Here is a 72,089-nt window from a genome sequence, read left to right on the forward strand (position 1 = left end):
TACCATGACTTTTGGTCTAAGTTGGCCTCAAAGCTCTTTTTTATTTATCAACAACCAATGGATCGAAAAGAGGGGACTTAGGATCTAACATAGCTATCACCTCAAGGTTAGATTTCTAGGTCGGTGGGCCACCTATCTTTGGTCACATCAAACATTAGTTACGTACACTTGGGTCCCGAGTCCTAATTAATCACACTTGGTGACCTCTAGCTTGGCAGGAAAGGATCCAAGACCTTTACAATTGCCTCAACTTTGGGTTTAAGGTTAGCATCTTGGTTCTCTTCAATTTTATCGACGCTCTAGGTGTTAACAAGAGAAGACTCAAGATCTAACACAACTATTACCTCATGGTCAAATTTCTTGGTTAGCTTCCAAGTGCCCTTTTGAAGCAATTAACAACCTCTCAATGAGAGATAACTTTAGGCCACTACTCGACACTACTTTTTTCGCTCTACCTCGAAATTGGTTCGAGCAATCAGGGTGGGCATCGAGGTTCCTTTTAACTTGACAACCTCAAAGTTATCCTCAGGGTCGGAGGGCATCTGCCTCAAGACTAAATCAACCCCTTTACATTTGATCTCTACACTTAGAAACTTCGGCATATTCTTAGCCAAGGCTAAGGTTTGGGCAGGACTGAGTTCTTCCATTCAATGGTGAGCTAGATTGGACCTTGCACCAACCCATGGGAAACATTTAGCTTTTATTAGCCAAGGCTCAAGCTCGACCAATACAGGAATGTTTGGCTTATTATTGACCAAGGCTTGCGTTTGGCTTAGAACAAGTTCTTCCATTTAGTGGTGAGCAAAGTCGGACCTCGTACCACAACTGAAGAATACTTTGAATTCTGCACTATGCTAGGTTTGACCTCCTGACACCCCTAGAAAAAACTTAGTTTTTTTTATCCAAGGCTCGGGATTGGTCAAGAACAAGCTAGCTCTTCCATTCAGTTACGTTGTGAGTAAGGTCGGACCTTGTAGCACCCTTAGCGAATACTTTATCATTTGGCGCTAGATGAGGTTGGACCTTGGAATGCCTCTAGGGATAGCTTAGTTTTTTTCTTAGCCGATGCTCGTTCGCTAAGAACGATCTCCTCTGTCCGGTGGTAAGTGGTGTCGGACTTTCTACCACCCCTAGAGAATACTTCTCCATTCGGAACTAGGTGAGGTCGAACCTTGTAATTTGCTAGAGAAGGCTTAGCTTTTTTTTTTTTTTTTGTTTTTTTCATGCAAGCTTAGTAAGTCATGCACTTGGCTTCTCATGGCAAAATAAATCCTTCGTCATGAGCTTAGTAAGTCAAGAGCTTAGTCTCTCAAAGTGAGATAAGTTCTTCTGAATGAACTTAGGAACTCATGAGCTTGGTTTTCCTAGATGAGACAAGTCCTTCAATGCGAGCTTGGTAATCTTTGAGCCCAACTTCTAAGGACTGAGAGAGCCCTCTAGTGCGAGCTCAATAAATCATTAGCTTGGCCACCTTGGACAATATGAGTCCCTCGATGTTAGATCGACGCACACAAGCTCGGGCATAAGTTAGTTGAGCTTAGCCAGAAGTCAGAGGTATGTGAGCTCATCGCCATAAAGTACATAAGCATGGCTATACACCATGGTGAACTCATTCTCTTAACACATCGATGTTGAAATTAGGTTGGGCCTCTCAACACCTTTAGGGAATTAAAATTGACCCGAGGTCTAGGATGAGTTGACCTCTACCTCACCTCGAGTGCCTTTCACCATGTGAGGATGATTGGACAGTATTGTACTTGGCCTTGGGAGGAATGGGATTGTGGCCAGTTGTGTGGATACGGCGACATCCAACACCCCCACACAAGATTGGCTTGGATAGGAGGTACTAGGCTCTAGATTACTACTGCCAAGTCATTGAGTACAGTTGCTGCAATTTAGATAATTGCCAACCCATCTTGGATGCCCAGAATCAGTTGGGTTCCGGCGACAATGAGGCTCGGAGGCTCGGAGTTGGTTCCATACCCCAATTGTTGTTCAAATGATCTCACAAGTGTATGGCAAATTATGCTATGGACATGGTCCACCTTGCAAGGTGAACTATGTTCACAATTTTAGAACTCTATGGTCATAATTTTAGAACCTATATTCACAATTTTTTAACTCAATATTCACAATTTTGTTATATAGATTCAAAAATTGTGTTATAGTACTATTAAATATAGAATTATGTAATTGTGAATACAGAGTTTTGTAATTGTGAATATAGAGTTCTAAAATTGTGAACCTAGAATTTTAAAATTGTGAGGGTTGGCATAACAACCGCAAGTCTGTCCTGGCCCCAAGAATAAGATTTGCCGACTTGTGATTCAATTCAAATTGTTACCACTCGTCATTTTCAAGGTGAGGGTTTTGTGAATGAAAAATTGATAAGCAGCACTCTCAATGAATCAATGTTAGATTTTGGGCGGGGTTAATGTTAAATATTCGGTTATTGAGCTTTCAAGGTGATAATGATGGGAAATGCCCCACATGCACGTGAGGAGAAGCTTTGGCCATTCAAGGTGATGCAGTGAGGCTGCAAAGCAAATTTTGGCGGTGGGAAAGCGGTATTGGAATTTCCTTTTATATGAGTGTGGTCCTTCTATCAATTCGAGGATACCTCTAGGCTCTAGTTCAGTACTGCTACACAAATTTTCTTGAAAATAAAAAAAGTTTTGGTTTTTCTTCCGTCCCCGATCCGCAAACGTAACAAATTCATAGAAACCAACATGAAGCTCGGTTAGTTGGAACTTTGGAAATAAATAGACAAATGAATTGTATCATGAATCAAGGCCTACTTTGCATTGTGAATCTGAGTCAAAAAATAACCTTCATATTTTGTACATACAGTTAACCCTTTTTGTACCTGTAAATGAATGAAAGACGCATCACATAGTAATTACAAACACATAACATAATAACTACAAACACAAATTGTTTACTACAGGTACATAATGTGTTAATTGCAAACACATAATACCAACATCTTTTATGTATGTAGTTATCATGTTATATGTATGTAATTACCATGTTATATGCCTTCAATTTGTTTACAGGTACAGAAATTATTAATTGCAAGTACATAATGTGTTAACGGCAAACACATAATTTTTATACCACGATTCATAATGCAATATGAACCCTGGTCTATTGTATAATAATTGGTACCGGCAAATTATATTATGTGGACCTGGGTCTATTATTTTATTTTATATTTTAATTAAAATATATTGATTTTATTATTTTATATTTTAATATATAAAAAAACCTATTTAAATTTAAAATTATTTAAACAGTATGAAGATGTACTTTTTAGTATTTTTACATTTATCAACTTATCAAAAGCTAATTTTACTAAACATTTTTAAGCATAACAGCTCTTCAGATTTCAGCTTCGAGCTTATAACTTTTCAGTTTTAGTTACTTTTTTTAATTACCTTTTCAGCTAGATTTGTCAAACATAACCTTTGTATTTCAGTAAATTGTAACGTAGTACTAAAAAAAAAAATTGATTACGTTTTCAATTCGATTTTTTTTTAACTGAATGCCTCCTTGTCTTTTAGCTCCTATAGATATTAGTTGTAAAGTTACCTTGACTCTCTAAAGGTACACTTCACCAGCCTAAGGTCGATTGTAGCGAGACACCTATACCGATATTATCCACCCCGCGAATGTAAGCTTCGTCAACTCAGGAAATGTGTCACCCATTTGGTGGAAAGCTGATCTAATAAGCGTTTTAGATCATGGTGCATAGCCGTCATATAGAGATAAAAATGTATATCTCAGCCGTTTGACTTGAGCATTGCGGTGATGTGTGTTATTCTTGAGCGGATGTGGATAATAGAGCAAATCTAAGTAATTGGTGGTTAGAGAGATTATTGAGCGGACACCTATAATGAAGAAACAAATTTAATACTTTGCTTTTAGAAAATGTGATGGTAGTATAAGAAAAAAAAAAAGTTGTGCATTCACAACGAAGTATAGCTTTTTATTGGAGGATAATGTGATAGTGGTATAAGAAAAAAAAAGTTGTGCATTCACAACGAAGTATAGCTTTTTATTGGAGGATAAGGAGCAGTATACCGATACGTACTGTTCCAGTATTCTGTATATCTGTAGCTAGCTCAGCAAGTTTGTTGCAAGCGGTTGGACATATTTAAGTGAGTTTGTTAGAGGGGTTTTCTAGATTATTATATTGTGACTCAACTTGTCTAAATATAACCCCTGTTACTTAGTTTTATTTAAGAGTTCTACAAGATGTGAGTTTGAGGAGCTGAGAGATAGTTTACATCAATAGAGTTAGTTTTCATCTTGTAATTCAAGGCTTTACATGCAAGTGTTGGTAGTGAATAAGTCGATACAATCAATATAGTATATGTAAATATATATATATATATATATATATATATATATATATAACGAAAAAGGGTTTTAAATTTTTAGAAAATAAACGCAATGAGAAAGAAAGAAAAGATCCAAATCGTGTGTAACAGACATTTTCCTTAAAATCGATTCGTTACTTCCCGAGCGAGAGTGTGTTAGGATCTTTGTAGCGTCAGTCCCCAGTATTAAATGGTCACAACCTTAAGTTTGAGCACTCAAACAAAAAGTCCATCCGACAAACTAGAACCAAGATCGAACACTTTGATATTTTATTGGAAGTGTGGCAGATCAGAATTTTCTTTCAAGAAAAAAGCGAGATAAGGAAAGAGGGAAAACAAAAGATTTTGAGAGTTCAAAATCAAGCAACCAAAAATAATTATGCCCAATACCAAGTATTTATAGGAGAATCAAGAGCTAATAGCATTAATAATGACATTAACATCTTTTCACAAGAGTTGGTATTGCCTCCACTAAGGCTCAAACCCACCACCTCCCGTATAAAGGGAAGGGTTTGATGCCACTGGACTACAAGGTCCTTGGCATGACATTGACATCTTAAATCTCAAATAAATTCAAATATGTAACCCCCCATAACAGCATATTTAGTCTGGAGTTTAACATAGTTGTTATGATCGTTAATTCTTAAAAAGCCAGCGTGCATAAATCAAGCCTTATCAGACTCATTTTGGATTTGATTTGTACCCCATGCACACGAGAGAACCTCTATATATGCTATATAATTCAACATGCTTCTAAAAGGGCTGTGGTGCACACCCACTTTCCAAACCAATGTGGTCTACAAGAGAGTGCTTTTACAAAACTTTTGCACCTTCATTTTCTAACTCAAATGGATCTAGTTTGAGAATCAATTTCGTATTCACCCATTATCAGTTTTGAGAATATAATATCTCAATCTCTTCGTCTTACTACGAAGAAGCGAAGAACCCGAATCGACTTTGACCTGATCAAAATCGAAAGTCGACTTCACATATAATTGTACCCCAAAATAACCCTTTGCTATGCCATTTTGTGCTAAAAATTCCAATAGCAAGTTCTTCCATTGTAAATACAAGTTTCTAGATTCAACATAAATGAATGAAGTTTTTTTTTCAATTTTCCTTCTTCTACAATTCTTATAGTTTTATGATCCTATAATCTTGAAACTTTTGGCGTAATATTAATCATTTGATCCTAAGAGTTATCTATTTTAATTTTTTTTTTTTAGTAATGGAAAAGCGCCCGGTTGTATTCAATAACATTTTCTAGAATATATAATCTTACAATCTAGGATGAATGTAAGTTCTAAATTATATATCCATTCATCATAAAAGTGCGCGCTAAAATGAATGTCTTCAACAACATTTTTCACAACTATATATATAGATTCGGGTAGATGCAAATTTTAAAATTATCTACTCACATTGGAATTGAAGGTTGACGTAATAACGTAACCCTCAACAAAAGGATAGATAAAAAAATTTAAAAAATTATATATTTCATTTTAAAAATATATATATAGATTCATGTAAGTTTTTTTTAAAAAAAAAGTTAAAAATTATATATTTAATCAAATATTTTTTTTATTATTATCATTATTTAGATATTTTTATTACTATATATTTCATTTATTTGTAATTATTAACCTATTCTAATATATATATATATATATATATATATATATATATATATATATATATATATATATATATATATATATATATAAAGTGACTCTCCTTTGAGACTGTATTATATATCCTTATTCGTGAAACGAGTTGGATCAAGATGAAAATGTAATTCTAATCATGAATAAAGCGTTTGTTATTTATAAGGAAAAATGAAATATTTTTAAATGAAAATGTAAAAGTATTTTTTTTTTTCAAAAGCATTACGGAGTACATTTTACCTTATAAATAACAAACATTTTTATTCTGATTAATATTATATTTTCCCGTATAACTATTACATTTTTATCTTGACCCGACTCATTCACAGACAAAAATTCGTGAAACGGTCACACACAAAATTTTATTCAGCATAAAACCATTTTAACTTAGAGTGACAGGTAGTATAGGTTAATTTCTTCCTAACAGAAAATCATTTTAGATAGTACGTAGCGTGTTGCAATCTGCACTTGGTTGTGCAAAATTTGTAACAATCTGAATGCGAAGTAAGGATCGGATCGGATCGGATCACATTTCAGGCCTTGGCAGCAAGCTAAGCTTTAATTTTTTGAAAATAAAAATTTAATGCATTAAATTACGAGAAAGACAGTTTACAAGGAAAATAGTAAAGGAAAATAGGAAGAATGTCAAATCATTCTCAACAACCTGACATAGAAAAGGTTTCCCTAGCAACAGTGTGGGCCTCCCTAGCTAAGCTTTAATTTTATTTTGCTTTTTGCATCTTCATAACTTAGCTTGTTTCACAATCTTTTCCTCTTCTACTATACCAGAAAAGCTCGAATAATCCTCTCTTTCACGGCCCCGCCAGACAATACACCACCATAGGCAGGATTCACGTACTTTTCCCCTCGCATAGTCCTACATAATCTTCACCTCTAAGCGTGAGATCCCGGCCTATACTAGCCCTCTATTTATAATTTATTATATTTGCATGTAGAAATTTTTTTCTAATTTAAAAACATAATAAGTCCAATCAAGGTTATATCCTTGATTTATGTCCCTCTTTTTGCATGCTAATAAATGTATACATTTTACTTTAAATGTTGTACACTTCAATGTTATTAGACAAAATTGTCATTACTACATTCTTGTTAAACAAAACTATCCTTACACCGTTATAATACCGTTACTTTTTAACTGCATCATTATTACCATACACCTATATCTATCATATCTTTTTCCTATTCTTTAATTATCATTTTATTTAAATTATTATATAATTAATTTAATGACTGATTATGTTTTAATTAAATTTCTATGAATGGTAAATCATATATGTGTGTGTGAATAAAATACATATATTATTTGTGTATATATAATTCGAATTATAAATTTTAATTATTTGTATTTATTAATGTTTTAATATTGGTATGAACTTTCGCGCATCGCGCGTACAAAATACTAGTTATATAAATAAGAGTTAATTCCAACTAATATCTCTTGTTTTTTATGGTATTTTTAAGTTTAGTCTTAGATTATTGTTTTTGTCATTTATCACCCTAGATTATCATATTTTGGACATTTTTATCCTTCCGATGACCTTTCCGCGGTGAAAACCTATCTTAGGCAAAAGTATTTTCGTCTCTTCAATTTATTTTTTTTTTCCCAATAAGTTAATTTCAGCGGAGATCCCTTATCTTTGGTGGCAATTCCAAATTTAGGCTCAGACAATCGATTTTGTCATTTAACAATCTAGACTATCATATTTTGGACACTTTTGGTCATTTTAATGATTTTTTCAGGTGAAACTCTATGTTAGGCAAGCTCACTTTCATCTCTTCAATTTTTTTTAATATTTTCTACGCCATTTTTTTTCATCTCTTCAACCGTGGATTGCACCATCTTCTTCACTCAATTCTTGTCTTCATCTCCTTCAACCCGATCCAAATGGTCCTTCATCAATGGCGATAGAGTACGTGAGGACCTCCCGGTATGGGTGAATCATTGTGCAGCGTAGTTGGAAAGCTCAAGATGCTGCTACCCAGTCAGCTTTAATTAGTCTGACCGCTATTGTTTTAGTCCATGCATGATTCTGTAGATCATCTAATATAGTTGTAGAGCGAAAAAAAAAAAAAAAAAAGAAGAAGAAAGAAGTTTCTTCTTTGTCATCGGAAAATACATTTTCCTAAATTAGGTTTTACCAGAAAAAGTCATCAAAAGGACCAAAAGTGTCTAAAATTTGATAGTCTGAGTGTTAAATGGCAAAAATGATCGTCTAAAACTAAATTTGAAAATGACACCAATGACAAAAGACTTCCGCTAGAATTAACTCATTGAGAAAATAATTTTAAAAAAAATAAAGAGACAAAAACACCATTACCTTAAATAGGGCTTCACCGAAAAAATCATCGGAAGGACCAAAAGTGTCCAAAATATAATAGCCTAGGTGTTAAAGGGCAAAAGCTATAGTTTGTGACTAAATTTAAAATTGGTACAAAAAACAATGTCCCTCCGCTGAAATTAACTCTATAAATAATGATAGAATATGATTTATTATTATTATTATTTGCCATTTTTTCTTGTAATTATCTTCATGTAATTTATAATTACTAACATTTATAATTTAAAAATTAACAAAAAAAAATTATCTCCATAGTCAAATATATTTATTTATAGATTACAAAAACATTTAGATAACTTGTTAAATATGTAAATATAAATGTAATATATAAATAAATAAAAAGTCCTAGGAACATATCCCAAGAAAGATTTTTCTTTAAAAGTTTAGACAATTTGTGCAGAACAAAAGTAATGTTCAGCGCAAAAGTAGTTGTCAACGACGGGAAAATCTGACAAAGCTCACCTACTCTCCGGATTACCCGCCGGTCTCTACATGCTAGTCCATAGGCGTTTAAAATTTGTTCCTACCTCCGACAGAACTATTTCAATGTGCCTATTTATACCCTCTTCTAAGACTAAAGAAGGTGCTGGTCATTCAAAATTTCTTAAATGTTCAAAAGCTCTAAGTGTTCAAGCGACCAATGTTTCAAAAAGAAAGTGAGAGACAAGAGCTAAATAAATTACATCCAGATTTTTTAGACTTTAGTTGCTCACCCTGTAAAAATCAAGATTCATCAAGCCAAGATCTCTAGTTGGAGAAAGAAAGAAAAAAAAAATTTTATTCAACTTGTGTTACCTCTACTCGGTAGAAGTAGAAAGAGGCGGAGTAAACTCGTGTTGAGTTGAAAAACCTGGTGTGGAGTTCATGGCTGATTTCGTGTTCAAAGCGTGAACGTCCGAGATTTGTACTTGAAGATAGTGCAACTCTCCTTATTAAGAGTTTAAGGAGAAGAGTATAGTAGGCTGGTTATAGCCGAACCACTATAAAAATCTGAGACTCTCACTGTCTTTAATTATTTACTACTTTATTGCATAATTTTCACCAAACCTAAAATTTGATAAGACTAAAAATCACATGCAAAGAAATTCAAAAAGGGTTAACAAATTTCCGATGTGCATTCTGAACAAGAGGTTAAAGTTACCACTCGGTTGCTTTAACGTTTCACAAAAGTTTTCAAAATACTACAAGTTTATTCACACCCCCCCCCCTCTAAACTTGTACCCTAACTCTCACCGAGACCAACGATTATCATATCAATACGCCTTGTGTGCCTCATTAAAAACCTTGGTAGAAAAAACCTATGGAAAAATAACCATATGGAAGGAAAAACAATATTACTCCGTACATTGCATGCTCAAATCCTTAGTACTATAATGACCTAAATCCTTTCCAATAAGGCAAAAACATAATTAAAATATTGAGTCTTGTTCTAAATAATCAAAAGAAGATTAATTAAACAAAAATAATAATAATAATAAACTTGACATAGATTTTTTTTTTAAATGCAAGAAATGATTTTTAAGGTTTCTTATTTGTAATATTTGATATTCATCAACTTTGAATGCTATGTATATAGTTTGGCTAATTAATTGACCAAAGTTCATTTTAAATTTTATATTATATTTTTTAATACACTAACATATTCATAGTATATGTTCAATAATTATTCCAACTTTGATTGGGATGGGGTTCAAACCTTATTTCATCATTATGAAAATCAATGAGTAAGTTAAGAATAATAAATAGTTAACGGAATATTCTGTTACTAAAGTTTACACTGATAGAATGCAAGGATTTTAGGAAAAGTAAATGATATAATAGAGGATAAAGTAGAAAAATAAAAATAAAAAATACTAAAATCAAAATAATTTGAATCATTCATTTCATCAAATAATTGGACGGACATTTTTTTAGTTTTTGTTATAGGTCTAACTTTATTGGCTCTTATTAGTATATAGCTTTCCGTGTGGTTACCCACCTTAAGCATTAAAATGTCACATCTTAAGTTCACAAACCGCACACCTTAAGCTAAGAACACAAACCACACACCTAAATTTTTTAAATGGTGCACCTTTAGTATACAAACTACGCACACAAACAAAACAGTATAAGTACACAGACCACGCACCTTAAAGCTAAGAACATACACAAACCACACACCTAAAGTTTTTAAATAGTGCACCTTAAATAGTGCACCTAAAGCACTTTAAGAACACAAACGATGCACCTTAAGTTTCAATACTAACGCACCTTAAGCATACAAATCACGCACCTTAAGAAGAAAAACAATGCACCTTAAGAAGGAAAATCACGCACCTTAAGAAAGAAAACCACGCACCTAAGTAACCGCACCGCACCGGAGAAGGCCAACCGCGCAGGAACCCATTTATATATGTATATATATATGTGTGTGTGAGCGTGCGCAAGCGCAAAAATAAATAATAAGTTATTTATATATTTAAATTATTAGAAGTTAAGATGGCTTAGTTGGTAATAAATGGGTTTTTGTTATTAATCCTCCGAGGATCAAATCTTGGTAACTACACTCTTTAATTTGAATCTTTCGCCCCTATTAAATACAATTTGTGTTAAATTTGTTTAAAATGTGTAGAACCCTTGATCTGCTGTGATTGATATGTTGAGGTTTAAGCATAGGAGTGGCTAAAGGAGTAATTTTTATGTTTGTTTTGTTATATATATTTTTTTAAATCTGGGTGTTTTACTGTTAGTATATTAATCGGGGATTTTGGTGAAGTCCAAATTAAGGTCATTTGTCTAATTAAAGTTACCCCATGCATGGTTTCTTCCAGTAGAAAGCAGGGAATTAATATCGCCAAGAAGGTGGCAACTGCTATTGTGGCACATGAACTTCTCTTTTTTTTTTTTTTTTTTTTTTTTTTTTTTTTTTTAAATACTCTATTACAATATAGTATTTATTTATATATATATTTTTAACTTATTACAGTACTAAGAATCAATATCTTCACTGAATTCAACTATATATATAGGCAAGGCGGTAATGATGAAGATTCAACTTAAAGTTAATAGCTAAAAGTCAATAAAAATTAGTTGATTGAATAATTTTATTAAGTTTAATGGTTTAACTAAAAAAAATTTAAGTTTGAAGATTTAATTATTATTTATAAAACATATACTAACTTGTAAAGAATTATGAGTATTTAAAAAAAAAATCTCTTCAAAAAAAAAATTGATATGGATTGTTCTCTGAGTATACCTCCTTATACGTTCTGTGAAAATATTCAGTGTTCGATTCTAGATTAAATGTCCTTTAAAAAATATTTTATTTTTGAAGTGTCGTCAAGCCTAACCTTTCGGCACAATGGAGGCCATTCATTGCATACACACTCAATACAACACTCAAGAGCCATCAGCTCATATCTCTTTCATCTTCTCTCTGTTATTTAGCATTTTAGCAATTGTTCTTTCATATAGTCGAGATTGACTGATTGAATATAGCAAGAATGATTTGTTCCATCAAAATTATTTTATATATAAAAATATTATTGCTGGATACTTATTCTAAAATAAGATCCAATTTGAAAATAATGCATATTCTTTTTTAGTACAACTGACTGTATTTTCATGTATACTTTCTCAACTTGTTGAAATACAAAGAGTCAATACCGTCTCCATTGAGTCTCAATTTCATGACCTCCCATATAAGAGAGTCACTACATGTCATTTGAACACAAGGTGTTTGGCTGTATAATGTATATTCAGTATACAAATAATGTGTGCTTTTAATATATTAAAATATATATTTTTTGTTATGGTCTATATAGCACTGTATGGACCATGGTCCACACAATAATTTTTCATTAATTGAGATTTTGTAAGTAATAGATAATAGTGCCAAAGACTTTGTGGTCAAGCGGCATCCGGTGTACACTTTTATATGGAAGGGAGTGGGTTGGAGCCTCATTGGAGGCAGACATCATCTATTGACTCTTTGTGCTTCAGTAGGTTGAGAACTCAAAAAAAAAAAAAAAAAGGTGAGCGTATTTGATCTTGTATATTTATTTTATTTTTATCATACTCTTTTAGGTGGTCCCAAATTAAAGCCCGGAGAAGCATCCATTCTGGGCGGTGTGAAACGTGTAGGTTGGCTTCCCAATGTTGCTGATCATAGACGGGTAGAGTAGAGCCATAGAGGCAAATTTGCAGTTGATGCCAACAGTATTTATGAGAACTTTTGGTCAACTCTACACTTTAGTTATTCGTGGCTATAACAAATTGACGACACACACAATTAAATAAATAGTAAATGTTTTCAAAAAAAAAAATTAAATAAATAGTAAATAGTACTCCGTAAATAGTTTTCTTCAAAGATCCTTAATTTTGAAGGGGATATTAATTGGGTGATAATATATTAGATATCTAAATTGAGACATTTTATTATCAAATTGTTTTGTAAGATTTCATTTTTGAATTGTTTGCATAATCACTTTTCACCTTTTAGTTATTACTTTGGTGACTTTTTGACCTATAACTAAATAAAATTATTAAAATTTAATAGATTTTATAAAATTTAAGAAAAAATGACGATTTTAATCCTTAATTTCTTTATGTATCCCTTTTTTTCACCCTGCAATCATTACCTTTGTAAATTGTAAGTCTTTTCATTCATCATTGGATTCAATTATATCAAAGCTTAAGCGAAGCTTTATAAAACATAAATTCAAAAAGATAAATTTATAATTTTGCAATGCCAGTCTTATTCCTTTAAATCACTCCTTCAAAGCATATATTCTAACAAGTACACCTCAAAGAGCAAGGTTTTCATTATCGGCATAAAAGTTACCTTAATCAAAATGCATGCAAACATTCGAGTATTGTTGATAAGAAGAGTTATTATCTGCCTAACATAATGGATCTCTTTTTGGAAATGTGCCTTTTTCTCTTGGCAAAAACTTGTGTGAGAGTGTGAGACCTTCTCATGAGTCTCAATTCGTAAGACGGGTCGAATCTTTGATTAATGAGGTCAAAGATCAAACGTCTCATTAATAAAAAATCCGACTCGTCTCATGGATTGAGACCCATGAGACAGTCTCACACAAGTGTTACCCTTTTGTCTTTCACCTCTGCACCACTAATTTGGACATTTTGATTCTCTATTCAGTCGATGCAAAGGAAGGTAAAAATCATTGTGTTTTACATCTCATATTTTATCTTTCAACTACCAAAAACAATTTAATTTTAATTAAGTTTTTAAGAATTTTATTTTATTTTTTCAATAATATTTTCATATAATTATAAAAATCTAATTTTTAAAATCTGTTTGGCGTCATACTCAAAAAGAATTTTTTTACGTAAAGTATTTTGTATATTTATTTTAGTAAATTAGATGTATAACTATATCTAAATAAAAAAGTTTCTTTGTTTAGACATCGGGAATATATAGAATACTGTAAAAGAATGTCTTATTTTTATCAATATATTGAATCTATCAATATTAAATTTAAACCAACTAACTCATAAAACAATACATAATGATGAGAACAGAATGAATTGTATTGAATGAGATAGTTCAAAGATACACATTACATGAATATATATAATAAGAGAATCTCAGGCAGACTAGAATAGGAAATCACAGGAAGCCTGGAATAGAGAGTCATAATCTGACTCAAATACATAGAGTCCTAATATTTCCCCTCAAGCACATGATAAGATAGTAACCTGTAGCTTGTCTCTAAGAAAAGAAAATCTAGGACCAGGCGGAGCTTTAGTAAAGATATCAGCAAGTTGATCTTTGGTTGAAATAAAGTTGACTTGAATATCTCATGCAGCAACTCTGTCTCTAACAAAGTGATAATCAATCTCAACATGTTTGGTACGCCCATGAAAAATCGGATTTGCAGACATGTATGTAGCACCAAGATTGTCACACCATAACTTGGGAACGGAAATATTGGGGACATTGATCTCACGTAGTAAAGACAAAGTCCAAATTACTTCAGCACAAACATCTGCTAGTGCTTTGTACTCAGCCTCAGTAGAAGATCTAGCAACAGTTCTTTGTTTCTTACAGACCCAAGACACAAGATTGGACCCAAGAAACACAGCATCACCACTAGTCGACTTTCGGTCTTCAGGACAACCAGCCCAATCAGAATCAGAAAAAGCATGCAAATCTCTAGATAGTGACTTTCTTATTCGCAGACCATAAGTGATAGTTCCATCCCTTAACATACCTCAAGACTCGTTTCAGGTGTTCCCAATGTGAAACTGTAGGAGCATGCATATGTAATTGACACAGTTGGTTGACTGCAAAGGATAGATCCGGGCGCGTGATAGTCAGATATTGTAGTGCCCCTGCCAAACTCCTATATTGGGTAGGATCCTCATACAAGTCTGCACTGAAAGAAATAGTTTTCGAAACAGAAATAGGACTACGCTTTGCATTCTGCCATTCCAGCACGTTTTAAAATATCAGTCATATATCTCTTTTGCGAAAGTAGTATACCACCATCACATTTAACTGTCTCAATACCAAGAAAGAAACCAGGTTCACCAAGATCCCTAATCTTAAAAGCAGCAGACACCTTTGATAAGAAACGGGTTACAAGATCTGGATCACTCCCCATCACAAGTATATCATCCACATAAACTAAGAGGTACAGATAAGCAGAATCTTGAGAAAAATATAACAGAGGCACATATGTTTTTTATGCTTGAAAGCCAACAAAGAGCAAAAATGAGTGCAAACGATTAAACAAGGCTCTAGGAGCCTGCTTTAAACCATATAAAGATCGTTTAAGCAAGCAAACATGATTTGGATACTAAGCATCAATGTAACCCGGAGGTTGCTTCATGTAGACAGTTTCAGACAGATTATCATTTAGAAAAGCATTATGAACATCAAGTTGTCTAATCACCCAACCAGAGGATATAGCTAATGAGAGAAGTAATCTGACAGTAGTAGGTTTAATTTTACCACAGGGCTGAAGGTATCAAAGAAGTTCTGACCTAGAACTTGATTAAAACCTTTTGCAACTAACCTGGCCTTGTGTTTCTCAATGGAACCATCTGCTTTCTTCTTGGTGCGAAAAACCTATTTGCAACCAATAACATTCATATCAGGCTTGGAGGGAACAAGACACCACGTTTGATTATGTAAGAGAGCATTAAACTCTTAATCCATTGCTTCTCGCTATTCAGGATGCTTGACTGCCTGTGAGTAACATGTGGGATCAATAGAACAAACCTGTACAGTCAAGCCTGCAGGAGGAGCACGAGATTTGCTTCTAGTGTCTATGGCATGAGTTCGCTCATTTAGGCGTGTGGATCGACCACGTGGACGACCACGAGGTCGTTTTTCTGTCACCGTAGGGAGTGTAGGAGCCACCTGAGCAGGATTTGTGGAAGGAGGACATGGATTCAACACTGATTCGGCCCTAGGACGTGGCATAGTGTCTGAAGGAGCCTGCAAAACAGTCTTAACAGCAAAGGGGAAAACCATCTCATCAAATCGGAAATGTCTACACACATATATCTTATTAGTTTGTAAGTCCATGCACCTATACCCCCCTAAAGAACTCTGGGTAGCTTAAAAAGACACAAAGAGAGGACCTATAATCCATTTTATGACGATTATAGGGCCTTAAGTGAGGATAACATAGACAACCAAAGACACGAAGAAAGGAATAGGAAGGAGAGGATTTATGCAACATAAGATGAGGACTAGAGTTATTTAACACAGAGGATGGCATTTTATTGATTAAATATACCGCAGTCTCAAACGCATAATTCCAAAACTTAGATGGAACGGAGGCATGAGCTATGAGTGCTAGACTAGTTTCAACTATATGTCTGTGTTTCCTCTCAACATGACCATTCTGTTCATGAGTATACGCACACGATTACCTATGATGGATCCCTAATTGAACAAAAGATTGATGTAGCTTTTTGTATTCAGCTCCCAAATCAAACTGAATGGCTTTTATTTTTTTATTAAAGGATCTCTTAACAAGGGTACGAAACTTATCAAAAATAGCATAGAGATCATATTTCAGTTTCATCGGAAAGAACCAAGTGTAGCAAGAGTAATCATCAACAAAAATGACAAAATAACGATAACCATTTGTAGATAAGAAAGGAGCTGGACCCCAAATATCAGTGTATACTAAATCAAGAATATTCAAACTAGATGACTCAACATGTGGTAAAGGAAAACACGCAGATTTTCCCAATTGACACGCATTACACAAACTAGAACTATCGGGAATATTATTCCTAGAGCCACTAACCGAACATGACTGAAGAACGCGACTAAGGACACGATGATTAGGATGGCCTAGTCGGTTATGCCAAACTGACGCAGAAGCATGAGCTGACAGAAAGGCAGAAGGAGAGGAAACTGGAGTAGGAAGAGTATAGAGCCCTCCAGAGCTACTGCCCTGCAGAGGAATTTCCTTGGTGGTGATATCCTTTACAACAAAAAAGGAGGGGTGAAACTCAAAAAACACTTTGTTATCTAATGCAAACATTTGAACAGACAATAAAGATGTTGACAAACCAGGAACATGGAGAATATTAGATAACTTAAGAGACCTAGATGGGGTATCAAAAGTAAAATGACCAACACGACTAATAGACAGGCTCATACCATCACCGACACGTAAAGTGTCATTACCAGTGTACTTCTTCGAGGTAGAAAGGGCAATTATGTCCAGAGTTGCATGATGTGTAGCTCCGGTGTCCGGTAACCAAGTATGAGAATTTGATGAGGCACCCAAACCGTTCTGAAACACCAAATTAGCTTGCGGATCCGAAGTCCTTGAACGACGCCAAACACAATGGGTTGTCGCGTGACCGAAACTAGAACAAATGAGACACCGTTTTTCAAAGCGCAGAACACAATTGGGTGCCGTGTGGCCAAAACCATTACAAACTTGGCATTGAACATCAAAGCATCGAGAACAATCGGCCGACACATGACCAAAACTATAACAAACGAAACATGATTTTCTAAAACGTAGAAAACAATTGGATGCCGTGTGACCAAAATCAGGACAAAGTTGACCCTGAACATTAAAACTGTATCTGCCGCGGTGCTTTTGGTTCGATGCCATCTGCTTCTAATCCTCTGCACCCAATCAACTCCGCCTAACGAGAAGATTTAATGTCATGCGACGAATACGAGGCAGTGCAACCAAAATCACGCTCCAATTTGCATATGAACTATTGAATCATTAAAGTTGCATCTGCACTTCAATTTTGGTTTACGTGCTGTGAACCAAAAACCCAAAATTACCATTCACAATTTCATTGGAAGCTTCAGGCGAACAAAGCTTTGGTCGGCCGTCGTAGGTCCGTGGAAATTGGCGATATTTTTTTTTGTTGGACAGAAATCTTAACTAACTGATATCATATGAGAACAGAATGAATTGTATGGAATGAGATAGTTCAAAAATACAGATTACATGGATATATATAATGAGAGAATCTCAGGCAGACTAGAATAGATAATCACAGGAAACCTGAAATAGAGAGTCATTCCTAATAATAATGACATATAAAATTGAAGGAAGATGAATAATTATAAAATGGGAAGAAGGGTATACGTACAATTTTTATTTCTAAATTTTGAGTTTAATTACCAGTAAAAAAATTAATTATGTAGACAAAAATAATAAATATAACTTATAAATTTAGAGTATTAACATTTTTATACTACTCTAAAGGTACGTGGGTGAAATTTGTATAGCTTTTTTTAGTTAATTATTTGAGAAAAAAAAAAGTCAAAATGGCATGAATGAGTGAATAAAAAAGAATGCTTTGAAGGATGGATTTTTTTTTTTTTTTTTTGAAAACTGAAGGATGGATTTAAGGGAATAAAATGGTGGAGTTTTTAGCATAAAATGGCATAGAAAGTGGTTATTTTGTGGTACAAATATATTGTATGCTCAAAACGGATAATAAGTAAAAAAAAAATGACAACCAAACCAGAAGAATAGACAAAAACTTGTGTGAGACTATTACAGATCCTTATACATGAGACAGGTGTCCGTATTAATATAGACTATTGTATGTCGAAGATAGTTTATGAGCGGTCTAATATAGACCACATTTTTTTAATTCATGTGTCAATCTTATGTTATCTTTCAAAATTGTTTTCTATTGTCATGTTAGGATGTCAGAGAAACAAGTTACTCATGTTTTGACTAGAGCGGCTGACTATCCGTCTGACCCCATTCATAAAAAAAGTTCCCTCTAAAGTTAATATTATTGTAAAAGTTATATTGAAAAATAAAATACTTTAAAATTAATTAAACAAAAAACTAATGTATTCTTATCCTTAAAAATTATTTTACATGTTACCAACTAACATCAAACATTTATTTTAGCAAAAATTTCACTATAAATAACTAATATTATTTATTGGACATAAAAATTTATAACCTTAAGATATAACTCGTGGTCTCGTGGTATGATCTATCAATTTGAATATAATTTTTCTTTTCTTTTTTTAAAGCGGTATGGTCCATCCTCTATTTTGTATCTTATCTTTGGTGCAATTTTTTTGTACCAAAAACAAAAGGTCATTATTCTTTTTCTTTATTGATTTGTAATATTTTCCATTTTTACTTTAATTTTCTTTGAAGCCCATTAAGACAAATGAATGTGTTGAAGAAAAATATAAAAATGAAAATAAAAGAAAAAAGTGCGATAGACGGGTGGGAGTGGGGTAGGCCGTAGGGGGCCGTTGGGGTAAAAGATTTCCTTCGTAGGGGTGACTCCCTCTCTCCTTTGCCTAATAAAAGGAGGCCTTCGCAACCTTACTTCATTCTTCTTCACCCATCCCCTAACATAAAACCTTTTTTCTTTCTCTACTTCAATTCTCTCTTCCGTATAGTATAGTCTCGTACTGGGACACAAATTCTCCCTTCAATGAATCACTATTACCTCTCCCTTTAATTTCTTCCCAAAAGAAAAATATATATATATAGAGAGAGAGAGAGATTTTGCTTGGATTCGTTTCTGCGGTGTTTTGATCACCAAAAATGGGTGGAGACAAGTCAATCAGCCTTGAAGAGATCAAGAATGAGACTGTTGATCTGGTAACCTTCTCTCTCTCTCTCTACCACGCCGAGTTTCCTTGCTCTTATTCTCTTCGATCGTTTGGTTTCTGGTTATTGTTCTTCTTGTATTTGAGATTTCGAGGATCCAACGGATGACCTTCTCTACCGATAAACCACCGCTCGATCGATCATACGGTTCCCGGCTTCGTTTTTGATAAAATCGGAAAATCTCCATTCGCTCTCTCTGCTACTTGCTCAGCTTTTACTTACTGTAAACTGTCAAAGCTGAGCTTCCTTTTCATTACTGAGTAACTTTTTATTCCTCCAATTAAAAAGACAAAAAAGGAAAAATTGCTTGAATTAATTTTATTCAGTTATATTCCTTCTAAATGACTACTGGCCGGGAATCTTATTTTTGTAATCTGATTATAATTCAACCACGTAGTTACTGCTTTTTCTTTTTACTTTATTTTAAATTAATTAATTTTACCTATGTTTTGTTTTTACTGAACGAGGTGCGTAGTAGTAATATTGATATTATGGCACCAGATACACCAAATCTTATACTCAAAAGTTATTTTTTATATATTTCATTATTTGTGAATTAAGTAATAATTAATATATAAGTTAACTAAATAAAAATTGATATAAATGGGAAATTCTACTATGTTTATAGGGGGTAGTATTTTTTTGTAAATAGAATATTTTCATTATTTAAAAGGAATTTTCACCTTTTTTCTTATTTGTGTGTGTTTATAGATTTAGTTTCAGAAACTTTGTTAACATGCGAATCTATGTATGTACCATTGTGCATGGTTAATATTGTTTGATCGTGTGATTTTGAGCTAGTAAATATACATCACTGCATTACTACATTAGCACCACTGCACAATTCCAAATATCTCTCATCTAAACGGTATATAGGAGTTCACAGATTCACACCTGAAAACAGACCTCATATATATATATATGTATATATATATATCCTCATATATATATATATATATATATATATATATATATATATATATAGAAAGTATAGAACAAGGATACTGAAAAGATGAAAATATAAGTGTACTCTAAACTCCCACCATATAAAAAATAAAAATTTTACATCAAATAACAGTAACATTTTGTGGAGAATAAATAATAAGAATGTTTGAAAGTAATATTGTTAGGTAAATTGTTATGTCAGGTATCTTGGTTTTTGTGTAATTTATTATTCTTTTGGGGAAAATTTTATGGTACGTCTTCCGTGGTACTACCACTTGTATGGACATGTGTTCTGAAAATTCAACTTTCATAACGGCTCTGACTGATTGCGTATAAAAAAAATAGTTTTTGATATATCTGATTTATTTATTGCCTCTCACTATAATGACGGTTACATATAATAGTAAAAAATTACTAATGCATACATATATGATTTATTTATTAATTGAGGAAAACATATATCTGTTTCACAAATCTTTGTCCGTGAAATGAAATGAGACGGGTCAGATTGTAGACAATTATATATATAAGTATCATAATTTTAAGTATAAGTATTACAATATCTATTATAAATAATTATTTATTTATTTGAAATTGGTATTAAATATCTTATAATAAGTTTTATGATTTATATTTTTTTAAAGAAGTTTTATGATTTATATCATAAGTAACAAATAATTATTCTAGATTTGACCAGTAACGGTCTCATACAAGTATAACTTATTAATTGAAAGAAACAAAAACAACCTTTTATTGTAATAGTTGATATTGTTTATGTAGCATGTTATAATTAGGAAAAATTACACATTTTGCCCTTTATAATTATTTAACAAATTTGTATCATATAACTTAGGAATGAAATGTGTATTCTTTTCCTTATAATTATTTAGCAATTTTGTATTATTGATTGAAAAATTAACAAAGAAGTAGATGTGCTCTTTTAGAACAAATATACATCAAGACATGATATACTCAAAATAAAATATATAATTGGCTGGAGATAATATATAACTAACAATAAAATTCTGGGTAGAACAAAAACTAGTGGGAAAATATTCGCCACTGCACTCCAACGAATTTGCAAAGATGCCCTTTTTAAGTGGGGCTGGGGACCCACCCACAGGAAGGGATATATTCTTCACTGCGTCCAAATGAGGCTACTTGGATTGGTGGGGGAAATTCTCTCATTGTGGGGTCCACTTCTTAGGATAGCGGAAGGTCAACTTGGAAGACACGCGTCTTGTGGATTCTTGCACGTGGGGTACAGGCATATAGAATACTCTTTTTTTTTTTTTGGGTTTGCCCAAAAGTATCCCTCCGATCGAAAGCCAGAAGACTAACCCTCGTCCCAACTGTCAGCACATTAAGTGGTAGGGGACTGGCCAAATAGTTTGCTCCATTCATATGGGTGGGACAGGCATATAGAATACTGAATAGTAGAAATTAGAATACCCTGTGATTGACGAAATAATTATTTTTTGCTTTTTCTTTCTTTGCTGAGGTTTGGTACCGGTTATTTAGCCAATTTGTTTTATTACTGTTAACTTGTTACGATGTAGTATTTGTTTATACATACTTTATTAACTTATTGAAACACAAAAAATCAATATTATGAATGAATACATGAAAATATGTTGACATTTGTTTTTTTCAAGGAATAAAATGAGGTTTTGAATTTGTACCTTTTATTAAAAATGTATTTATTATTTATGGTCCACACAGTTGCATAAATGATGGTCAATAAATAATGATTGTTTGTACATATGTGGTGAGTGACTGATGTTTTTTAATTATGGATTGTAGGAGAAAATCCCAATCGAGGAAGTGTTCGAGCAACTGAAATGTACTCGAGAGGGTCTGTCATCAGCCGAAGGGGCCAACAGGCTTCAAATTTTTGGTCCCAACAAATTGGAAGAAAAAAAGGTGCTGTAAATTCTTGTTTATAATCATTACTACATGCACGTATATATTTCATCAGGTTTAAGTAGTACCAAGATTATTGTAATTAATGGTGAACACTATGTTTGGGGAATACAGGAAAGCAAGGTACTCAAGTTCCTTGGCTTTATGTGGAATCCACTTTCATGGGTTATGGAAGCTGCAGCTATTATGGCAATTGCGCTGGCTAATGGTGATGGGAAACCCCCAGATTGGCAAGACTTTGTTGGTATTGTTTGCTTGCTTGTCATCAACTCAACTATCAGTTTTATTGAAGAGAACAATGCTGGAAATGCTGCTGCAGCTCTTATGGCTGGACTTGCACCTAAGACCAAGGTATGAAAAATTGTAACATTTGAGCTTTAATTTGTTAGTTTTGCATCATTTTGTGATTTTGTTGCAGTAGTCACATAGGGATAATATAGATATTTGGACTTGATTCTAATAACTTCAAAATCTCTATTTCTAGTTTGTTAAGAGTCCCACATCGAAAATATAACATTGAATCCAGTTGAGTGACCCTGGTCTAATCTTAGATTATAACATGGTATTAAAACCTGTTCGGTCCACTTTATGTTCACCCAATTGTTGGCATCCAAGCTTTCGTGGCGTCTAGAGTGGCCCTGGTCCAATCTTAGATTATAACATAGTTGAACAAAGATCATAGATTTTATCATTGTTTCTACTGTAAAATAATGGACTTCAATATTTTGATGCAATAGGTGCTGAGAGATGGTCGATGGAGTGAACAAGATGCAGCGATTCTTGTTCCAGGAGATATTATAAGTATCAAATTGGGAGATATCATTCCTGCTGATGCTCGTCTTCTTGAAGGTGATGCATTGAAGGTTGATCAATCTGCTCTCACGGGAGAATCCCTCCCCGTGACCAGGGGTCCTGGTGAGGAAGTTTTCTCTGGTTCAACATGCAAACAAGGGGAGATTGAAGCTGTTGTCATTGCTACCGGGGTTCATACTTTCTTTGGAAAGGCAGCGCATCTTGTCGACAGCACCAACCAAGTGGGGCACTTCCAAAAAGTGCTCACTGCCATTGGAAACTTCTGCATCTGTTCCATTGCAGTTGGTATGCTAGCCGAGATTATTGTCATGTATCCAATTCAGCATAGGAAGTACAGGGACGGGATTGACAACCTCCTTGTTCTCTTAATCGGAGGCATTCCCATTGCTATGCCCACTGTCTTGTCGGTCACGATGGCTATTGGATCCCATAGGCTATCACAGCAGGGTGCCATCACTAAGAGAATGACTGCGATTGAGGAAATGGCCGGCATGGATGTTCTCTGTAGTGATAAGACGGGGACATTAACTCTTAACAAGTTGAGTGTGGATAAGAACTTAATTGAGGTGTTTGCAAAAGGCGTCGACAAAGAGCAAGTGGTCCTCTTTGCTGCCAGGGCTTCTAGAACTGAAAATCAGGATGCTATTGATGCTGCCATGGTTGGGATGCTTGCTGATCCAAAGGAGGTAAATGCCCTTCTTTCTTATTTCTTCATAGGCTTTCAACAATTAAAATATTAGAAAGTACACTCATTCTCAACGTACTTGCAATGTTAGGCACGAGCTGGCATTCAGGAGGTTCATTTCCTGCCATTCAATCCAGTGGACAAGAGGACTGCTTTAACTTACATTGATGATCGTGGCAACTGGCATCGGGTTAGCAAAGGTGCTCCTGAACAGGTGGGCTCTCATTTTCGCATTTTCCCCTTTGGCTATTAACTTTGTATATGAATTCCAAGTTACAGAAAAATGATGTTGCTAATTTTTTTCTCTTTTATTGCATCAGATTTTGAACCTCTGCAATGCCAGGGATGACCTAAGGAAAAAGGTTCATTCTGTGATTGATAAGTATGCTGAACGGGGCCTGAGGTCATTGGCTGTAGCTAGACAGGTTTGGAATTCCAACATCAGAATGCATTCATTTACACATTCTTGGGTGCAAATGAAGGTGCATCGTAATCACCTTTACTAATACATTTATATTCCCAGGAAGTGCCTGAGAAATCAAAAGAGAGTCCAGGTGGCCCATGGCAATTTGTTGGATTGCTACCCCTCTTTGATCCTCCCAGGCATGATAGTGCTGAGACTATTCGCAGGGCTCTCAACCTTGGTGTAAATGTGAAAATGATTACTGGTAATAAACTTATTCAACTTCCTGTGAAGTGAAATCATCCATCATCAATGTCTTCATTTGACTAACTATATATTGCAATTCAAATTCTTGTTCATTGTCTTTCAGGTGATCAACTTGCAATTGGTAAGGAGACTGGCCGTAGACTTGGAATGGGAACTAACATGTACCCATCTGCTTCTTTACTTGGTCAACACAAGGATGCATCTATTGCTGCCCTTCCAGTGGAAGAATTGATAGAGAAGGCAGATGGTTTTGCTGGAGTATTTCCAGGTTGGTGACCAAGTACCACTGTTACTGTTAGGATCAAATGCTTACCACTATGCCAAAAGCTATAGCTAGTAACGAAGGCGCAACTTTATTTCCTTATAGACCATCATCACATTTTCAAGAGGCAGGGTGCTGGACTTGGCCCTTCACCGGCCTCGGCCCAACAATCCCCCTAGTCACCCATTGATGAACTTGGCCTTATACTGGCCTCCGCCCAACAGTTACTACTACATGGAATATTTACAATCTCATATCTTCCTTTTATTGGGAAAAATAAATCGATTTATCTTTACCCTTGTTCTGCAGAGCACAAGTATGAAATAGTGAAGAAGTTGCAGGAGAGGAAGCACATTGTTGGAATGACTGGTGATGGAGTAAACGATGCTCCCGCTCTAAAGAAGGCAGATATTGGAATTGCAGTTGCTGATGCTACTGATGCTGCGAGAAGCGCCTCGGACATTGTGCTCACTGAACCTGGTTTAAGTGTTATTATCAGTGCAGTCTTGACTAGTAGGGCTATTTTCCAGAGGATGAAGAACTACACTGTAAGTTTCCATTCTTCAACTCCTTCAGAATTTTGAATTTTTACCTATTATTAGTCTAACTTTCTATGTACTCGCTATTTTAACAGATATATGCAGTATCCATCACAATACGTATTGTGGTACGTTGAATATTTTCTTTTGCAATTGGATATCCTATCCTCCACTTTGTTGCCATTATTTCATTTCTTATGCCATTGACTGCTTGTTTTGCAGTTTGGTTTCATGCTTATTGCGTTGATATGGAAGTATGACTTCTCAGCCTTTATGGTTCTGATCATTGCAATACTAAACGATGGTACCTTCCATGTTTCGTCTTGAATCTGCCTTTATTAGTTAATAATCATATATCCTTAAATGTATTGTGATTTAGGCCCAAGTGCCCAACAATATTTAATCCCATTCCCCTCATATATACCCAACGTCAGACTAGTTGAATCTGAGTTTCGTTGCAGGAACCATTATGACAATCTCAAAGGATCGAGTGAAACCATCACCAATGCCCGACAGCTGGAAACTGCAAGAAATTTTTGCAACTGGTGTTGTTCTTGGAGGTTACCTCGCACTGATGACTGTTGTTTTCTTCTGGGTTATGCATGATACTGACTTCTTCTCTGTAAGGGGCAATCCTATTTTCTTATTTATTTTGGTTAGGTGACTGATTTATTGACGATTAATTTATTTTCTTTTCCTTTGGTTTGGTTATTCACAGGATAAGTTTGGAGTAAGATCCATTAGGCACAATGACGAGCAAATGATGGCTGCATTATACCTCCAAGTCAGTACTGTGAGCCAGGCTCTAATTTTTGTTACTCGCTCCCGCAGCTGGTCTTTTGTTGAACGACCTGGACTTCTATTGGTCACCGCTTTTGTCATTGCACAACTGGTAAGTACTTTGTTTGTTCCTTTAATGCACTGTCCTATGTGTTAGGATCAAACGCTTACCATTACGCCAACAGCCACAGTTAGTAGCAAAGATGCAACTTTATTTTCTTATAGACAGTCATCACATTTTCTAGAGCCAGGGTGCTCGACTTGCCCTTACCGGCCTCCGCCCAACACTATGTATGGCAGTTTGTGTTTTTACTACGTCCCTGAAACGTATCACAATATTTATTTCAGGTTGCTACTTTGATTGCTGTATATGCCAACTGGGGCTTTGCAAGAATTCAGGGATGTGGGTGGGGATGGGCTGGTGTGGTGTGGCTTTACAGCATTGTTTTCTATGTGCCACTTGACTTGATGAAGTTTGCCATCCGATACATCTTGAGTGGAAAGGCTTGGGTTAGCATGCTGGAGAACAAGGTAGGTTGTTAGTTCATTGGAAGACTTTCTTCTTCTCCATCATTTGTTTGTGTAATAAATAGATAAATATCAAACTGCTGCTATTCTGTTCAGACTGCCTTCACAACCAAGAAAGACTACGGCAAAGAGGAGAGGGAAGCTCAGTGGGCTCTTGCTCAAAGGACTCTTCATGGCCTCCAACCACCCGAAGCATCAAACGTCTTCAACGAGAAGAACAGCTACAGGGAACTATCTGAAATCGCGGAGCAAGCAAAGAGGAGAGCTGAGATGGCCAGGTATGGAATAATGTTATTCTATATTGTTAGGATCAAGCACTTACCACTGTGCCAAAAGATATAGCTGGTAGCGAAAGCGCAACTTTATTTCCTTATATCGCCACACATTTTCAAAAGGCATGTGCTCGACTTGGCCCTTTACTGACCTTCACCCAACAATGCCCCTAGCCACCAATTGATGGACTTGGCCTTTTACCGGCCTCCGTTCAACATATATAAACTGCAGAATGCTCAAACACTCATCTTATTGCATTTACCTTTGCCTTTTCCTTAATGTCAAATTAGGCTCCGGGAGCTGCACACTCTTAAGGGTCATGTTGAGTCAGTGGTGAAGCTGAAAGGGTTGGATATCGAAACTATCCAGCAGCATTACACGGTTTAAGATCGAGTTGAAACTAGTCGTCGGTCTTTCATTGGAGCGAGCAAAAACAGCCAACTATGATAACTAACTCAGAAGAATACAGAGGAGCTGAGGAGGAGTCTACCAAGAGTCTTGATAGAGAGGGGTTAGAGTTATAATCATCATAATCTTTCTGTTTGTCTGTTTTACTTTTGCCTTTCTAGTTGTATTTCATTGCGCCCAACCAATGTAAGGTTTGGTTTTACTCTTTTAGAGAGAAATGACTCTCTCATGGATGTAGCAGATTTAATTTTTTCCTTTTCTTTTCTTTTTTCAACTTTTAGAGGCATCCATCCTTTCTAAATTAAGGACTACAGCTCCATTACCAATAAATACAAGATTGGTGTAAACCATTTACATTTTAGTGCTCTTACTTGTCTGCAATATTGTTGCATATATGAACTAAAATTTCTTACAGTCTAATGTTGTTGTTTATAATTAATCCAAAATAAAAGAATGTACCTCCAAACTTTATTAACTTGCATTTTGGCATTGGGAAGAATTCATTTGAAAATAGAATTCCATTTTTGGCACATATATAACACCTCTCCTAGAAAAAGTGTGGGTAAATTCATGATATCCATCTTTAGTAATCAAATGTTGTGATTTTATCATTACTAAAACTAAAAGTGTAATTCATTAAATTAGAATTTTTTAATTATTTGAAAAGGGCAAATGTGTCAAATAACACTATCAATTCCCCTAATATTGAAATCCATATTTTTTTTAATACTATTGACTAATACTATTGACTAATACTAGTGTCAAATAACACTATCAATTCCCCTAATACAATGTAGTATCAAGTTGAAGAGTTAATATCGCCTCCACAGATGTTCGAACCCACAACCTCCCAATGAGAGAGTAACTTGGTGCTACTAGATCACAAGCAGTTTTTTATGTTGTTCACAATTTCATAACTCTATGTTTACAATTTCTTAACCCTATGTTCAACAATATCAAAACTTTATTTTCAATAGTATAATACAATTTTTAAATCTATATAACAAAATTGTGAATATAGAGTTTAAAAATTGTGAATATTGAGTAATGTAATTTTGTATATTGAGATCTAAAATTATGAATATATATAAGTTCTAAAATTGTTAACATAGACTTCTAAAATTGTGAACATGGATCTCACACACATCTGAAACACATTCAATCCATCAATAATTCATTCATTCAAAGATAAACACACTGACTGGCACAAGCCATTAAACCCAAAAACCTTTGCATACAACAATCACTTGTGTAAACATGGCCAAAACTACTTGTCAAGCACCAGAAACCAGATAATGGCAAATTACACATTTGTGACGAGGCAATCCCTACGTACATAATCCACGACGTAAAGTATGCAACGCACAAATGGATCCACGGCCCAATAACATGCTATAGCTACGACAAAAATGGTTTAGCAATTTAAGGACCAAAATACTTTCTCATTACTAAATTTTAGTGTCCACACTACGAAGTTCAGATTGAGGCAAAAGGCTTACTTTCTCAACAAGAACATTGCCAGTGCAGTCAATTCTGTATGAAATGTCCAGGCCTTCCAAAACAAGGTGATACGTTGTATCACTTGAAGAACAGTTCACTTCTTCACTGTTCTCTTCCGACATTTTATCAGGACAGTTCTCCAGCTCCAGGATGTCATAATCTGTAATAGTATTATCGGTCTCCATTCTGGAAATTTGCGGTCTACTTCTTTGAGAGACCGAGCGTATATCCCAAGAAAGCACTTGTTTAATCAAGCATTGGAATTCACAAGCTGATTTATAGAGCGACTTCTTTTCCTAAAGAAAAAAAAATCATTTTTTAGAAAGAAAATTGAAGATGAAAGAGAGCATGAAAAGAACAGAGCAATAAACTTCAAAAATAAATTAAAAGAGCAAGATAACGTTGCTTTGAAAACAAAACTAAAGTATGATATCACTTCTATGGGTTGTCTAGAGAACAATGTATTAGTGATTTCTTATAGACTGAAAAAGAAATATGCTTTACAATCATAGAGTGCATATAGAGAGTTCTTGTAAGTTAGGTCATGAAATACACCACATCGTCAGATGAACTCTCAAGCAAACTAAAATTTCTCAAAGAGGGCAGATAGATATATAAGTGCATCATTTATCGCATTTTCCTTTCCAGTTTCCAGTTCCTACAATATAACTTTTATGATTCCTTATGGTTCTGCTGATAATCAAGTCCTCTTAACTAATTAATTTACCTGTAAAGTCCAGTTTTAACCATCACAGTCCTCACATATTCAAATAGTATCATTTCCACAAGTTCATGTTCAGAAAAAAAAAAAAATTGGAATTTCCTCTGATTAGCATGAAAATGTTGCATTTTTCCACTTTTCTAAGCCCGGGCAAACCTGGTTTGAATCTGAGTACAGATCACGGTTCTTTCTTTTGATAACCAAAAAAATGACAACTAACTTCTCCCTACAACGTATTCAAAAGAAAAATAAAAAATAAAAAATAAAAAATTGAATAGTCAATCAGAGTCTATTACTTCAGGAGAACAAAGAGAATATCAACTTTAAATCGGGAAAATAAAGTTGATACAGAAGGAAAACCACTGATACAGAAAACTGATAGAAGAAAACCATAAATAGAGAACACTTAAGATTCCATCACAATTATTACCATGATTGACCAACAATCACTCAGACTAGTGGAGAAGTCCTCAGAGAAGATAACAGAAGATACAGCCAATAGCTTATCCACCTGTCCAGAGATTTCAATAAGTGTTCTAAGAAAAATTAATCCAACAAGAAAAAGATAGATTCAGAGTTCATTCAGAAAACGATAAGGTTAGCCTCAAGTATCACATGCAACTTTATTATGTTTCACTCCAAATGTTGATTAACTTGTGTGCTTTTTTTACTAGCTTCCTAATCAATCTGGGCAGATGGAGGGACAATATAGTAGTCTGTTTATTTTGGATGGGTCATGAAATAGGACCTAAATCGTTCAACTAGCTCAAAAGGTCTCCTCCATAAAGTACAGTCCAGGTCACATATATCTTTGCTCCTTTTCAATATACATACAGTTAATGTTTCTAATTAGACTACTGACAACGCCACAATTCACTTCTTGATTAGTTATTCCTTATGTAGTGCAGGATAAATTAGAGACAATATATCAGTTTTTTATACCATATCTCACGAGGATATCAAGGATATACATCTATTACACTACAGAATGATCACTAAAACTTCCTTTTACATGAAACAACCATAACATACAAAGGGATCTAGTACTCTGAAAATTATAGCATTTAATAATAAAATCTAGAGTTCTTGCGCAAATGATGTGAAGTATAAGCATTAGTAAGAAGTTAATACCTTTACCCAATCAGGCACTGTTGCTCCAATGATGCTGTCACAGTATGGAAGATAGGGTTTAACATCAAGAACAGGCTGTTCATACAGACCAAGTAAACAAAAGAGTTGTAGAGCTAAACACCATACATAGGTACATAGCATCACACAAGGTAGGATAATAGAAAGATCTATAACTACATCAGAGGCAAGGGAGAATGCTTACTGTGCCATCAACCAGATCTATGCCAGAAAGCATAACAGTACTCCCCTGTATTGACTCCACCTATACAAAAGGAAACCTAGCTCATCTCACAAAATGATTTCACCTTGCCTTTTGAGAAAATGAACTAATGAAGTAATACATAATATTAAAATATTCACTGCGACAGAACTCTAATGTTGAATAAAGAATTTCAGTGGAAGTGATTAACTCAAATGAAGCATTGACAGTTCAAAATTTCATGCTTTTTCTTTTTTGAAATCGAACTAACAAATTATGGGATTCAAAGTTTAATTTCAAACAATGATTCTTGGATCCCAATTCACAATTCATCAGTTGAACCAACTAGGAAGCAGGACTAGACAGATTGGCATGGCTTGTTCATTCACTGGCACAAACCTTGTTAGGTCGAGCCTAGGCCAGCTTGGAGGTCAAAGTTAGAGTACTAGACCTACACAGTCAAAATTGTGCACGCACCAAAATACATGCATATCTACACACACAAGTGGTAATGCATTTTGAATTTCCTATAACTGCTAAATGGAGCTTCAGGTGGTCAATTAATTGAATACATTCCATCACTAGCATATTGAACCAGAACAAACAAATCCATGCATTATAAACCTTAGCTCTCTACATAATTTCAATTGGACTTGTTAAGAGTCCTTCCCACATTGAAAAAATAATAGAGAATATATCGGTTTATACTTTATAAGGTCATGGGTTAACCTAGCTAATTGATTGGATTCAGTCTTTTAGTGTGGTTTGGCCAATGTGCATTATAGCCCAGTTGAGTGACCTTGCCCAATCTTAAATTATAACAAGACTTAATTTTACAGAGTAGCCTTCTTGTATAAAAATTATACACCAGTTTTTTTTATTTTTTTATTTTTTATTTTTTATTTTTTTTTATACACCAGTTATTATTTGAGAATTAAAAGTTCAGCATGCACATTATCTAGTTTTAGATTAGTTTTACATGTGGGGAGGACAGAATTCCTCAGCAATGAAAACTCCAAGATATCAATTATAATTCCTCCCCACTCAAGACTTGTGCAAAATCAATATGAGAATTGAGAGAGTAAAATTCTGAGAAGAAAGCGAGAGACATTAGAAAGACAAGGCTACATAGAATACAAGAATCTTATTCCCTACTCCAAGAAACCTCCATATTAAGTTATTTACAACAATTGCCAACTACTATGTAGTGTGATGGCACCTCAGTTACCATTCCAAATAGGTGGTCACAGGACCGAAGCCCGGTGGTGGGGGCATGGATTCTTTGGGCTAAGAATGTTTGAGAAGTATAGAACAAATACTACCTTGTAAAGAATAATTAGTGTTTCAAAAAAAGTTATTTACACCAATTCCTATTTCCTAATGGATGCATTTCCCAAATATTCAAATATACAATCTCTTTTTATGGGTAACCAAACACCAATCTATACTATAATTGAAGAAAATATATTCCCAATGTTCAAAAATAAAATGTTAAGTCTGAGAGCAGATGAGGTGCAGATTTTAAGGAATTCAATTGTACCTTCGCAACTGTGAGCCCAATAGGGCATGGCCGATGTGGAGATCTTGTTGCAAAGACACCCATCCTCCCTCCTTTTAGTCTTGGCACCCTTACCTATTTTATTTAATAAAACCTGTACCAGTCAGTGCTGGAGAAACTAATAAATTGAAAATCACATAACTGACCTTTGCCTTGAACTTTGAGTGTGATGGATTCTTCCATAACTTCTCAAGATCTGTGTTTAGGTGAAACACATACATGATCCAGCAATGTGAATATCCTTCAAGACCCTCAAGAGAAGCTGGGGGAACCCGAGTTGTATTAAACACTAAGCATGCTCTAGCAAGAGGTACTAATAGAGGTTGCCTTGGAGTTCCATTTCTGTACAAATACAAAAATATTAATAGGACACAAAAACAACACAGTTTGCGGTCAGTTATTTGAAATGAGAAAAGAAAATAAAATAAAACACTTTGGAATGCACACAAAGTTTAAATATGTGGAATACAAGGAAATGAAGATAAAGCATTTGTTTCTTTACTTAGATACAAAGTGGTTCAACAAGTATCACTTTGATCAATCAATGACTAATAAATAAGTATGTTGAGACTTTTGCTGTCTTTATGCATCAAGAACTACTGTAAGTATATAAAAATAAAGGTTAATTGATTTTATATTAAAATTAGAGCCCCTTAAAAGCTAGTTGAGACAGGGTGCAGTACTATTGTTGAAATTTAATTAATTAATCGGTTCACCAATATATAATAATAATATAATTTTTATTTTATTAGTAAGTAATGGGACCCATCCTAAAAGTATTGTTATCCAAACATGCATAACTTTGGAGTTTTGATGGGATCCAATGCATTATTGCTTCTATGATTGATTCTACATATGAATAAAATGTTGAATGACCTCAAAAGAGTTCTATAAAGTATTTACATTTAGGAAATGAGTGATGACAAAAAATATGTATAAATAAATAAATAAATAAAATAACAATAGATGACAAAAATAAAAATAAAAAGAGAGAGAACAAAATAGAACAACCCTGACTTCAAAGATTCTAGCCAAAGGATATTTTATATAGTATTAACAATGACACTCCAAGATTACCTTGTAGAGAAGCATGACTGGACGGTAGCTATAGGTGTCATTGGATATGATTTTAACTCAGAATCATTAGAACAGACTATAGCCAATTCTTCCCTCAATGCCTACAATTTTTATTTAAAACTTCATCATAACATGGTAGAAGATCACAGCATCAATAATTTATGACATACTATTATGTTTGCCATAGAATGAGTTTAACTAAATATCATTTCAACAAGGGCTGGAAAATTTACATTTTGAGGTTCAATGCCTATAACTTTAATTCATAATATGGTAGAAGACAAAAACAATAAAAATAATTCATAATGTTGCATGGACAATTCACCCCTCAAGGTTCAGTGCCTATAATTCATAAGTTCATAACATGGTAGAAGACCAAAAAATATACAATATGACTAATTTTACAAGCTGGATTTAAAAATTAAAATAAATAATGTCAACAAAACATTCTGATACAGGGTAACTATAGTTGACTAATAATGATACTTTAGTGATGCTGTAATGAAACTACATTATGTATAAAATGAAATTTGAATAGCATGTCTCACATATTGAGTATATATTGCCAAATGAAACTATAGTTGAATTAAAATTATACTTTAGTAGTGATGTAATAAAATTACAGTGTCTATAAAATGAAACTGAATAACGAGAGAGGTTGCTACATGGACCATAACAGAATTCGCCTTCTACCATTGTTAGCAGAAAAAATTTGAAAAGACTTTGTTTTTCTACCTAGTCCTGCTTCGTGGACAACTGTCCACAGTAAAATTTGCAGAGCTATAGAGACAAGCGTACCACTAAATTCAACCAATTAAATACGGAGTAGTATTTTCTTTCAATCAAGTAAATTTAAAAACCATTCTTTGCCATCACCCATTCATTTTGCCTCTATGAATATATTTCTAATATCTTCATGGCTAACGTAGTCAAGATTCCAATGCAAGTCATAATCATAAATTGAAATGAATGTGATAATAAAAATAAAGACAAAGAAAACCCAAAGATTACTACTTAAAACAGCCCATTTTTCTCTTTCACTACTTTTTCCTGATTTGGGTCTTTCTTAAATCTTCTTCAAAATCACCGAAATAAAAGGTGAGGAGAAGCACCTGCTGAGCTCTAATGCGGCCTCGCCTTTCAGCAGCACACTTTTCTAAGGCAGTTTTCAGAGCTTGTTCAAGCGCTAGGAGTTTCTCATCATGATCCACCCTCCATTTTCTCAACCAGAAATAAACTGTAAGCCATATGAATGGCAAGGTTTCAAACGATTGATTGAGTAGGGTGAAGTAGCGGGGTGGGGGAGGGAGGATGGGAGGAGACACTTACCTGCGATGGCCGAGGATGCAGAGAGAGAAGTTAAACCAAGTGCTATGGAGAAAGTCAGCAATTTGGAGGCGGCCATGAAATTGAAACTCCAAACTCAAGACATTTTGAACCTCTATTTACTCGGTTAGTCGCTTGTAAGTAAGTGAGCAAGTAAATAAGTAAATAAATAAATAATAATAATAATAAATCTTTTGTTTCGCCAAGCCCTTGGGGTCTATGTCATCCGAACGTCACTAGATCACAAGGTCTTAACAAAATTGATTATTCTTAATTGTATTTCATATATATATATATATATATATATATATGTATGTATGTATGTATATGTGTGTGTTATAATTTCAACCATATGAACAACGATTAAGGAAATTATATATAATGCATTGTATGTTCACATAATATTTATTAATATGTATTTATGCAATTTTTATAATATCATTTTCCTAATTATAATTTAGGGAAAATGTCAATTTCCTCCCTGATTATAAGCTTATAGCATTTTTTTTCCTCTAAGTTATTCATGTATCTACATTTGCCCCCTTAATTATTTTAAAAGTGGTGGTTTCTCCTTTGATTTTTTTTCTTTTTGATTTTAAATGAATATTTTTACCCTTAAAATAATTATTTTATTTATTTTTCTTCTCTACCAAATTATTACTTGAGATGATTCTAGTTACAATTCAAAACTGAAAAAATATAAAACAATGGTTAAATTTAAACTATTTTAAAATAAAAAATAAAATTTACAAAAATAAATAAATAAATTTTGTAAACTAGAATCAGAATAAATGCAAATCAAAACCGAACAAATTTATCATTTACAAAGGCTGGTTACAAATTTGTTCGGTACCAATTAGCATTTATATTTATTTTTATTTATTTTTGTAAATTCTATAGAGGAAGCATAGGTATATATACTTAAATATCGTTGATAAACTACCGAACATATACTTAGGTATTTTAATTTTTAAAATTAAGACTTAAGTTTTCAATTTGTTTAATTTTACTTTTAAAAATTATACTAACTAGTATTTTCACCCGTGCGTTGCACGGAATGAATTTGTTATAATATATTAAGAAATATTTGAATTGATATACAATTATAGAAATTATAACATCGAATATGAGTATGAATAAGTGTATAAATGCAATTATAGTATGAGTCTTCCTTGCATGCAACAAATATCACAAAAATTCAGTGTTCTAAAATAAGTGTATAAATGCAATAGGTAGATAATTTACATTATTGCATCATATTCATTAATTTAATTACTTGTCGGTTAGTTATTGCAAGATCTTGAGGTACACTTATATTTTGATATTCAGTAAGTATAACTATATTAGAGAAAAAATTTACATGAGAGTAATGGATAATCAGTTGAGTAATTGTTGGTTGACCGTAGAGCGTTGTGTTGGAGGAAGAAGATGATATATAGTGAAGATGATATTGCCCTTCACTATATATCATCTTCTTCCTTCAACACGTTGATATTCTCTGGACAAATAATTGTTCGAAAAAAATTAGCATAAAATGGCATTTTACTGGCAATATTGTGGTACAAATATATGTGGGGTCCACTTTCGATTTGGGTCGGGTCAACGTGGATTCGTGTTTTTCGTAGTTAGACGAAAAGATTGATATATTGTACGCTCAAAACTGATAATGGGTGAATGAGAAATTGGTTCTCAAAGTTGACCCATTTGAGTTAGAAAAATATAGAAAAAAACCTTTCAAGAAACTTTTGTCCCACATTGGTTTGAGAAGTGGTTTGCACCACTACTTATACAAGAGTTTTTCTAAGGCTTATTGAATTGTATAGCATAGAGGCTCTCTCTCGCATGCAAGGGGGGAGGACCTGTATGCACGAATGTTGTCTAGAAAATTGGTTGGCCTTGCGGGTTGAATTATGCCAAATTTTCATATTTTGTACAATATTACGCACCATACCATAATACAAGAAAATTTTGTACAATATTACGCACCATATCATAATACAAGTTAAAACTGAGGATATTATTTTTATTAATAGTATAGATTGGAATAGTTTTTATTAATAGTATAAATTGCATTGCAGAGAAATATATATACTGAATTATTACCATTAGTAATTCTAGTCTAGAATTGTATTACGAATAGGAACGTAGGGAAGAATATATTTTATTAGGAATTCTATTTTAGTTTACAATTGTATTAGGGATACGAATTGTATTACCACATTTTACAATATTACGCAAACCATAATATTATAAGTCTGTTTTGAGCGGGAAATTAAAACTGAGGATATTGTTTTTATTAATAGTATAGATTCGACACTTTGACTAAAGGGTTAACCGGGAAGGATATTGAGGAATTTTTTCAATTCTCCGCCAGAGATAGGGACAAGGAGTATACTCTTTGCATCCCGCCCCCTTGCCATTCTTAGTTCAAATCCTGATTGCATATGTATTAAACATCAACCAATATGCTGCTTGGGTATACAAGTATACAACACAAGATTATGTTCTCTCGAAAAGTATATTAACAGATCTTTGCTTCAAGCAACTTGATCAAAAAAAAAAATAATAATAATAACTAGAAGAGGACAATACAAAACACCACACCACTTAGTCACTGCATCATTGCAGCTAAAAAATCAACAGCCATAGCCATATTAAAGGGCATTGGTGGACTACTCTGCTACTGGACATGTTACATCTACTTGCCGGGGCAGCATTTTGCAGGCATCCATTTCAAGATAACCCTGCACATTAATCAAATCAATTAATTTCGAGGACAACAAATAATAAATAAAGCAGCTGCTATGCTCTCTTACCATGCATGCAGATTTAGGACAGCTTAACATCTAATTTGAACAATGTTTCTAGGGGTTGGCCAACACTAACTCGGTGCAATTAATGAAAAAAGGGAAATAATATGACATTAACCTGGCAAAATAATATAGGCTTGTTATACATTATCTACTTTGCTAGGCAATGCTCTGGCTTTTGCTTCTGCTGGATTCTGTGGAAGACACATTTCAATCAAGTAAAACATCAGATGAAATTTTAGCAACAATGCTTGCCACAAGACATATGATTTGAACAATAGAATTTAGGACTCAATTCAAAACAAATTTATTTCATCTTATATTAGTAACTGGCAAAGAAGATAACAGATTTAGAAGTTAAAAAATCAGAGTGAAATTCAGGATCAAATGAGCGTCTTTTAAGTTAAAATTATGAAAGCTAGAAAGACTATAGACAATTTGGAGAGAATCAACTAATGGGTTTCCTAAGTGTCAAATCTGTATTATAAACAATATATATAAACATATTTCACTACAATGGTTCAAGGAAAATCTGTATGACAAGCGATATATATATATAAATATTTCACTACAAGGGTTAAGTTAGTAGTTTTCTTTTTCTTTTATTTCCTTCATATTTTTTTCTTTGGGGAAAAGGGGCAGAGGGGGATGGGGTGGGGTTAAGAAGATTACAAGGCTTTGTACAAGAAAAATGACTAGTCTTCAATTGACCTGCAGGTCATCTCTTACTAGTTACTTGTACATCATCTACTCCATGTTAAAAAAATAATTTGCTAGAAGGAAAGGCAAATATAAGACCACTATGCACGTAACCAAGAAGGGATGGGCTTGCATATGCAAGGTTCAAACAAAACCTCAACGAAAATGCTTTGAATTGATTAGGAAATTTGTTGAAACTATTAATATCTAGATTATACCTTCTATACAATGGCCAAAACTTCAATTCTAATCAACAGCAACAGCAACAGCAACAGCAAGCAAAGAGGGCAATCAATTAAGAACTGTATAGTTGCACTGCTTATCTGTAAAACAAACTTCCCTTTCCCTTTGTTTTAATATTTTTTACAAGTTGACCAATGGGAAAGGATATGGTATCACCCTTGAAATTTTGTAGAGAACCCCAAAAAGTATATTGGGTTTAGTTTGAGACCCTGTGATGCAGGAGACCTCAGCTTTGGCTCCCAATTGGGACATTTATTTACCACTTTATGTGAACTTATAAACTTGACTTTTCAAATGTTCAACTTAATTTGCATATGAACTGGATATAAAAGATTGAAGGTTGATCCAAGTTTAGTTGGAATTCCAAGTGCAATTTCTTCAATTTTGTGATCCATTATAGTAGTTAATTAATTGTAATATATTCTCTATTGGCCAAAAAAAAAAAAAAAGATGTATACTTGGCTGCAGATCTTCAATAAGATGTATACTTGGCCAGAAAAAAAAAAAAAAAACAAACAAATAAACAAAAGAAAAAAGATGTATACTTGGCTGCAGATCTTCAATAAGAGCTTGGTATAGTAAAATCAGAACTGGGAGCTTATTGTGTCCAGTGAAATGGTTGGATCAAGGAAAGGGTCACTCAGCTAGCTATGACAGAGAACTATATGTGAAGAATACGTAATATAGAATACTTAGTACTTCCAAGACAAAGTTTTCTTTCAATGAATCTAAAAGATAGAATTTGCAACAGTAACTTACAGATGGCACACAACTTGTGCTTGAACTTTGGTCTAATTCCCCTCTATCTAATCTCACTTTTAGAAGCCTACTTCATTATTGGTGATGGCCTGACATGTAGAACTTGATAGAATTGAAAAAAAATAGATAAAAAATTATACCAGGAGCCCCTGGTGGATATTTATTAAGTTTAAACAAAAATATTCATCAATGTTGATTGCATTTGATCTAATGTTTTCAAAGGAATCAATCTCCAGGGTCCTGTTCACACCACTTGTGAACTGAAGAGGGGCTCCGATTATGCATTCAGATCATATCATTTTGCTTCCCAAATGCATCAATTTGTATATCAAGCATGATAATATGAAGCTAGATAGGATAGCAGCTATTAATCATACAATCTTAAAGTTTAAAGTGGAGAAGATTAAAAAGTCTTACAATTCCCTTGCTCTCGTAGTAATCATCAAGCGCCCACTGATACTTGGATTGATTCAACCCGAACCAATACGCCACGCTCTCATCCAAACTCGCGTGCGCTATAAATGAAAACGCATCAACACATTAATTAACATTTGCTGAATATAAAAAATAATACTAATTAAAAGAAGAAAAAAAAAAAGTACTAATCCCTGAAGAACAGAAATAGACGTTACCAATTTGGACTTTAGCTACGGCGTCCCAGAAAAAGCCGAAAGCCGAGTGGGGCTTAGTAGGGTAGCTATCGTATTGTTTGGGAGGTACCATGACCGGAGGCGGAGTCTTGACCGCAGGCGGCGGCGTGTGAATCTGGGGTTTGGTGGGAGAAGCGGCGGGGGGGTTGGAAGGAGTGTGAGGTGTTGTAGGAGTGGAGGGAGGTGTTATGAAGACAGTGTAGGGTCCGATCTTTCCGATCCTCGGAGGCGGCGTGGACTCGGTGTTGATCGGCATTGTTACCCGATGAGATGCGATGAAAGAAAGCAGAAAATGCAGGGCGAGCGGAGAGCGGTGTGAGGGGGATGGGGGGTTAAGTGTGAACTGTGGTGGTACTTTTCGTGCTGGGGAGTGGGGAGAGAGTAAAGTGAAGTGAAGATGAGAGGCCTGGGGGCACCAGATACGATGCTTTCTGCGATCTTTGTCGCTTTTCATTTTATTTTATTTTTCAATAATTGCCTTTTTAGCATTGCAAATTCCAAATGATTTTGAATATTAAAAAAAAAAAAGGTTCAATAATTAGGTTGGTTGCCAAAGACTTTGTGGTTTTGTGGCATATGAGTTACACTTCCACATGAAAAGGAGTGTGTTTTAGTTTCAGTTGAGGAGTTGTGCTTCAATAGGTCTGACATTTTTTTGAACTTTTTTAAGCGCTCATTTGACAATTTTGTCCTTTATTTTAGTTTTGAAAGACTAAGGTGAGTTGAAGGACTACAAGTGATTATTTGAAAGTAAGACTAAAGTGAGTTGAAGGACTTCAAGTGATTATTTGAAAGTTTAAAACTAAATGTGACAAAAGTGCAAAAAGCATTATACTTAAGAGGATTCCAAATAACATCAACTCTTAAGAAAATTTCATTTAAAATCAAGCTAAACTCACACTCTTAATTAGAAAAATCATAAACATTTAGAAATATGCCTAAATACATACATATATAGTTAGAGACTTCACTAACCCATACAAACTTTAAAATTTAAATTCTTTTAATTTATAAATGCAATTCACCTAATTATAATTAAGAAAATATGTAATATAATTAAGGAAATGAAATTATAAAATTAACTAAATGTGTATTCATAAATATTTAAAAATATTCTTAAATACATACATATACTTATGTGTTGTATTAATCATACAAAATTAAAATAATAATGTTTTAAACATTATAAACGTAATTATCTTAACTATAAATCTAGCAATATAAATTATAAATAGAAAAATTATATTATAACATTTTCCTAAATACATATTAATAAATATTACGTGCCCATATAATTCATTATACAATCATATATTGAAGTACGTCTAATTAGAATCTAAATCTACTCATACAAAATTGAAATTATAATAACTATGAAATACAATTTGGAATAAATCAATTTAATTATGTAAATTTTGTTTGTAAATTTATTTATATGTGTACATAATTAGAGACTATATTAACCATACAGAATTTTAATTTTGTATGTTATAAAAATACATACTAAATATATGAACAGTCCAACTATATCATTATATTGTACATTTTAACATATTTTTATTTTTAAATGTTTATTTATTTTTATGATAACGTGCATCGGTAAAACACTAGTATAAGTATAAATTTAAAGATTTTTTGAGTTTGCTATTTTCATTAAATTTTGAGAATTTATTTAACATTTACCCCAAAACCTTTTCATATTGTATGATTTGTATCTACCACTCAACTCCGTAAAGCAAAATCAATTTGACAAAGTTCAACTGCATAATGTCCATCATTTCCAGTAACCTATCAACTCTTTACAGATAACTAAACGATCAATAATCCACAATAATCACCCTTCAACGTTTTCCACACTTGTTTTTCCTTTAATGCTCCCCATAACGATCAACGCTACATACATCCCTTTGAGCTAACAAACCTAATGGTTCGAGCTACATCACTGCTCCTAAGGGAGAAGAAGCAATCCTTGAGCTGAATCCGAGAACTCTGGGAAGAGATAAGGTCGATGAGGTAATGCTTTAACAAATATCCTTTATGGAGATCTTAACAATCAGTAATAGGAAAAAGAAACTTTAAGCAAAATTAATTGTTGAATAACCCAAACAACTTATTTATCATAAGCAGAACTTACTATGTATTCAACCAAAAAATTAAAGCTTTTTCCAGTAGTTCTTATCAAACCATATCTTTATAGTGAAGTTTCAGCCAGGTCAAACATGCTCTAAGAATCTGATCTGGCCACCGTAAATGATGAAAGGAGCCCTGCAGCTTGTGCAGGTAACATGTCCCCAAACCTGCCTTGTCCTTCTGTCAAAATTGATCCCAATCTTAACGTGCTCTCTCCAAACCTGCTACCAACCTGATGGATCAAGGGCCAAAAATCAGATTCATTTATTAAACGTAAAAGCTAGTCATTAGAAAAATACTATAAAACTGAATCTCAACTGGATGCGTTTCCTTGAAATCTCAGCTTTTCAGAAAATAAAAAACTACATGGAGAAAATAAACTTGCTACTGCTATTATACAGATGAAATAAATTAAAAATAAAAAAGTTCACCAGCCATTTATTTATATACTATATAATATATTTTTTAGCAAAACAAATTAACCATCTAAGTTTAGCAATCCTTTTTATTGTAAAGTTTTTCTGTCACAAAATAAATTGTAGAATTGCTAGTGATGATTATGATGTAAACACTCATGGTGAAATGGCAACCCTGAGATACTCAAATCATTTTTTCTATTTTTCTCCCTTTCTAGTTTCCCTTGGTAGAGTAATCTGTGTAGGAACTCCCACACCATCCTCACATGCTGAAGAGGCTTCTATGCAGATCCATGTATATTTTAATAGCAGAATGACTAGAAGAGAAACCAAAAGGGAAACTATGCAAAGAGTGCAATGACGCATGCATCTTGTGTAGGATCAGGAGTTGGAAAATGAATGCAACCTAAATCTGTATTCAATGTGGTGGTTTCCTGAGTTTGAATCAATGGCATTCAATAGGTGAGAACACTTGGCCATTTCACCAAGCCAAACATGAATAAAGGCACAAAAGTGAATTAGGAAACTCAAGGAAAAGCATCTCTACCGATATGGAAAATGCTATAGTGAATCAGAACTTTTAGGAGGAATATATTGGTAAAACAGATTGGCAAGTAATGGGTGCATGATCTAATATGTCACTAGTGTTAAAATTCCAACTTCAGTTAAATTGTATATTACTCCTGGTAAATTTGATTCAAGATAGTTGGACATATAGCAGTGGACAAGATGCTTACTGAATTAGATGCTCCATCTCAATTACAAACTTAAGTCGACAGAGGCCTTGACTCTGACTCCATGTGTTTGACTAATTAAAAAGAACTTTTAGCCCACATGTGAAAGGATGTGTGGAGGCGGTAAAAATAAATACTAAATGTTTTCCCTACTGATGAGCACAATCAACAAGTCACCTTTACTAGGCACTGAAGTTGAGATCAACAGGCTTTTCAAGATCACTCCAAAGATCTCCATAATATGATCATCTTCTTAATCAAGATCTTGCACTAAGTCAAGAATTTTTTACATCATTCTTATGCTTTTTTAGGTTCTCAAGATCTTGGAGTTGTTTTGGAATTTAGGATAGAAAAGTAAGAATTATGAAATCTAATATTTGAGTTGATGATGTTGCTAGTGGAATGGTGGATTAAAACATGGGCTTAATAGACAAAGGTGAAACAGTCTGTTAGCAACTTGGCCAATTGCCCAACTTTTCAACTGTGTTAGTATAATTGACCAAATCAAATTTTCATTGAACAAGATCAGCAAACTTTACAAAACATAAAGGCCAAATTCAGCCAAATAAACATTGCAGTCACCAAAATCAGGTGGTAGAAGGGGACTAGGGGAGAAAAGATGTCTGAATTCTTTTCGATGGTAAATGAATCTGATATCATCTATCATCCCTAGGGTACAACACTTCATGCTATGCACTAGGAGACATCACAACTTACACTCACTTAACCAAATATTACTATTTTATTTCTCAAAAGTCTAGTGAATCATTCTATCAAGTGTCAGCATTTTTTTTTTATGTATCTACTTTTTGTTTTGAACTTCTCATGTTCAAGGTTTGTAGCTTACTGCGACTTGGTCTACGAAATTTATTTTCAAAATTTGAATTGATTACTAATAAATTTAGACCTAATTCTGTACCATTTAACCAGAGCAAAACCTGACATGTAAAAATGGGGATAGGAGCAACTCTCAAGAGCTCAAATGAGAGGATGCTCTATTTAGAGCATGCAAAAGATTTCAGTGAAAATAAAATTAGGAAAGAATGAGTTATAACTATTATAGTATTTTAATATCTTCATTCTAACATTTTGCTCTAAATATAGAAAAGTATAGACAAGTTTAGTGTTAAGACAACACGAGCAGTAGGACCAAGAGACCAACTTTCAGATAATATATACTCCCTCCACTCCAAAATGGTAGTCCAAATTTCCTGTTTAGTACATCCCACACTTTCCTAATACAAACATCACAAATAATTTTATGTTCCTACTTTATACTTTTAATAAAAGTCAAATGGTCAAAAAGTTACCGACTTTTTGTGGGCAAAAGAGGAAAAATGCATACTTCTCCTCTAATATCCTTAAAATATTTGAATAGAAGAACTATTTTGGAACTGTTGGAATATTTGATCTATACAAGATTCAAACATATGACATGTGGAGAGGCACAGAAGGCTGTAACAGAGATCACGACCTTTGCAATTAGCATATAACCTAAACCGTACAAGATTCAGAGTAGACACGGGAAGGGGGCAAACAAAGCAAGCTACAAAAGCATAGAAAAGTTACCTGCATGAAAGACTTTAAGAGTGGTGCTGCCATCCCCAAACCTGAATTTTCATCCCCATCAACTTTCCGAGATAGCCCGTCGTTTGAGTAACTTTTCCAGGAACTTCTAGATGAAATGTGATCCATTGATGTTGATATAGAAGCCTTGTTTGTTCCCTTTGAAGACAGTGCTGGAGCACTGCAGAACCAATATAAAATTTATAATCAGTCTCAGGATTTGTGAATGGTAGCATATCTGCTTGGTAAACTGAAACTAGAGCAATATTAAGCAAACTGCGATATGTGAAAACAAGATTGACAATATAACTAGCAAATAGAAGAAAACACAACTCCGCAAGTGGAAGGGGAAAAAAGTAAATGTAAAATATATTATAAGGATAATAATGTCAACCTGATAGGAAGATATTTGAAGCGAGGAACTATGGAACATCGCATAACATTTGATTCAGAATTAGTTGGTAGTTTCTGTACAGTGTCAGTGTACAGGCGATTAAGTTGCACAAAGAACCCAAAGAGGACAGCATGCCTTAAATATGACTGTCTCTCATTTTCCCAAAGGTACGGCTCATATCTGAAATGAATCATAAAAAGGAGAGGTAAAAATGTTAGCTTAATCAGAGGATACATTACAGAAAATCAAATGAAATTATAACATTTTCCTCCCAAATACAAAGTATTCAGACGGTGAGCACATAAAAACTTGCATTCAACAGTTAAGTAAATAACATGGTATCTTATGGCATGGTAGTATCGAGTCTTGCTGGTATTAAAGCTTACGTGAGCCAGTCAATAGGATCCAATATTTGTGAAAAGCGATTAATCAACACATTTACATGCTCCCTAGTCACTGAACTGGTTTGTACTTGATCCTGTCTGCGCCTAGAAGACACCTTTGGCTTTGGAACTTTTGATGATTCCTTATTTGCAATAAAATCACCTCCAGAGAGAATATCAGCAACAAATCTCAAATCCAAAAGAACTTGCAAAGCTCCTTTCTCAGAGACTTGAGATCCATGGGCTTCTTCCGTTGAAAGGAAGTCTTCATAAATATCAATTACCTAACAAATATGCGATAATCATAATAAACACCAGAAATTATCAAAGACATAATAATACTGAAGAACACAGTTATATCAGGACTACTCATTAAGAAAACATATATAAATCAGAAGGCAGACTTCAAGAAATAGATATAAGATGTGTTACGTTAAAACAATTTGCAATGTAAAGTAAAATGTTGAAAATGACAAATTAGTGATCCAGATTGATTTTTTGGAGGATATGAACCTCATCTATACTATTGTTTTTCCTTTTTTATGGACTGTCCTTGGTGAAATTAACAAATAAACTTTTAACCTTTTAAGTAATAATTGAAATTTGAAAATAGAAAGTTTATTTATCCTATGAACAAAATGATGAGGCCACTAGCATTGTCAATATATATGCATAGATAAAATAATATATTCGTCTATGATCTGTGTTTATATTTGGTTGTACTATTTGCTAATGACCCCAAATGAGATGCCACAATCTTGCATTTCTTTTTCTTTTTAATGTATATGAAAGTTAATAATTTTTTTCCTAGTTCATATAAGACTAAGAAAATGTTCTAATAGGTAGCATAGCCTGTCGATTGAATCCACCCATCCCATTTTTACAATAGGAAATGTTCTAATAGGCGCCTAGCATTTTTACAACACTGAAATTGAATCCACCCATCCCATTTTGTATATCAAACCATTCTTCCTGAATGTCAAAAAGTGTTTGCCACTTTTACTTTTGACAACTTCTTTATTTGAATTTTTCAATTCCACCCTTAATCAACTCAATAAACACACTCTAATCTCATCATTCTCATGTAAACAAAATCTCAGAAGTTAAAAGGTCATACCAAGTTTAAGGAGAAAGTTTTGATAATTGATTGGTCAACCTCCCAATACTATACATCCATGCTGTTTTTGGATAGGTAGAAAGGGAGAGGAAAGAGAGCAAGAGGAAGTAGAAATTGGATAGAAGGTGTTTGACAAAAAGAGAAAATGAAAAGAAAGGAAGAAAGGAGGAGAAATCAAGGTCATGTATTCAGAGGGAGAGAGGAGGCTTTCAGGTATACCGTGTGTGGAGAAGGCTTATTTTATCCTTATTGTACTCCCATTTTAAGAAGGAAACATATTTGATAGTATCAAAGATCATTTTCTCCCCATAATCACTCCATTCTTAAACTGAAAAATAAATCATTCCACTCATATTCTACCCATCCAAACATAGCATCAAAATCCATGCACATCAAACATTTTTACAATATTAGGAATATAAGCATTGTTATTTGTGAGCACTAGAAGGCATGACTTATGTTATACATGTACCATTGCAGCAGCTTAACCACAACGGCAAGACAAAGACATTTCCACATACCTTATCTAATAATCTTGAAGCAAAATTTTGTAGAATTGGTTTATCAAGCACATGTCCACCAACTCGCTGAATTTCTTCACATGCGTGAAACAAAAATGAGGTTATATAAAGAGAAGGCATCGAAGGGAGTGATAGTTTAATTTCTGACTGATCTTGCTTGACCAAAGTGTCCTCCCATCCCTGCACAACTAGCAAGAGTGAAATTACATATATACAATAGCCAATGACTGATATTCAAACCATACAACCCAAGAGAAGGAAATGATATCAGTTTTTACAATTCCCTTTCTGAACTAGTTGTAGAAATTGGCATTTTTTAGCAGTATCCAGGTACATTTAGCCATTGGAATATGCATATTTGTGCATTAGGAAAGCAATGCAGTGCGAAAAATCTCCCAGAACTCTAAAAGCGTGGAAATCATGCATTAATTAAGGGAAGTTTGTTTAGTTTGAGGCTGAATTCCATCTTTATATATATATATATATATATATATATATATATATATATATATATATATCTTGGATCAGATGTGGCAGCCTCCTCAGGTGCAGACAGATCTGCACCAACGGCTGAAAATCAATGAAAATGGGAAAAAATACAGTGGCATTTTTGTACTCAAAGCATTGGTGGAATGCTTGACAGTGCATTGAACTCAAAGCACCATCAGCCATATCTAAATGCACCACTAATCATATCTATATGCACCAGCATATCATTGAAATTACCAAAATGCCACTGCATTTTTCCCCTTCTTATTGATTTCCAGCTGTTAATCTAAGTTCATCCAATGGTCCAAATCTGTCCGCACCTAAGGAGGCTGTCGCACCAGAACCAAGCCCTATATATATATATAGGCAAGATCAAATGAGAACATGGTTCTCCTATAAAAAGTGAGGACTGATCTCAACTGTCCATCAAGGTCCATTAATGGTTAAGGGTTTTCGTAAAAAAACATGGGGTCAATGTTATAATTATTGAAAACTTTTAAGAGCGAGGTTCATTTTATAATTATTGCAAAATTAAAAGCTTAGTAATAGTAAGATTCTAGCCTTTGATTTCTCAAGATAGAGGGTGTGGATGTGCCCACACTTTTCATAGGGGGAGGTGTTCTCACCTATATATATATAGAATTCAGTTCTCGTGCGGTGGGGTGTTTCCCGTGTGGTTGTGCGGTAGCTTTAGGAGTGTAATTTTCTTCTTAAGGTGCGTGATTTGTATACCTAAAGGTGCGTGAGTATTAAAGCTTAAAGTGCGTGAACCTAAAGCTTAAGGTGCGTGATTTTCCTTCTTAAGGTACGTTGTTTTCCTTCTTAAGGTGCGTTGTTTTCCATCTTAAGGTGCGTGATATGTATGCTTAAGGTGCATGATATGTATGCTTCGTGAGTTGTTGAAACTTAAGGTGCGTCATTTTAAAACCTTAGGTGCGTGGTTTGTGTTCTTAAGCTGTGTGGCTTGTGTACTTAAGGTGCGTGGTGTATTCTCAACTGAGGGTGCACCATTTAAAAACTTTAGGTGCGCGGTTTATGTTTTTAGCTTAAGGTGCATGGTTTGTGTACTTAAGGTGCGCCATTTTAATGCTTAAGGTGAGTATCGCACAACCGCACGGAAAGATATACCCGCACATGAACCCTTCCCTATATATATATATATATATATATGTGCATGTTCCGCGATCTAATCAAATTTATTTTAGGAAATTTAGCCATCAAAGCAGAAGCATTGCATTGGCAGCAACAGCATGCCATATTCCAATCTCATTAATATTTTATGCTATACAGCCTATACTACCCGGTGCCCCAAAGTATGGCATATAGAGGTATCAGTACTCTACTTATTACCAACCAATGAAAAGAATAAGTGTAAAGACTAAATCAGAATATTAATCTGCAGGTAAAAGATAAAGAGGGTTGAATTATGCTGACATGAGTCACAATGCAGGGCACTTACTCTTAAGGGAGCAGTCGTGGACAGGGCATCATCTTGTTTAAGACTGCGAGATAAGATAACTTCAAGTTCACCAGAAACCCATGATATCCACATATTATGAGCTTTGATACAAAGTTCATGGGTTGTTTTACGTAACTCTTGAAGTTGTAGGCTTGAACTATCCTCTGCTCCATACAAAGCTGTACTGGCCAATGAGCTGTGTCTTCTGGATGCAGGATCAGTGCTAGGGTAATCAAGAGTTGCCATTGAATGCCTAATTACAGTCAGTGGCTTGATTGATCCAGCAACCATAGACTCATTCACCCATGATCTTGGTGATCCAAGTACCAAAGGTATATGTTTAGAATGCTTCTGGAATGAAAACAAAAGGCGCCCAATAAACAAAGACCTCTCAACAAGTACAGCAGGTGGTGGCACCAATCCATCTCTAAAGTTTTTACTTTCTAGGTTAGTATTCAATACATCTAACTCATCCTTGAGCTCTATTAATATGGCTGACATGCTTTCATAGCATTTACTCTGTAAATATGGTGCAAGGTCCTTCAGCCTCAAGGATGCATTTGGGGATTCCAGGAAGCTTAATAGGTCTTTAAGTACAGCTTCACAACAGCTGTCAACTGCATCCCTGATGCGGCTGACTTCAGCTCCAAAATAAGCACCAAGACTGTAGTGAAAATCATCTTCATCGGTCTGCTGTGTTTTAGAAGCAGGGAGGGAACTAACTCTTTTGACATTTGGATCCATGAACCAAACCCCCCCACTATTTGGGGATCTATTCAAGTAAGCTTGGAAATCAAGCTGTTCTCCAGGAGTTCCCACAACAGACTGAACTGAATCTCTTACATTAACAACTCTACTCAAGTCATCAAATCCTTTGTGTACAATTGCCTTCATCCTCTGCACAAAAGCCTCTTCAAAAATTTCATCCCAAAGATCCGATTCACCACCCAACACAAGCTCATGTGTCCTTTTCCAAGGCATCTCAATTTCAGAACCAAAAACACTCTTAAGCCACTCCAGACTCCCTTCCAACACCTGTTTACTATCCATAGTATCCCGTATCAACTTCTCAGCCGCAGCAAGCTCTTGTCCACTGCTTATAACATCAATCAAGTACCTATTGTTGACCATGTTCATGATCTCCTTACCACAGTTTTTCAGCCAGTCAGAACACACTGTTGAAATATATTCCCTATCCAACAGTACCATCTTCAACTCCAACTCTGCCCTAGACAAGTTCCACAACCTCACTTCCTCATCAGGGTTTGGAATTCCTCCAAAGAACTGAGAAGCTGGAGGTGATCCTAGTATTGTTTTATAAAATAAAGGCATATCATTCAACACCTGCAAGAAAAGCTCCCCTACTTGTCCTATAGTAACCTGAATTATCTTTATAGCTTGGCAGTAAACAGAAATCACATCAGAACTAATAGCATTAACATTTGAGCAACAGCCAGCTAACTTTTGAGAAATACAAGATTTGCGCCTTTCGAGAAATAAGGTAAGAACCTGCTTGGGATCAAGGTCATCGATTGCAGCCACAGCAGCAAGAGCATCAGCATAGGCATGAATGCCGAGTTCAACGGCTTGATCCAATAACCTCTCACGACTGCGTTGCGAGATCTGAGCCTTGAATGTCTCCACCATCTGCCATTGGTGCTGCAGCAGAGGGAAATTCGAGAGCACATTCTTGCTCTCCGTGTTGCTGATCAAGCTGCGGTGGACGAGCTTCGCACGAATGTACCGAGCAGATGACTCGAGAAACATGGATTCATCGAGGCAGCCCCAGATATTCTCCGGCGTGTCCACCAGGTACTTGACTCGACACGCAATGCCGTAAATGCGAGCCTTTGTATGGTCAATTGACTTCGGAGAATCAGCAGCCGTGGCAGAGGAGAGGGAGTGAAGAATGCCGCGGTGGATGGCGGAGATGTTTGCGGAAATGGACTCGCACGAGGCCTTCATCAACACTATCGAGTCGGCGGAATCGATGAGATCGCGGTAGCGGTTGCCGACCAGCTGCCGGAGCTCTTCGCTCTTGTCCTGGATCTGCCTCCTCGTGGCGATCTCCACATTCCGGATTTCGGCAATAGGCTTCGTGCGAAAGAGCAATTCCGCGTCTTGCTGGTGGCTTCTCAATCCGCCTCCGGCACCACCGGACGGCGATGGCGGTGGCGCCGATCCTACACTCATAATTGCTACAGTAGTGTTCAATATAATTAAGCAGAGAAGTATCAGTCGCTACTTCCCTCTGATGCAGAATCTGCTCTTGAATTAACGAGGGAGAAGGATATGTCTATGGAGGATTTAGCTCTTTGCTTTTGTTCACTATGCTGTTCTTGAGAAGATTAATGAATAATTACATTAACGCCCTCAGATATTTTATGAATGCACATTTTGTTCCCATATAGTTTAATCTCACTGTTAAATTGGCCCCTGTAGTTTTAAAGCTGTCCGTTAAATGAATTAAACCCACATTTAGTCCCATAAACCCACATTTAGTCCTATAATTATAGTGGTGTCTCCACTCTCCATATTGAATGCACAAGTCTTAATTTGAGCAAATATAGCTCACAAAGTGTGTGTGTGTATATATATATATGATCTCATTTGTGCATATAATACTGTTTGTTTTAGATCTACTTTTGTGTTTAAGTGCATTAAATTGTTATCTTCAATGCTTATTCCCTTGATTTCTTATGCAAACATGGTTTAATGCTTGATTTGAATACTTTTATGTTATTTATTAGTACTTTGAAACCATGGGAGAGCAAATGCCGAAGCAAGGGAACCTTTAAAGCATGCTTGGGGTCAACAAAGATAGATCATAGTTGATTTTGAAGGCTCAACGCGTCGAAAGATTCTAGATCGAATGCAAGGTTTTGGCCACTGGAAGAGAGATCCCAGAACCCAAGGCTAGGCAAACCAATACTTCTTGGAGGTCCAAGGTAGTGCAAGATGATGGCTCGAAGAGAGTGGTAGCATAAGAGGATATCACACCCACCAATGGCCCGGATAGCAAATTAAAGAAGGAGAGGAGAGGGAGAAACCGACCATTCCCATCTCTTCAATTCAAATTATGTCTGACCTTGAACATATTATTGCATCTCCTAGATGCTAGTTTTAGTTTTTGCTAAATCTCTACAAGCAGAAGAGTGAATTGTAGGTGATGTGTCTATCTTTGAAGGAAATTAGACACGCTACAAATGATCATCTAAATAAGAAAAATATCAGCACTTTAAGACCAAAAGACTTTCCAAATTTTGCATATATATGTTTACTATATATACTAATAGCCACAACCTATATATATATTAAACTTTAAATAATTGAGGATACATATATTTTTGGGAAAAAGGGTCAAATAGACCTTTAAACTTTTGCTAAAGAGTCAATTAACCCCCTCAACTTTTTAAAGGTGCAATTACACCCATGAACAATTCATTTTGAAGCAATAAAGCCCAACAACCAGTAATTGACCTATTATCACAAGTCATTAAAGATCCGGCCACTCTTACCGGTCAATAACGCCGGAGAGCGGCCGAATCTTTAATGACATGTGATAATAGGTCAATTACCGGTTGTTGGGCTTTATTGCTTCAAAATGAATTGTTCATGGGTGTAATTTCACCTTTAAAAAGTTGAGGGGTTAATTGACTTTTTAGCGAAAGTTTGAGGGTCTATTTGACCATTTTCCCTATATTTTTTTGGTGCGTGAATCATAGAGGATATGACTTAGCGGGGAGAATGCCTAAAACTTTAAGGGGGTGTTTGGTTGGGTGTAATTTGGGGGGAGTTGTAATTCATTGAATTGTAATTCAATGAATTTGACAACTACGGTGTTTGGTTGGAGGGAATTGCAATTCCCTCCAAATGGTGAATTACAATTCATGGGGTACCCCCATGAATTGTAATTCGGTGGAGAGGAGGGGCATTTATATTGGTGTAAAGACCATTTTGCCCCTCTTCCCAATCCTTTGTCTTTTTTTTAAAAAAAAATTTTCAATATTATTATTATTATTAAAAGAATTATTATTATTATTATTATTAGAATTATTATTATTATTATTATTATTATTATTATTATTATTATTACTACTACTACTACAACATAAGGGCATTTTAGTCATTTTGCCGCTTCTTACCTTTCAATTCCCTGTACTCATATTCCTGCGTACCGGCCAAACACTGTAATTTCAATTCCTACATTATTCATTGAATTACAATTCCACCGAATTACAATTCTTTTCCCCTCTAATTCCCTCCCCAAACCAAACGGCCTGTAAGATGTTGGCAGCTTGGTTAAATTTTAAAGAATAACAAGAACAAGTGTAGATGCAATATTCTTAAAGCTTAGGACACTAGAAACTCTCATAAAATTGCAGACAAGAACACGCACCACTACTATTGCGCTACTGGTTGCTAGGCCTGTATGTTTTGAGATTCACCAGTGAGGTTCTCCCGTTGACGCTGCGATGCATGTTGGTGTTCTAATAGTTGGCGTTAGACTTGGGGGGAGAAGGCGACAATGGTGGTTGGCCGTTGGTGATGGTAGCTACTCTAGTCGCGATAATGGTTCTATCATTAGGCACTCTTGTTTTCTTCCTTTGGTTTAGCGACGCTGCTGGTTTTTAAGAGAGAGAGAGGGAAAAAAAAAAAGTTATGCATGTCGGCTTGCCAGGGGTGGAGTTGTTCTAAATGTGAAGACAAAAGAGAAGTAAAATTTATCTTTTTACCCTTTTTTTTAAAGGTTAAATTGCATTAATAGACATCAATAACACTTACAACAAGGTTCCATGGAATGAAAAGACATTCCATACAATCTGACATAGAATCAAATATTCTAGCTAAGCTAATAAAATTTGAATTCGCAGATTGTGTTACATAAAATGAGTTTTGATTTTTCAAGGTCTTGCGTACCACCTGAGACTTAATCATCATACTGAAGTCCATTGACACTTTGTCATCTTCTTCGGCCAGGATGAGTTTCACATAAGCCAAGACCAATATTATCCTGATGCACTCCAGAAAAACGAACCTCGTCACAAGAACGAGAGGGAGAAACTCGTATAAAACGAGAGGAAAATATACTGCAAAAAAGCAGAGGAAAAAAAAATAGAGAAAAACAATACTTATTAGGAGACAAACACGTAAAAAGAGGAAAGATAAGATGGGTGAAGACAAAGTTTAGGAGCTCGATGCACACTGGTTTCGAGACCACCAAACTCAAGGTCAAAACCTATCACCTAGGTAATATATATATATATATATATATATATATATATATATTATTTTATTAAAAACAGAAAACAGGGAAAAGGCACGGGAGAAGCGTATGTGCGGTGGCGGACGGCGGCAAGTCTGAGATCTGCGAAGGAGAGGGATTGAGCAGCTGCGATGGGGGAAGAAGATGCGATGGTAGAAGGGCGGAGAAGCTTGTTTCGGTGTGGAAGACGGATGAGCCACTGCGGTGGTGGAAAACGGAGCAGCTATTGGGAGAAGCGCGGAGGTGCTGTGGCGGAAAGACGGCGGTGAATGGAGGAGGGGAATACTGCTGCAATCGAAAGAGGCGGTAAGTGGTGGCAAGTCCGAGCTCTGCGAAGGAGAAGGTAAGGACTGCTGCAATGATGATGACGGATGTGCGGTGATGGTGGAGAGGAGAGTCGATGGGTGCCGGAGAACAAGTATGAGAAGTGCAGGCGCCGCCTCCACTTAACTAGCGGAGGCGGCGACCGCCGGGAAAAAAACAGAGAAGCCGGATGTGAAGAATGGTTAGAGAGAAGGTGGAGAAAAGGTTGGTGTTAATGGGAACGCTTTGGTCACATCTTTTTACCCTTAAATTTAAGGGTTTATGGATGACATGTTAACGGATGACTAAATTAAGTAATAATTTTATAGTTGATGAGTTAATTAGGTAAGAATTATAGTCGAGAACTAAATTGAGAATTTTAGTTAGTCAAGGGACCATTTTGATGCAGTATCACCAATTTTACAATATATATACAATCTTCACATGCATCTAACAAACCAAAAGATATTTTTACAATTAAATAAGTACAACTTTGATAACATTAAGCAATTAAACAATTTTTTTTATATTATATAAACTAATAGATAAAAAAATTCGAAACCATAAACGTGATGAAAACAATAGTTCTGGGAATAATTTTATTATTAATCGATCATATCCATGATAATTTGAAGCATAGGAAAATATGTATTTATAGGGATACAAAACATCCATGTTAGGAAAGGAATGGTAAATGATAATATTCTAATAATACATGGAGAGAGAGAAAGAATTATAGTGTTGATGAATGTAGTTTTCGCGGTGGATGGAAAGGAATATGTGTTAAAACGGAAAGATTTCCGAGTATCGTTCTCAAAGGACGGCAAGGAGGGAATTTGAGCGGTAAGGGGATTTAGCACAAGAGTGTTTAGTGTTTGAAAGCTAACCCAAACATAATAAGAAAATGCACATGAAACATCATGAAAATAAGGAACAAACAATGGAAACAATCAATTGGAAAGGAGGATTTGGATCTTGCAACTCATATAGGTATCCTTGATTTCCTAAGATATTAGGCTAGCAACACTTAGATAATGAAAATGAGATAAGGTCACCAACACCACCGCCACTCTCGTGGTCAATGGACTCACTCCTTAGACCGTAATGGCATCCTTGTGATCACTAGGCTAGGAGAGGTATTTTGTCAAACACGTTATGTGCCTCTTATCTTCCACTTCTCCCTTTTCTCAAAGGTGAGAGGGAAATGTGCTAGGCTAGGCTAAGGAGTAACCTTACTCTCGTAGATGGGACTCCTTCTCCAAACACCTCTCATATAGGTTGATCACCCCTACACAAGAGTCAAAGTGGATCACCACTCACACAATCAAACTCATAATCAAGCAATTGCAAAACTTAATTGATCAATTCAAAGCTCAAGAATATCCATACAACATTGCTCAATCCAAATCCACCAAGATCTATCTAATCATACTTGGAATTGAAATAGCAAAAGCAAAAGTAATGACAAGAAATTAAAAGGAAGACTTAGCTAGGAATTGAACTTTGAATTTGAACTTGAACTTGAAATTGAACTTTAATCTTGAACTTGAATGTAGATCACAATCTTGCACCAATGGAATTCTTCTCTAATTATAATCTAAACCTAAGAATTGCAATGTGGAGTGAATTGGGAGAGATCTCTCTAGGCTAATCCTAGAGAGAGAAATATTCTAAAGTGGTCTAGAACTGAAGTGTGATCGATCCCCTGCAAAATGGCTCAATTCCCCTTTTAAATCTCGCCCAACTGCTGAAATTTCCGCGATGGACGCACGGCTAGACGCGCGTCCACTGCGCGTCCAGCGTGCCTTTTGCTGCACAGACTCCAAACTTTAGAGGGCTGAAAGTTGGACGCGGGCGTCCACCCCGCGTCCGCTGCGCGTCCACAGCAGACCTTTGTTCTGCTGTCAAACTTCTGCAAGCGATATTTCGGACGCAGGAGCGGACGCATGGGTGGATGCATGGGTGGACGCGCGTCCATTGCGCGTCCACTGCGCATCCACTGCAGTCCTGACCTAATTTTGCTCCAACTTTGGTTCGTTCTTCACTTATCTGAAATGTTGTCATTTCCTGCCCTTTTTGCACATCTTTTACCTACAAAACAATTAGCCAAGCATGGAACGGGGTCCAATGACAATAACAAGCATTCTAACGCAATTTAAGGCTCAAATCAAACACAAAAGCAACGAATTGTGCACTAGACGATCCGATAATGACCTTATAAAGATGGCATCTTTTGCACTTATCAAACTTTCCACACTTTAAACCTTGTTTGTCCTCAAACAAGCTATCCTTAAACAAGCAAAACATAAGTGCAAAGGATGCCACAAACTTTGATATGCAAGAAAGCTAAGACACAAGAACGATGCACATATTTGAAATCAATACACTCTTTATGCTATCATGAAAATGTGCCTTTCAACGAACCCTCGATTCTCAATAACGAATATCCCTAGAAACAAAAGCCCTTTGGCTAAAACAATTCATTTCAATTAACTCTTTTTTTCCATACGATTTCAAGCATGCAATCCAAAAAGTAGGTTCACCAACCATTTAGAACGGGCCACTAGCCGAGCCAACTAGTGGGAACGATGTGCACAAGCTAACCCTATTCGACCACCCTTATAACCTCAAGCCCCCTAGATTCTAGTGTGATAAACAAAAAAGCGTCAAGGTTATCTACTACCCCTCAAGACCAACCATCGGGCTACCCGATCTCACATGGAGCTCCATGCTTTTTCGAGAACTGTGCAATAGGTGCCCGGTCCCAACGGGATAGATCTCTCATTTTCTCATTCCCCAAGATAACCTCATCGAGCTACCCGACTTCACATGGATCTCCATGCTTTTTCGAAGACGGTGCAATGGGTGCCCGAATCTTGGCGGAATGGCTCTCTTAAATTTTCTCATCTCCCAAGACCTCGTGTTGGGGCAACCGACTTCACGTAGAGCTCTACGTTTTTTCGAAGACAGTGCGATGGTTGCCCCTAACTTGCCCTAGTGAGACAGTTCATCTTTTTCATATCCTAAGGTGGCCTCATTGGGCTCTTTTGGGGTTTTGGCCTCATTGGGCTCTTTTAAACAAAATAAAGCAAAGCATCACCTTCACAACCCCACACGCCACCTTCGGGAGAGCAAAAACAAAGAAAATTAGGTTCATTTCCGGGCTTAGTAAACATTATATTACTAGGGTTGATAAGTGCACACTCCCACTTCGTTACCTCCTTGACTATGGTCCGGGTTAAATGAGGGGTGAACATCACACAAGCATACAAAAATCAACAACTTTAAAAGTGAACAAGAGTTTTCTTTCAAGGGATATTCCAAATTGAGAGTCAAATGCTCCTTCAAAACACGCATTTTCCAAGATAGATTAAACAATGCATTCATTTCAAACATATCCAACATTCTACGCTAAGCATCACTTTGTAAATCAAAGTTTTTAAGCACAAAGGTGCTTCCCTTTCCACACTTTATAACGAACATCATCCTCAATGTTCACATTATGCACAAGGTGGGAAAGTCAAAGGTCTCAACACAACTATGCCCCTTTCCACACTTTAAAAGTGTGCTATGGGCTACAAGGATCACACAAAACACTTTTATGAACGATTCAAACAAATGCAATGTAATGCCATGCCATCTCTCGGTTTCCACACTTTAAAACGCAAGCATATAGGTAAAATAACAAAAGACAAGAGAGATAAAGAGACTCCCTTGTTGCTTCTCTTCAAGCACATTGCCTATAATCATCCTCTTAGCTTTGAGCCATTTATCAATTTTCCTACACCATCAACAAACACATTGCAATACTACAAACCATATTAGAGAATTTAACTTCCATTAATGCAAAACTTATTGAAAGCAAAAGTAAACAACAAAAACAAAATGCATAAAAATGTAAGATAACCTCGGGTTGCCTCCCGAGAAGCGCTCCGTTTAACGTCCGTAGCCCGACGCCACTTTCGAGCCCTCATTCCAACATACTTGGACGGGGACAAGTCCTTTTGCCCCATCCACTCTTTCTTCAAGATATGCCCTCAAGTGCCGGGCATTGGCAAACTCCTTTAATTTTATACATAGCATACTCTCTTCCAAAGGTTTGCAACTATCTATGTCCATGAGTATGCTATTCTCTTCCGACTTACCTCTTTTTTCATTTTTCTTCTTTTCACCAAACTCCTTTTCATCATTTCTCACTTTCTCATCAACTTGCTCCCTAACACTCTCATTTCTTGTCTTTTCCTTTTCCTCTTCTATGATTTTGCCATGAACTTCCTCAAACAACACATTCTTATTTTCAAAATTTTCTTCTTCATTTTCCTTTTCTATAGTTACACTCTCCTCAACCTCCTCTTTTTCACTACTTAACAAGACATCTCTTAAATCTCCATCCGTTTCCTCCTTTTCTTCACCAAGCAAATCATGAATATATATAGCATCATCAAGGCAATTATCATGGAAAGTGTCAAATTCAACATCATTTAAATCAAGCAAACTAGCATCAACATTCAATTCATCATCAACATCACAAAGTATATCATGCAATTCACCAACATGTTCATTTAACAAAGAATTATCATCAAAAGTAAACAACTCAAGGCCATCATTATCATTAGAATTGAAAAAATTATTTTCACAAGTATCAAAACAATTTTCATCATCNTCACAAGTATCAAAACAATTTTCATCATCATGTTTAGCATTAATATTACCCACATTCTCCAAAGGATTGGCATGCACTTTATCAACAACACAATCTACATTACCAACAACATTTTCAATTTTAGCGTCCACCCCGCGTCCGCTGCGCGTCCACAGCAGACCTCTGTTCTGCTGTCAAACTTCTGCAAGCGATATTTCAGACGCAGGAGCGGACGCATGGGTGGACGCATGGGTAGACGCGCGTCCACTGCGCATCCACCGCGCGTCCACTGCAATCCTGACCTAATTTTGCTCCAACTTTGGTTCGTTCTTCACTTATCTGAAATGTTGTCATTTCCTGCCCTTTTTGCACATCTTTTACCTACAAAACAATTAGCCAAGCATGGAACGGGGTCCAATGACAATAACAAGCATTCTAACGCAATTTAAGGCTCAAATCAAACACAAAAGCAACGAATTGTGCACTAGACGATCCGATAATGACCTTATAAAGATGGCATCTTTTGCACTTATCAAGTGTGCCTATAATACAGTGTCCTAATAGTCCCATCAAAGCTTGCCCCTTAGATTATTTAGCCTTGCTATGGTTAGTGACTTTGTGAAAATGTATGCCAATTGGTCTTTTTGTAGAGATGTAGTTTTCTTTTAGTTCATTTGATCCTACTTTGTCACGAAGAAAATAAAAGAATCCTGTAGAGGAGGTATTGTCACCGGCCTGCAGCGGCGACAATGGTTTTTTTTTTTCTTTTTTTTTTTGGTAGGGTTTGTAATCATGCATCGTTTGATCTACTGATACCAGATGAGAATAATAGTTTTGGGAATAATCTAATTATTGATTAATCCATGATGATTTGAAGTACATGAAGATATGTACTATATATACAAAGTCCCCGTTGTCAAGATATGAATGGTAAATAATAATATTCCCAATAATACATGGAGAGAGAATGAATTCTAGTATGCTTAGAATATAAAGTCCTAATAAATTCAAAACTATGAAACAAATAACAAGCATTGGCATTTTACCCAACAAGCAAATAAACAAAGACTAAGCCTTAAACAAAAAGAAATTAAAGCAAACAGTAAGAACTCTAATAACTAAATTGAACTACTATACATTTAACAATTTACTTACATGGTGGAGTTTGTTTCAAACCAAGTAATCGCCAACTAGTTATTAAAGAGGTTATGGAATAGCTTAGATGATCGCTGTCAAAAATAAAGTATACGGGTTTAGATTTGTCGTTCCGCTGAGGATTGACATTTATGGCACGTAGTTGTGCAATTATTTACTTTAGAGCTTATTAACCCACTAACGAGAATCCAAGCACAATCATAAACATAAATTGATGAATTAACAAACTAAAAATAGGAAATAAATACAATAAGAAAATATAAGATTAAAGCTAGGAATCATTACTATCAAGATGCTTTAGTATCTTATGATTAGGGAGAACAATAATCATGGATCAAGAGGACATACACTTAAGAATTCAAGATCCTACCGTATCTTGAATTAGAGCAAGGGTTGCCCCACTTTTGTGACGTATCAACCTCAAGCTCTTGAAGTACACAAAATATATTAAGCCCCCCAATTCGTCCCCTACTCTCGTAGCGAGATATTTGGGTTGTACAAGAGGTGGCTAGAGTTTTTACACAATTTTCGTTGTAGCAAATACTCTCCAATTACTTGCCAATAAAGATAGCTAGTAATTACTAACAAGTTACAAACAAAGCCTCTTGAACAAGCTTATGATCCATAATTATAATTCTACCCCTTATGAAATTAAAAGCAAGGTAACATCAAGATAAATAATAAATTCCTACCTTAAACCCAAATTAAACTAAATAAGCATAATAGATTAAAAGAAGAAGAAATGTAAATAACATAAAGCATAAAGAAAATAAACTTGCATAAGGTAAATAAAACTACACTACAAAGATGAAAGAAATAAATTCTACTCTACTCTACTACTTGGTTCTACATTGTAGGAAGCTTGGTATGGAATGGTGTGTGATGGTGTTCTTTCTCCTGCAAGGAAGACCTCTATTTATACTTGTTCATGAGGAGGCAAAGCATGATGGGTATTGGTTGGCAAATTGCAAAAGTGAAGTGCCCACAACATGGTGTATAATGCACATGATTTGTGAAGGCACATGGAGTCCATGTTCTACCAGATTTGGAGTTTATGTCCCTAATCATAGCTGTAGATCTTTAAATCTTCTTTCCAATGCCCCTAATCATAGCTGTAGATCTTTAAATCTTCTTTCCAATGCCCCTAATCATAGCTGTAGATCTTTAAATCTTCTTTCCAATGCCGTTAATCATAGCTGTAGATCTTTAAATCTTCTTTCCAATGCCGTTTGAATCATCCGTAGATCTTTAAATCTTCTTTCCAATGCCGTTTGAATCATCCCATTTGGATATTCCTATAATCAGATATGACCAAAATACCGAGCAGTGGTCAGATTTGGACGAAATCTGGAACTTCGACTTCAAGGCTGCTTTTGACCATTTTTCGGTCAGAATTACAAATTTCGTATCTCTGGAAACGTTGTAGCCCTTGAAGTCTTCTTTCTAATGGTTCAAGAATCACTTAATTTGGACATTCCTAGACTGAGATATTGTTGAATTACCGAACAGTGGGCAAATTATGCGTAAATTTCAGCTCATTATTATTTTGCTCCACTTTTGCCTTGATTTGTCCTTGTGATCAAGACCATTAAAAATACCATTCTTTTGACTCCATTATTGGCTGATCTTCATGATGAAAATGGACCTAATCTTCTTTGCTTTTGTCTTCCACTTTAATTCATCATCATCCATCTTCTCACTTTTGTTCTTGTCCCTTCATGATTCTTTACATCTTCATGATTTTCCTGATATTTCCACAAGCAATTAAAAACATTAGGATGACTCATTAAAGATGAATATTACAAATTAAACTTAGGTTTTCTCTAAATCATCCAATTAAATGCAATATGACCTAATTTTCTTTACTTTATTCCAAATAAGGTGATTGTTGCAAACATTAATCAAAGTAAAGAAAATTAAGGTTATATTGAACACAATTTATACATTCTAGTGGACAAATAAGGTTAAATATGGAGATTAAATATGATCAAATATGCACTTATCATTAGACTCAATCACAGACTAGTAATCGCAGATTGTGTTATTGTGTTGTTAATTTTTTTTTTTTTTAATTTTTACTTGAAACAAATTAAAGTGGCAACTTCAAATTAGGGTTATTTCTCTAAATAATGATAAAGAATTGAGGGCTAGAATGGAGGGACTATGTTTTGACATGAATGCCCCCACACTAAACGGATCCCTAACGCCTAGTCGTTAGTAAAAGAAAGAAATTGCAACAACGCCAATTATAGCTTAAAAATGAGAACTGAGCACGATCAACAAGTAAGGATGAATCCAACAATTACTATATAACTTAAAGATGAAAAGTATAATTTTTCACACATATATAATAAAGCTAGTACAGATGCCTAGCTGCGCTACTAAAAAAAAGAACTTTTCTAGATGACATGTAGTGACCCTCCCATATGAGAAGTCATGAGATCGAGTCTCAGTGGAGGTAATATTGACTCTTTGTGCTTCAACAAGTTGAGAAAGTTTAGATGAAGAGATACTACAATATAATGTAATAGGGTCAGTTGTATTTAAAAAAAAAAAAACTTTTCCAAACACCCAAAAGTACATCTACAAGAATGGAGTTTTATGGTTAGTTTTGCACTAGTGATTGGATATTTATGGTTAGTTTTGCACTAGTGATTCCATGCAAGACGAAGAACTCATTCTTATGAATGCAATTCTTAGCCAAATGCCTTGTGGTAAAGCGGCATGAAGTGATTCTTGGGAGGTTATGAGTTCGAGCCTCAGTGAGGGCAATGTTGACTTTGTTGGGCTTCAGTAGGGCTTCCGTAGGTTGAGAAAGTATATGGACAATGTTGACTTTGTTGGGCTTCAGTAGGGCTTCCGTAGGTTGAGAAAGTATATGGACAGATACTGCATGTAACAGGGTCAACAGTATTCAAAAAAAAAATGAATGCAATTCTTAGAAATATTAAATCAAATCAAACAATAGAATAAATCTATTCTATGAATTAAGGATGCTTGTCAAATTTCTAATGATGATTTACATAACTATTTATAAACGTTGTCAAGTCATTAATCAATGTTATCCCTCAATTTTCAAACATACTGAATAATTCATATGACACAATAACAGTCACGAATATTTATACACTTAACTAGCTAAAATTTTTTTATTTATGTACAATAATATTTATACATGTGCAGCTTGTCAACACATTTACATGATCTTAGAAAATTAAATTACTCCAAATAAGAAAAAAAGAACATAACACTGTCTGATCCAGTTCATAAAAAAAAATACAATATAATTAAAAAGATTATTGAATATTCTTGCATGCTAGTCCGTAGTCCATACCGTACATATGTAACGGTAGAAGATACAAGCTAAGTCCGGCAAGTATTAATGCAGTGGACATAATTGAGAAATGAGAAGTCTCCTTTAATTTGCAGCAGAAACTAGAAAGCGAATCTTGGTTTCAACCACCGTACGTACCGAAGACATGCGTAATTATATTCCTACTATATATACTAACGTACGTACCTGTGACTCGATTCTGGATGGATTATATTATCCCTATCTTGTGAAGTAAGTTTTGGGGGAGAAAATTCTCCGGGGAGAGAACATCCCCATGTATCTAGGGGAAGCCATTCCATCAATGGAACGATAGTCCGGGATTGTGAAGGCGGCGACGCCATTGCGATTTAGATTATTATTATGATCTCCACGGGGCATGTTGGCGCCATTGAAGGTGCTGCATTTGGCCAGCTTGCCAAACCAGGAGGACCAGGGCTTCCGTTGGGAGGGTGAAGAAGAATGGTTCATCCTCTGGCACAGGAACTCCTTGACGACGTGAAGGCCTTGGTCGATGATGTCGGTGGGCGGGGAAACCAGAGGGTTTCCTTCAACTTCCAGCTTCTGGAGCTTCTTGAGGCAGCCCAGGGAGTCGGGCAAGACGGTGATGCTGTTGTAGCTGATGTCCAGCTCCAGAAGGGACATGAGCATGCCGATGGAGTAGGGGAGCTTGGTGAGGTGCTGGAAGTTCTGGCTGACGTTCAGCACCTGCAGGCTCACCATGTTCTCCAGATCTTCCGGGAGTTGGCGCAGGCAGTTGAGGCGGGCGTCTAGGACGCGGAGGTTGCTTAGGTGGGAGGTGGAGTGGGGGAGGAAGGCTAGCTTGTTGGAGTTTATGGACAGTTTCTTCAGGCTCGTTAGCTCAAATCCGATGCTCTCTGGAAGATGGCTCAACATATTGAAGTTTACGTTCAACTCCTCCAAACATCTGTATGTTCCAATAATAATTTTTTTAATTATAATTTAATTTGTTGTACTGTATAGTGTATATATACAACCACAAAAATCTCTAATTTATTTTATTTATTTTTATATAAATTGTAGAATAATCAAATAAATTAAGTGATGAAATCTTAATTTTGAGCCTGCATGTCCGCCATCACAAGAATATATGTCAAAATATGCCGTGTACAGTTATTATATAATAATAATAACAATAACAACAACAACAACAACAACAACAATAATAATAATAATAATAATAATAATAAACCAAGAAAAATAAAACACTGGGAAATTTAATTTGTATTTTTGCATTGAGCTTTAAAATATGTTGTGTGGAATTTTTCTTAGCTTTTTGATCTGTTAGCTAAGTGTCCATTACTTTTTTTCTTTAATACCCGTGATTCTTTATAAGGTAGTATATGTTCTATACTTTTTCAAACATTTTAAGTTCAAAGAATCTAAGCCCCCACCATCAAGCTAAGGTTGGAACCTATAACCATCCATTTGGAATGGTAACCGAGAATCAGGATGTCATCACATTATATTGTAGTTGGTTGTCCGTTACTTTAAATATAGGTAAAAATTTGTGTGAGACTCTCTCACAAATTCGTGAGACGAGTCAATTCAAAATGGAAAAAAATGTAATATTTATACTAAAAAATGTAATATTATTTATGAATAAATTGTTTGTTATTTATAAGGGAAAATCATGTAATACTTTTACATTTTGATTTAAAAGTATTACATTTTTTGTATGAGACAATTTCAACAGAGAATCGCTGGTGGTATGTCATATTTTTTATTAATTAGTAACTTAATATCTCCCATGCATCTTTAGTCAACAAAAAGAGCGAATTAATAGCAAATAATATTATAACACAACTCATGCATATTGAAACCCCCCAGAAAATGTAATTTTGGCATAATTAAATAAATCAAATAAATAAAGGGCATATATATATACCTGCAGTTCTCAATGGTCTTAGGGAGAGATTGGAGGTTGTTTCCGGAGGCGTTCAAAATCTTGAGTTTGGACAAACAGCCCATGGAGTTGGGGAGAGACTTAAGCTGGTTTGAATGCATGTCTAATACTACTAGATTTAGCAGCCTCGCTGTCAACGACTCCGGTATTATCTGTGTCATTTTCCCACGCAACATAATAAAAATACTAATTAATTAAAATATAATATGGTATTAATAATTTGTGGTATTTATTATTTCATCATAACCACTGCACCCTGTTTGGAATATATAAAAACAATGCGCTGAATGAGATTTACACCTTAAATTCAAATCTCACCCTAACTTTAAAGGTGAAAGATGATTAAGATATTGATGATTAAAATTGCAATATTGTAATATAATTAATTAAAAGCTATATTTAGGAATATGAATACCTAAATATAATTTCTCTCTGAGATAAAAGGAAAGGAAAAGAAAGAAGAGAATAATAGTAATGGAAATATAATTTAATAGAAATTCAAATGCAAAACAGTGGAATTAGAAAAATAAAAAATTAAAAAAAAATACAACAGATGAGATGAGATGAGAGACCTGAAGATTATTGCAGGAGAGGTCTAACTTGCTAATGGCTGCTAAGTTGAAAGAGATATCTATAGGGAGAGCCTCCAGCGACAAGCCGCTAAGATCCACGATATCCAGCCTTTCTCCCTCTTCCTCGGCCGCCGAGATTATCGCCCTTCGCGATCGTCTCGACGACGGCGATCTCCTTTCTCTTTCCGGCGCCACCAATTGCAGCGATGACGATCTCCTCCCGAGCGGATCCACTACTGCGCCCGCTCTCATGATCACTTCCGAGGCTTCGTACATCATCTCGATTGAATCGAATTGAAGCAAAGAGACAGAAACAAAGCAATAAGCTAGGGCATAAACAACTTAACGAGATTGGAATGAGGAGGAGAGAGGATGTACGATGGCGAATGATGAATGCTAGGAAGAAAGGCGATCGATTTTGGATTTAAGCTAAGACCTCATCTCGCAACGTAACATACATATACAATATGATATGATGAAATTTGAGGTTGAGGAATATGCTACATATACTGTTACAAATGGCTGGCGCTGCCTACACCCTATCTAGTACACAATATAATATTGCTATTTATATTCACACCAACCACTACCCACGTAACTATATATGGAGCTTCTTAATATTCAACCCATCAAATATAAATATCCCTAGCCTCCCTCACAAAAATTACTTTTTAAAACTTGTGTGAGACCGTCTCACCATGAGACGGGTCGGGTCGGGTCAAGATGCAAATGTAACACTTATATGTACAAATGTCATACTTATATGCTCAAATGTAATACTAATCAAGAATAAATTTTTTTGTTACTTATAAGGGTAAATGTAATACTTTTAAGGAAAAATACAATACTTTTACATTTCGATTTAAAAGTATTACATTTTTCCACAAAAGTATTATATTTGCCCTTATAAGTAGGGGCACTTGTCAACATTACTTATTATGAAAAAATGTATTACTTTTTCTCTAATAAGTAACAAAAATTGTATTCTTGATTAGTGTTATATATATTTGAGCATATAAGTATGACATTTGCACATATAAGTATGACATTTGCATAGTGCTTTGACCCGACCCGACCTGTCTCACAAATAAGGATCCGTGAGACGGTCTCACACAAGTGTGACCCTTTTAATATATCTATTATCATTTTTGTTATTCTCTTTTGGCCCTATTTGGTAACATAGTTAGTTTATTAGTCAATTTTGGCTTATTTGATCACTATTAGCTGTTTGAATTGACTTGATTAAACAATAATATGAGCGTTTGATTAATTAATTTTTTTTATAGCAGCTTATCGTTTCAAAATGTTAAAATTTAAAAAGATGCTCAAAGTAGTTTTTTGATCAGCTTTTAAAAAAGTCATTTTGCATGTAATCAACTAACAACTAATTTACCAAATATTTTTGAGTTTATTACCAAAATGGTCCATCGACTATTGCGAAATTATCAATTTGGTCCTCAATAATTTTTCGTGCCCAATTAAGTCCCTCGACTTTGAAAAATTTAACCAATTTAGTCCTCCGTTTATTTTGTCGTTAAACATCCGTTAAATAGGGACCAAATTGGTAATTTTGCTATAGTCAAGGGATCAAATTGGTAATTATTTTTCACTAAAATGGTCCCTTAACTATAGAAAAATTACCAATTTAGTCCCGATTTAACCGATATTTAACGGCAAAATAAACGGAGGACCAAATTGGTTAAAATTTTCAAAGTCGAAGGACTTAATTGGGCACAAAAAATTGTCGAGGACCAAATTGATAATTTCGCAATAGTTGAGGGACCATTTCGGTAATAAACTCAATATTTTTCTACCATCAACTAATGCTATCATCTAGTAAAACCACTAACTCAATCAACAAATAACTATCAGCTATCAACTATTTACTAAACACCTCATTTATTTTTTATTATTTAAATTTAATTATTTTGACTTTAAACTCTCTTATGACATCTTTCTACCTTACCAGTTTGTATAGAGTTTGATCAATTCACACATAACGAAGGAGTTTATTCAAATATATATCTTTTTAATTTTGACACAGTAAACACTATGGAGTAGTTTTAGAAAAAGAACATATCGTCTCATTTTTCAAATATCATCCAATGTAGAGTTTATTCTACTTTTTTTTTTTTTTACTAAAGAAAAATTCCAAATGCATTAATCAAGACCGGAAACAAATTGCACTATGGCTTTATATTAAGTAAACTTACCTCAACCATATCTTTTCTTATATTCTTCAATAGTAATACATTATATATTGGAGTAATATAATAAATAAATTTGGTTTCATTTAGATTTTAATTAGTAAGAATTGCTAGTTATTTTCTAAAATATAAATATCAAATTTATAAAAATGGTTACGTTATAGTTATAATTATAATTATAATTGTTATTATTATACAATAATATAAATATCTAAAATTTAAATAAGAGTGAACCAATGTTATTATACACGATTTATGTTTGTATTTCTATACTTATTGAGTTGTATATTGTGCTATAAATATTGTATTATTATTTTTATCAGAATATATATATATATATATATTATTGATGAATTTATATATTTATAATAAATAAGTAGTATAGATATATACATATAATATAAGCATGTATGTGTAAAGATTTTTATGGCAATACAATTAAAAAGTCATTCCCTACTTTTCTAAAGTCAACCGATGCTTCTGTCTAACTTGATTACTTGTGTGTTGGTTAGATTCAATTAATTATAATTACACGTATTATTATTGTATGGTCAAATAAAAAAGGAATAAAAGAAAAAAACAGTACGGATAGACGTTGAATTATAGGAAAATAATAAATAAAAGAATAATGTAAGATAAGCAAAGTACAAATCCGTAACTAATTGCGTACTGGCATTACCAACTTTGCAAAAGTCAACCGTTGTCCTGTCAGTTTCAGCTGCCCCCGCCCAGCGCCGTGTCTTTCGCTTATTGTTTATTCCTTAACTAATTCGTGGTTTTTATTTATGTTACATCTGACTAAATCCAATTTGCCGTTATCTATTTCCTTGGGATATCTTTCTTCTTTCATTTTTTTTCTTCTTTTTCATTTTTTATTTAACTTAGGTGATCCATCTTTAGAAAAGTAGATCCACTAGCAGAAAACATGGATCCACTATCCCTTAAAATCAGGGATTCATTATCTCATTATTAAGATATTAAATCCCACTATGATTTCTGAAAGGTCATTATAATGAAAGGCCATTTTCCTGTTCATAAGTGGTGCAAACAGTTAAACAGTAGGAAATAATTGGAATAGTGCATTGATGGACTGCATCTATATAAAGGCTCTATAATCTTCTCACTGCACAACATTAAGACTCATACACCATCTAAGAGGGTTGTGAAAGTGAGAGACAAAAACTCTTCTGCTGCAATTCAAGCATCAACAAACAATCAACTATGGCTGGAGGTTAGATCCTATATGCTTCCTATTTATTCTTACAGTTGGTATCAGAGCCCATAAAACCTCTGCTTGGTTGATTAGTTTGTATGTATATATGCCTGAGACATACATATATTGAATTTACAGTATATGCATATATATAAATTTTGACTTTATATATATATATACAAACTTCTACAAAGGTTTTATTTGGAATGTGGCTTGAATTTCTTTTGAAATAAAATCATAAAACAAACCTACTGCCTTACTGCTAATACTCTATGGAGAAAATACCGAATTTATTAGCGGACTTTAGCCTCCGATTCATCGTTCTCCGGTGACCGGTGGAGGAGATGATGGTGTAGCGATGGCGAAACGTGAGGTGGTGGCTGCGTTGGCAGTCTCATTGGCGCCGCGAGGCTGGTTTCTGGCGATGGAAACATCGCTTCCCTTCGGTTGCTTCCGGTTCTGTTTGTCTCTCTTTTGACTGCGCAGAATAGAGGTAGAGAGCAGCTAGGTTTTTGGCTTTGGTTTGATTAAATAATAAGCTGATGGAATGGGAATTAGTTGAATGGGCTGGACTTTAAACTTTTATGGACCCATTTAATTTATTTATGGCATCTGGACTTGTTATAAAATTTGGATCCATTTAATTTGAAGTCTGAACCCATTTTTGTTGGGCTTAATTAATTGAACCAGATGGGCCTATTTATTTTTCAATGGTTCTGGGCTTATCTTTTTAATTGAGCTTCTTGCTAATCCTTCCAAACGAAATTTTATTAGATTATAATTCAATTTGAGCTTATTAATTTTAAGCTTGTTTAGTTGAATTTTAATTTAATAAATGTGCTGCTATTAAATTGTTTAAAAGTATTGCAATTTAATTGAGAAGTATGAGTTGTTAATATGCATAATTTGAGCATGCTATGTATATTTATTGCAATAATTATTTGATTGTTATAATTATGCATTTAGAAAAGCATGTTCTTTAAGTATGAATTTAGAGCATTTTAGGACAGAATTAAATGTTTATTATGCATGGTATAGTGCATTTTAGGTGAATTAGTGCCTTTTAAGGATAGATTAGGCATATTATCGATCTTCAATTGTGTCTAATTATTGGCACATTAAAGAATCCTAAAAGGATAGTATATCCTATTTAAAGCCTTAACTGTAAGTGAATTTACATTCATATAGGACTTCCAAACTATTGTACATTGAATGTGAGAATGCATGAACCAGGGAAAGTTCTTGGGGAGGAACACTAGTTCTATGGCCCTGGCTTAAAACGCCTTGCTCGCTGAAATTGCCATAGTGCCTTCAGCCATATTGCTACTAGTCCCCTTGCGACCCTACTCTGTCTAAGGAGTTGGTTTTTAAAGGAGCCTTAGCACCTACCAACTTTTCTGGGAGTATACTTGGGAATTGTTTATCATATGTCAGTACAATTTGTTTGTTAGGCTTTAAATAAATCTATGCCGATGTGATAATACGATTTTAGTTAATTAAGGAGTAGCCACAGCATCCTTAATTTAATTAAAATTGTATATTAAGTTTTAATAAATCACATAAAGTTTAGGCATAAATTGAGATAAATCATACGTAACATAATAAAATTTCGCCCACAGGCAATTTTATTATATTTGTATGATTAATTGGAATAAAATACTGAGCTGTGGTCATAATTTCGCCCACAGGCAATTATGTATCGGCATACAGTTTGGTAGTTTTGTTATTATGTGTGGAAAATCAAACTATAATCGTACCCATTCCGTTTCCACCATTAAGTTTTGGTAGATTCATTATGCGTAAAAATTTAGCCCACAGGTAATTTTTATGGCATTCGAGTCTATCTTATGCATCATTTACATTGGTAATGTATGCAATTCGGTTCTATGTGTGCCTCAAAAATGATATGAACCTTTTGGTCTTTACTGCATCTCAACCCGTTACTCATACTGATCTGACCATTCAAATTCCCCAACTCTGTAGTGACAACTATAAGGTTTGGAAAGAAAGGATTCTCTTGAATTTAGGGTGGAAAGAGTTGGACTATGCTGTCAATAACAATAAACCACAAATCCCTACAAATTCAAGTACACCTGATGAAATTGCACTATATGAGCGATGGGAGAGATCCAATCGGCTCAGTGTAATTTTGATCAAGTCTAATGTTTCGGATTCAGTTCGTGGTATTGTTGACGCATATACAGATTTCAAGCCCTTGCTTGAGGCCCTTGACGCTCAATATGCCAGCTCAGTGAAGTCTTTAACT

General features: G+C 34.8%; 5 protein-coding genes across 6 annotated transcripts; 1 reads left to right on the top strand and 4 right to left on the bottom strand.

Annotated features, from left to right (window-relative positions):
• The first annotated feature begins 19,217 nt into the window (after positions 1-19,217).
• On the top strand, positions 19,218-27,724 carry LOC116013478 (plasma membrane ATPase 4). Its single transcript, XM_031253259.1, has 16 exons — positions 19,218-19,490; positions 22,248-22,367; positions 22,482-22,718; positions 23,105-23,866; positions 23,957-24,079; positions 24,186-24,290; positions 24,389-24,533; positions 24,639-24,803; positions 25,107-25,345; positions 25,432-25,464; positions 25,559-25,640; positions 25,798-25,958; positions 26,055-26,228; positions 26,465-26,647; positions 26,741-26,922; positions 27,208-27,724. The coding sequence occupies exons 1-16, from the start codon at positions 19,434-19,436 to the stop codon at positions 27,302-27,304; spliced, it is 2,865 nt and encodes a 954-aa protein (XP_031109119.1). The 5' UTR covers positions 19,218-19,433; the 3' UTR covers positions 27,305-27,724.
• A 749-nt stretch (positions 27,725-28,473) lies between these two features.
• On the bottom strand, positions 28,474-34,951 carry LOC116012175 (tRNA (adenine(37)-N6)-methyltransferase). Its single transcript, XM_031251652.1, has 9 exons — positions 34,841-34,951; positions 34,624-34,748; positions 33,512-33,612; positions 32,581-32,776; positions 32,417-32,509; positions 30,880-30,939; positions 30,678-30,752; positions 29,977-30,057; positions 28,474-29,121 (listed from the first exon to the last, which is right to left on the bottom strand). Exons 1-9 carry the CDS (start codon positions 34,914-34,916, stop codon positions 28,774-28,776), a joined length of 1,155 nt encoding a protein of 384 aa, XP_031107512.1. The 5' UTR covers positions 34,917-34,951; the 3' UTR covers positions 28,474-28,773.
• A 2,308-nt stretch (positions 34,952-37,259) lies between these two features.
• On the bottom strand, positions 37,260-40,409 carry LOC116012235 (pollen-specific leucine-rich repeat extensin-like protein 4). The gene is made up of 4 exons (XM_031251734.1): positions 39,981-40,409; positions 39,766-39,863; positions 37,766-37,841; positions 37,260-37,581 (listed from the first exon to the last, which is right to left on the bottom strand). The coding sequence occupies exons 1-3, from the start codon at positions 40,252-40,254 to the stop codon at positions 37,788-37,790; spliced, it is 426 nt and encodes a 141-aa protein (XP_031107594.1). The 5' UTR covers positions 40,255-40,409; the 3' UTR covers positions 37,260-37,581; positions 37,766-37,787.
• Positions 40,410-41,645: 1,236 nt separating this feature from the next.
• On the bottom strand, positions 41,646-51,520 carry LOC116012680 (conserved oligomeric Golgi complex subunit 1). Of its 2 annotated transcripts, XR_004097169.1 has the most exons (7): positions 49,208-51,520; positions 47,260-47,439; positions 45,625-45,905; positions 45,239-45,418; positions 44,848-45,025; positions 42,133-42,360; positions 41,646-41,987 (listed from the first exon to the last, which is right to left on the bottom strand). XR_004097169.1 is itself a non-coding variant. In XM_031252316.1 (6 exons), exons 1-6 carry the CDS (start codon positions 51,398-51,400, stop codon positions 42,223-42,225), a joined length of 3,150 nt encoding a protein of 1,049 aa, XP_031108176.1. In that variant the 5' UTR covers positions 51,401-51,520; the 3' UTR covers positions 41,730-42,222. The 2 variants fall into 2 exon arrangements, 1 of the variants encoding a protein (XP_031108176.1); XM_031252316.1 differs by having other exon boundaries at positions 41,730-42,360.
• A 12,196-nt stretch (positions 51,521-63,716) lies between these two features.
• LOC116012450 (plant intracellular Ras-group-related LRR protein 6) lies at positions 63,717-66,976 on the bottom strand. The gene is made up of 3 exons (XM_031251982.1): positions 66,404-66,976; positions 65,814-65,983; positions 63,717-64,832 (listed from the first exon to the last, which is right to left on the bottom strand). Exons 1-3 carry the CDS (start codon positions 66,680-66,682, stop codon positions 64,127-64,129), a joined length of 1,155 nt encoding a protein of 384 aa, XP_031107842.1. The 5' UTR covers positions 66,683-66,976; the 3' UTR covers positions 63,717-64,126.
• Between the last annotated feature and the right edge of the window lie 5,113 nt (positions 66,977-72,089).

The sequence above is a fragment of the Ipomoea triloba genome, chromosome 3 (genome assembly GCF_003576645.1).
Source record: "Ipomoea triloba cultivar NCNSP0323 chromosome 3, ASM357664v1".
NCBI classification, from domain to species: domain Eukaryota; kingdom Viridiplantae; phylum Streptophyta; class Magnoliopsida; order Solanales; family Convolvulaceae; genus Ipomoea; species Ipomoea triloba.

Coding starts and splice junctions, on each gene's coding strand:
- LOC116013478 (XM_031253259.1), top strand. CDS start 19,434: ATGGGTGGAGACAAGTCAATCAGCCTTGAAGAGATCAAGAATGAGACT. Junction 23,867..23,956: donor TGCTTGCTGATCCAAAGGAG/GTAAATGCCCTT, acceptor TTGCAATGTTAG/GCACGAGCTGGCATTCAGGA. Junction 26,229..26,464: donor CTTTTGTCATTGCACAACTG/GTAAGTACTTTG, acceptor TATTTATTTCAG/GTTGCTACTTTGATTGCTGT.
- LOC116012175 (XM_031251652.1), bottom strand. CDS start 34,916: ATGGCCGCCTCCAAATTGCTGACTTTCTCCATAGCACTTGGTTTAACT. Junction 30,753..30,879: donor TAGATCTGGTTGATGGCACA/GTAAGCATTCTC, acceptor CTGTATGAACAG/CCTGTTCTTGATGTTAAACC. Junction 29,122..29,976: donor GTGATTGTTGGTCAATCATG/GTAATAATTGTG, acceptor TTTTTTCTTTAG/GAAAAGAAGTCGCTCTATAA.
- LOC116012235 (XM_031251734.1), bottom strand. CDS start 40,254: ATGCCGATCAACACCGAGTCCACGCCGCCTCCGAGGATCGGAAAGATC. Junction 39,864..39,980: donor CGTAGCTAAAGTCCAAATTG/GTAACGTCTATT, acceptor TTTCATTTATAG/CGCACGCGAGTTTGGATGAG. Junction 37,842..39,765: donor ACTACGAGAGCAAGGGAATT/GTAAGACTTTTT, acceptor TGTCTTCCACAG/AATCCAGCAGAAGCAAAAGC.
- LOC116012680 (XM_031252316.1), bottom strand. CDS start 51,400: ATGAGTGTAGGATCGGCGCCACCGCCATCGCCGTCCGGTGGTGCCGGA. Junction 47,440..49,207: donor CCACGACTGCTCCCTTAAGA/GTAAGTGCCCTG, acceptor CTAGTTGTGCAG/GGATGGGAGGACACTTTGGT. Junction 45,026..45,238: donor TTCAAATATCTTCCTATCAG/GTTGACATTATT, acceptor TTGGTTCTGCAG/TGCTCCAGCACTGTCTTCAA.
- LOC116012450 (XM_031251982.1), bottom strand. CDS start 66,682: ATGATGTACGAAGCCTCGGAAGTGATCATGAGAGCGGGCGCAGTAGTG. Junction 65,984..66,403: donor TCTCCTGCAATAATCTTCAG/GTCTCTCATCTC, acceptor AAAATGACACAG/ATAATACCGGAGTCGTTGAC. Junction 64,833..65,813: donor AAGACCATTGAGAACTGCAG/GTATATATATAT, acceptor TGGAACATACAG/ATGTTTGGAGGAGTTGAACG.